Source organism: Pogoniulus pusillus, unplaced genomic scaffold (assembly GCF_015220805.1).
Source record: "Pogoniulus pusillus isolate bPogPus1 unplaced genomic scaffold, bPogPus1.pri scaffold_47_arrow_ctg1, whole genome shotgun sequence".
Classification (NCBI taxonomy): domain Eukaryota; kingdom Metazoa; phylum Chordata; class Aves; order Piciformes; family Lybiidae; genus Pogoniulus; species Pogoniulus pusillus.
Window position 1 is genome coordinate 1,723,882 of NW_026974707.1, and position 71,223 is coordinate 1,795,104.

General features: G+C 48.7%; 2 protein-coding genes, 1 non-coding gene and 1 pseudogene across 3 annotated transcripts; 2 read left to right on the forward strand and 2 right to left on the reverse strand.

The window, feature by feature from the left end:
- Positions 1–17,058: 17,058 nt before the first annotated feature.
- LOC135174124 (olfactory receptor 14A16-like) lies at positions 17,059–17,991 on the reverse strand. Its single transcript, XM_064141363.1, has one exon. It carries the CDS (start codon positions 17,989–17,991, stop codon positions 17,059–17,061), a length of 933 nt encoding a protein of 310 aa, XP_063997433.1.
- A 16,872-nt stretch (positions 17,992–34,863) lies between these two features.
- On the forward strand, positions 34,864–36,381 carry LOC135174138 (olfactory receptor 14A16-like). The gene is made up of 2 exons (XM_064141381.1): positions 34,864–35,234; positions 35,425–36,381. Exons 1-2 carry the CDS (start codon positions 35,121–35,123, stop codon positions 36,379–36,381), a joined length of 1,071 nt encoding a protein of 356 aa, XP_063997451.1. The 5' UTR covers positions 34,864–35,120.
- A 14,887-nt stretch (positions 36,382–51,268) lies between these two features.
- On the forward strand, positions 51,269–52,032 carry LOC135174125 (olfactory receptor 14J1-like; annotated as a pseudogene).
- Positions 52,033–60,342: 8,310 nt separating this feature from the next.
- On the reverse strand, positions 60,343–60,415 carry TRNAK-CUU (transfer RNA lysine (anticodon CUU)). The gene has a single exon. It is a non-coding gene; the product is annotated as a tRNA-Lys (tRNA).
- Between the last annotated feature and the right edge of the window lie 10,808 nt (positions 60,416–71,223).

Here is a 71,223-nt window from a genome sequence, read left to right on the forward strand (position 1 = left end):
CTTGCCATGTACTCCATAACCTTTTGTCCTCTCTGATATGCTGTGCTGGAGCTAGATTGGGATGATTTTGTTTAAGCCTGATTCTGCACTGTGGACAAGATGAAATGAGTTCCTTACAGGTACTCATAGAAACTGGCCATCCTCTAGATCTACCTCTAGATTGAAGTAAAGGTCTGCTTTTCCTGAATGACCTCTTTTAATATGAAGCCATTCAGCTAATCTCCACCATTCTCCTTTGTCCTCATCCACTATGTTGATCTTTGCCAGGAAATCAGCTTGATTATTCCAGGTGGTAGCTGGTGTTTGCTTTTTGGAATGCCCTTCTACCCAACCAACCTTGAGGGGTCTGGATCGGCCAATCTCTAATAGCCTTTTCCAGTCTTCGACTCTCCAGACTTCCGCACCTGACACCTTCCACTGATTCGCTTCCCACTGGCAAATCCACTCAGTGGCGCCTTTGAACGTGGAATAAGAATCAGTGTAAATAGTTGTTGCTCCCTTCTCGGCTGCTATTATAAGAGCACACAACTCCCCTACCTGTGCACTGCCATCACCTTCTTCAGTGATGGTCTGGCCTGTAGCAATCTCCAAGGCAGCGGCTTTGTAGTGCCACTTCGCCCCTACCCTCCGAGAGGATGCATCTGTGAACCACACTCCCGATTTGTCGGAGTCTGCGGTCATCTCAGGGGCTACCTGAATAGGAGAAGGCTTATATGGCTGACTAAGCAGAGCTTTATCAGGATTTATGGGTTGCTGAAGTTTGGATACCTTTGTAGGTCCCTCTTTCAGCGGCATCAGCTGTGAAATTCCCTCTAAGTAGGCATACCACTTTCTAACAGTAGCCTTTTGGACAATTCCTTCTGGTGGAGGAGATCCTTTAAGGATCGCTTTTAGCAGAGGAAATGGGCCTTGCACTACAACATCTTGTGTAGTACGAAGCTTTTCTGCTTCCTTAACAGCTCGAGTTAGGGAAAGAAGTCCCTTTTCCCAATCCGAGTACCGAATTTCGGCCTCTTTGAATGCTGTTGAGGAAAACATGAGAGCTCTACTAGGACCATTGGGTCCTCTCTGGAAAATTCCACAGTATGAGGCATTCGCGGAAAAACCCCATTCAGCCCTCAGGGCATCTTTTGGGTGTAAGGGCCCCAACTTCTGATATGCCTTTAGTTCATCCTTTAGAAACCTCAGACTATCAGAATGTTCTGGAGTCCAATCCCAATGCTTGTTCTTCTTAAGCAAATCATACAGAGGACGGGCAATTACTGAGAAACCTGGAATATGTTTCCTCCAGTAACCCAGAGTACCCAACAATTGTTGTAACTCTTTTCTATTTTGGGGTATTTGGCCCTTTTCAATGCTCTGAAGAGTGTCATCTGGCACAGACACTGCACCTGCTATCCACCATGATCCCAGGAATTTTACCTCTTGACTTGGACCTTGACACTTTTCCTTTGGAATTGTCAAACCCTGGCTAGTCAACAGTTCTCGGATATTCTCAGCCACTGCACCAACTTGCTCCTTGTCATTCCCTCCCACCAAGATATCATCAATGTAATGGTACATCTTAACATCCTTAGGAAGCTGAACAGTGTCAAGCAAAGCTGCAAGTGCATTGTGTGCAATGGTTGCGCTGTGTTTGTATCCTTGTGGAAGACGGTTGAATGTGTACTGAATACCTTGCCAGGTAAAAGCAAACTGCGGTTTGTCCTCTTCTCTCAACGGCACCATGAAGAACATGTCCTTCACGTCTAGAGTCGCCATCCAGGTGTGAGAAGCCGCTTGGATTGCTGTCACTGTGGACGAAAGACTAGGAACTGCTGCAGTAAGAGGAGGAGTGTTACTATTTAGCTTCCGGAAATCTACCGTCAATCTCCATCGGCCATTCGATTTTCGGACTGGCCAAACAGGTGAATTGTAAGGAGAATGAGTTCTAGTGATAATCTGTCTCTTCTCAAGATCAGCTATCACTTCAGTGATACCTTGCTTAGCTGCAGCTGGCAATGGATACTGTGCAACACAGGTAATGTGTGACTTTGGCAATGGAGGAGCTGTTTGCAACAAGCGAACACAAGTACGGACTAACCTTTGCCTCTTATTCCTCACTTCATAAGCACCAAAGCTCCATAATGTTCCGTCAGGAAGATGCCATCTTCTACCTGCTAGAACATCAAATCCAAGGATATTATGTTTACACGAGCCCAATGCTAACTCTACCAGGGTACTTCTTTTCTCCCCAGGTAGCCACAGCTGTGCTTTGGCTAAATAGCATGTTTCAGGTTGTCCTGTAACACCTGTTATGTTTACCTTTCTCCGGGATGGCAATATTCTCAGATGCTTTGCTAGTTGTGCATTTAGTACTGTAATTTGTGCACCTGTATCTATTAGGTATTTGACAGCAGCTCTAGTTGGTCCAGTAGGAATCATGATATAGGGTTCAGGTTTTTCAGACCATCGACATTCAGAAACAGAGCGATGAGTGTGGCCTGAATCATTCACCGCCACACCTAGTTTTTTGATTTGTCCTTATCCCCTCCCCGATCAGGAGAACCTGACTTGGTAGGAGACGTGTTTGCAGAGCCTTTCTTACGGTTCTGCTTCACCTTTCCATCACCATTTCCTTTCAGTATCTGTTCTAACAGTTTTTTCATCTCAAACATGGTTTTACTTACAGTACTGAGCTCATTCTTCGCAGGATCACGCTCTGCCTGTTTCCTCTGAAACACATCACGAGGTTTCACTGCATATTTCTGCTCCTGCAGTGGGATTACACCCCTACCTTGAGAATTCGGTACCCAGATTATTCCAGATTCAGAGCGACGATTAAGCTCAGGGCTCCCCCTGGGACTTGATCGTGGGCTCGATCTTGGACTCTCATTAGGGTTACCAAATGTCCAGGCATGTCGTACCGTGTGGTGTTTTCCTTGTGATGCAGAGCTGCTCCTGCCTCTAGACTGCTTCTCCTTCTGAAAGACAGATTCTGGCACAGATAAAGGATCATGATAACCCATTTGTCTCCCTAGAGTGGCTAGTTCTGTAAGCACTTCCCTCCACGTAGGATGATGTACTACACTTTGTGAACTTTGCCCTTCATTCTGTTGTATTGCATCCTCGATTTGTCTCCTTATCCTAATACCTTCAGCCTTTATGAAGCCAGGCATACCCCTTATCAGGGGTCCAAGCCTTTGTGGCTCTACTGGGGCATCCATTGCATGTGCATATAACCCCTTATGATTCACAGCTTGGATACAAGCAACCACAGTAAATGCTTCATTTAACTCGACAGGGGATCTGATCCAAAACTCTGTAGGATCACCCCTGTCTAAAGCCTCATAAGCACTAGCCCAGTGAAAGATCCTAGCACTCAATGCAAGGTCTCCCTCAGGACCATCCCCAAGAAATACCTCAGGTCCCCAGTTAGTTCTCCCCACCTCTTCACGAGATAAGATAATCCTTTCCGCCCCCCTTTGCACCACGCGATACACATACTCAATTATAGGTTCATTAGGCATGCGGGAATAAGTTTCCCTAAGATCATCTATCTGCGTTTCTGTGTACGATTTGATTTTCGTGGTTGTTGTTTTGCCTCCTTTCGGTCCTTGCGAAGTTTCAGACGCGAAGAGAGGATTCACGGAGTAGGTCTTCATTTTGTGGTGCACCTTCTCCACTTCCGTGTCGCTGTCAATAGACGTAACTGCAGGCTGCGACGCGGCATGGTGCTGCACAGGCGTGCCGCTCAGCGCTGGCTGCTCGGGGCGTGGCGGTTGAGAAGATGGCGGTTGTTGTGAAGATGGTTGGGAAGATGGCGGCTGCGGCGGCGCTGCCGATGGTTGAGTTTGAGATGGCATCGGGACCGGCTGGAAAACTGGAACGGACTGAGATTGAGGAGACGGTTGTGCCGGGAAAAGCGGCACTGTAGCCGCTGCCTGCGGTATTGCAAGCAGCTGCTGCGGGACTTGCGGCTGCGACGATTGCGGCTGTGTCTGGGCTATCGGCTCCGTTACTATTAGTAATGGCGCTGCCGGTGGCTGGGGTGCCGGCATCGGCGGAATCACCGGGACTTGAGCTGGCTGCGGCTGAGGCAAAGCGGCGGCTGGCTGGAGCAGCAACAAGGTAGGCTGTCTGGGCACCTCCCGTGGGCACGTTGCCAACCCATACTGTAAAGTCGTCTCTGCCTTGACTTGCGGCTGAGGCAGTAATGGGGCTTGTGACGGCAATAGGGGTGGTTGTGCCGCTGGTTGGGGATTCAGTGGCAAAGGAAGATGCCTTGCTGGCGACATTTTAAAGAAGTCGGGCTCGTGGGAAGGCGTACCGACGCGAGAGACTTTAGGCGGAGAGCGCAAAAGTTGCGACTCTTGGGTCAGAGAGGGGGTAGTTACCGGCTCTTTCCGGTGAACCACGGGCTGCTGTGACTTCTCAGGACATATCGGAGTAAAAGTTGGCAAGCCTAGATAACCAGTTGACTCCCGAGTTCGGGTCGAGAGCTGAGGAGTTTCTGTCCGAGACCCAATACGCGATCGCGGCTGCGGTGTGTCCGCGCGGGAACTAACGATCGATTGCATTCGCGGAGTATTTGCCCGCGACATTCGGCTAACCACTCTGTCTAACTTTTCCTCCACAATTTTTATCCTGTCTTCAGCCACAGCAGGCTCTGCGCGAGAACCCAGGTTTTGCCTGACAGCGTCTTTCAACATCGCCTCTCTCTCTCTCTGCAGCGTCCTGATTTCCTGCCGCGCCTTCTCCAAATGCAATTCTTTCTGGGCATTCTCCGCGTTCAGCTTTTTGACCTCTGACTTCCAAACATCAATCTCATGTTTACAAGCCTCTATATCAGCTTGAGACCTGAACACGCCAACACCCAGATCAAAAAAACTTTCTTTGTCAACTCCCTCGATATCTCCAAAAGTTTCGTAGAGAGACACGATTATATTAGCCGATCTGACATTTATCTGCTCTAAAGACTCATTCGCCGTTGCCGTCACAGCTTTCCTTAGATTTGCCGATTCAAATGCCGAAGCAAATCTAGTATACAGGGCGTCTGCGATATCTGGCACTCTGGCATCTCCTGCTGCGGGAGAACTCCTTCCGAACTGAGCCATTTTTAAACTCGGCTGTTACTTCAGTTTCTCAATCCCACTTCTGACACCAATTCTGTCGAGGAACGCAGTTTCGCGGCAGAGTTATGGGGAAAATACGCGAGGCGTTGACTATCTTATCAGTGATTTATTGCAAAGAATGCGAATTCCCTCTTCCCGAAACTACACCACCACTGTGAATTCTTTTGATTGAGATCAAAGTAACATTTCCGAAAATGGCAAATTAAAGAGTCTATGATGTTTTAAGAGAGTTCTTTCGAGTCTCTGAGGTTTGAGTTAACAGTTCGTCAGCTACTCACAGTCTGTAGCTTGGTAGGGAGTCCCTTTCTCCCGATGAGTGTCCAGGCATGCAGGCTTCCCGCCTCTGCGACTCGGGGTGTCCGCCCGAGGCGAGGCTAGATCGGCGATCGGCGAGCAGTTTGTTGTTGTTAGAAGTCCGGGAAAAAAACCAGAAAGGCTGGAAAAACCCAGAAGGACAAGACGCAGACCCAGAAGGCTAGGGCAAAGGCGCAAGGGCGCAAGGGAGAGCCTCGATCCTGGCCTGTCCACCATTTTTATAATGTTCCAAAATAGGACTAGCCCACAATTCAGACCACCTTTACGTTGTTCACATACATTGGTAAAAAACAGTAAGCAATTTATATAATTGGATAATATTACTTAAACAATATAAAGACCACTCCTCAGGCCAGCCCACCTGCAGGTGCTGGGCAGGCCCAAGATAGTCGTTTCTACTTAACCAAAACAATACCCTGTTGTCTGGAAAGCAAGGCCAAGTGAAAAGGAAACATGGCCGGTGTTTACCTTTCACTTACCCTAGGGAGAAATCTTCCCATGGGACTGAAAGATTGTTTTGGTTTTTCGATGCTTCTGGCTTGAATGTGAGGCACTAGAAACTACACAATATAGCAAAAGCTGAGAGGGCTTTTGCTACTCTCCATGACATAAACTCACAAGGAAAAGGATTGATTCATCAGGAATTAGTTAAGAGAGTTTTGGGAGCATTAAAAGGACCACAGAAAATAGCAATTGTGCATGTAAAAGGTCACCAAAGGGGAACTAATTATCAGATTAGAGGAACTAACATGGCTGATACAGAAGCAAAGAAAGCAGCCAGGAATATACATGTTATATAACAATGGCTGTACAAAATAAGAACTATGGAAAGAGTTTTGATCTAAATGAAAAGGAAAAATTAAAACAAATGGGGGTAGTAGAAAGAGATGGCAAATTTGTACTGCCAGATGGGCAGGAAGTTTTACCCAAGGGACTAGCTGTAGATATACTTACTAGAATACATGAGAAGACTCATTGGGGAGCCCAAGCTTTGGTGGACCATTTTGAGCAACAATATACATGTGCAGGAGTCCACAACTTGGCAAAAGGTGTGATACTTTCCTGTGGAACCTGTCTCAAAGTAAATCATAGCCATAAACAACAGAAGCCCCTTGGCGGGAGACCCCCTGCCTACCAACCCTTCTCGAATATACAAATTGATTTTACTGAATTACCTAAAGTTGGAAGATATAAATATTTATTAGTAATAGTGGACCATCTGACAAATTATGTAGAAGCATTTCCGACTGCTAGAGCTACTGCAAATCAGGTAATTAAAATTTTACTTGAAAACATCATACCAAGATATGGGGTACCTCTAATTATTGACTCAGATAGGGGACCTCATTTCATTTCAAAAAATGTTCGAGAATTGGTCGAAGTATTAGGGATTAAATGGGACTACCATACTCCATGGCATCCACAAAGCTCGGGAAAGGTAGAAAGAATGAATGCAGAAATTAAAAGTACTTTGACTAAATTGATGGTAGAAACAAGGTTATCATGGGTAAAGTGTTTACCAGTGGCATTGTTGATTTTGAGAACAAGACCAAGGACAGATCTGGGGTTATCATCATTCGAAATGTTATATAGGATGCCTTATAGGATTGAGAATGCTCAGGATAATGTATTAATAAGGGACCAAAAATTACAAGAATATATATATCAAAATTGGCTGAACATAGGGAAATGTGGAAAAAGGGATTGATTGTCCAGAGACCACCATTGAATTTGAAAATACATAATATTACACCAGGTGAATGGGTGATGATTAAAACCTGTAAAGAAGAAACTTTGAAACCTAAATGGGAAGGATCTTATCTTGTGTTGCTCACTACAGAAACGGCAGTCCGAACTGCTGAACGTGGATGGACACATGCCAGCCGAATTAAGGGACCAGTGCCACCCCAGTGGAAGATAAGCAGTGTTCCTGGCGACACCAGAATAATCTTGAAGAGATGAATCATGATTTTAGATATTTTTGAATACATTTTTGACCAATTTTGTTCTTTGCCTTTAGGAGTACAGTTTATAATAGCATTTTCAATAGCTGTTTTAATTTCTTTGTTAATATTTTATTTGTGGAGAACTGCAAAGTGTGGATACGGTGTGCGCTCATGAACCAGGAGGACAATTTTGAAAAGGATTGGGCCTTATATGAGAGGTGCATTAGAATTAATGAGGAAAGAAGTTCCACATCCACAGTATCACAGTATCACAGTATCACAGTATCACCAAGGTTGGAAGAGACCTCACAGATCATCAAGTCCAACCCTTTACCACAGTGCCCAAGGCTAGACCATGGCACCAAGTGCCACATCCAACCCTGCCTTGAACTGCCCCAGGGACGACGACTCCACCACCTCCCCAGGCAGCCCATTCCAGTGCCCAATGACTCTCTCAGTGAAGAACTTTCTCCTCACCTCGAGCCAAAATTTCCCCTGGCGCAGCCTGAGGCTGTGTCCTCTCGTTCTGGAGCTGGCCACCTGAGAGAAGAGAGCAAGCTCCCCCTGGCCACAACCACCCTTCAGGTAGTTGTAGACAGCAATAAGGTCACCCCTGAGCCTCCTCTTCTCCAGGCTAAACAATCCCAGCTCCCTCAGCCTCTCCTCGTAGGGCTGTGCTCGAGGCCTCTCACCAGCCTCGTTGCCCTTCTCTGGACACGCTCAAGCATCTCAATGTCCCTCCTAAACTGGGGGGGCCCAGAACTGAACACAGTACTCGAGGTGTGGTCTAACCAGTGCAGAGTACAGGGGCAGAATGACCTCCCTGCTCCTGCTGACCACACCATTCCTGATGCAGGCCAGGATGCCACTGGCTCTCTTGGCCACCTGGGCACACTGCTGGCTCATGTTCAGGCGGGTATCAATCAGCACCCCCAGATCCCTCTCTGTCTGGCTGCTCTCCAGCCACTCCGACCCCAGCCTGTATCTCTGCATGGGCTTGTTGTCGCCAAAGTGCAGCACCCTGCACTTCGACCTATTGAACCCCATCCCCTTGGACTCTGCCCTAATATGTAACCAGGATGTATTAATCATTTGTGGAAAACCAGGGTGTGTTTGTTATCCATTTGTTTGTTTTAGATGCAAGAAGTGCCGAGAAAAGTGGTGGGCTCACTGTAGAGACGGATTTCCTCCTAGAGGAGTGTGTGATATCTGTTATAAAGAAGAAAGGAAGATTACACACCAAACTCTACAGTATTTGGAATCTAGGGATCCTACCTCGGTGTGGGACCCATTGCATTGGATTTACGAAACATTTGGAGTAAATCCCTATTTTTACTGCTTTAGCCCACGGGAATCGATACCTTTTGTAATTGAAATACTAAAGGTCCAGTGCCGAAAGGAAGTTCTAGCTGCAGGGTGCACTGAGAGTATGGTGAAGGCGAAAGCCTGGCCAGCATACCTCAGACGATTGAATACAAAGAATAGGCTGCTTCGAACGGACGATTCTTGCTGCCAAGAAGATGGAACACCTCGTGGCTTGCCGCAACCAAGTCGACGAGCGAGGCAGAAGAAAGTCTGAGCCAGAGCCTGGAATACTAAAAAGACCTTGGCTGAACTTCCTAAGGACTGGTAAGTGGGAAATTAAAAGAACCAAATTATCTAAATTCTTGGTGATTCTTTGCATCTATGCATTCTTTTGGATAATGCCAGTAATAAAAGCAGAAAATCCACATGAACCAGCAAGGTGGATTCTGGTTAATATGGCCTTGAGTAATGGAGATGGCATAATTCAAGAACAAAGGACGCCCAAACCAGGATGGAATTTTACAGTACATCCATATTCATTAAACCCTATTCCTGATGAGTATTTTGATAGAGTCCAAATACCAGGAAAACGAGTAGCTCAATGCAAGGCATTTTATATGTGCCCAGCCTCAAACCCTGGCAAACAGTATTGTAATTACCCAGAACATTATTTTTGTGGGTACTGGGGATGTGAAACTGTAGCATCAGAATGGAAGCCGAAAATAGAAGATAAATTTATAGACGTTGAATGGGGACCTTCTGGATGTAAAAAACCAATTCATGGCCATGATGGAAGTATTCTGGGGCCATGTGGGAACCAAGAATGCAGTGAAATAATTATAAAAGTTAAACAGCCAGGACATAAAGGATGGATAATGGGGAAAATGTGGGGAATTCGATTCTGGGAACCTGGGACAGATAGGGGAAATATATTCAAGATTCAGAAATTACCTGTCCCACATGATCCTGTGACAGTAGGACCAAACGAGTATTTAAATCCAGCATCGGGTTACATGCAGACAACTATCCCCACGACACAGGACCCCCAAGATACAAATAATGCTGGAAATGCATCCCATGAACCTGAATCCTCTGACAAAAATGAATTACAACCAGCTGGATTCGAAAATCTAACTCCATTACAGAGTGATCCATTATGGAATCTGATGAAAACTTCATACCAGGTACTTAATCGAAGTGAACCAAACTTAACTGAAAGTTGTTGGTTATGTTCTAATATGAGACCACCTTTTTGCGAAGCAGTAGGAAGAGCGGAAAGGATACACTGGTCAAAAGGTACTAACCCAGCTGAATGCGACTGGGATGAGCAGAGGAACCAGACCCAGGGAATAACTTTGCAAATGATAAGAGGACAAGGGAAATGTGTAGGAGAAGTTCCTGACAGATACAAACTGTTATGTAATTACACTATTGGAAAAGACGCCTTGGAAAGCGCTAGGAATAGAGCATATCAGTGGATAATTCCAGCAGAAGGAGCCAAGTGGATATGTTCTGATGCAGGAATCACTCCTTGCTTATCCCTCCAGTTTTTTGAGGTATCTCCATTCTGCATACAGGTCTCTATAGTTCCTAGAATTATGTACCATACTCCTGAAGAGGTGTACCATTATTTTGAACGGGGATTACCCATAAGTCCAAGGGAACCCCTCACTGCTATAACTATAGCTGCTCTGTTAATAACAGGAGGTGTGGGAGCAGGAACTGGAATTGCTTCACTAGTGAAAAGTCAGGAAATGAAATCATTACAATTGGCAGTGGATGAGGACCTTAACCGATTAGAAGAGGACATAAAGAAGCTAGCTACCTCAGTAACATCACTATCCGAAGTGGCATTGCAGAATCGACGAGGACTGGATTTGGTGCTATTAAAAGAAGGTGGCCTGTGTGTAGCCTTAAAGGAGGAATGTTGTTCTTATGTAGATCATACTGGAGTGGTGATAGAGTCAATGAATGAGTTACAGAAACGATTAGAGCAACGTAAAAAGGAAAGGGGTGATGGAAAATTATGGTATGAAAATTGGTTTAACACATCTCCATGGACCACAAACATCCTATCCACACTGGCAGGACCAATTATTGTTATAATAATGGTGTTGGTATTTGGGCCATGTATCCTGAACTATATTACAGGCTTAGTTAAAAGTCGCTTTGATACTGCTAAACTGTTTATCTTAGCTCTGAACAGAGACACAGGTTATAACGCTGTACCCACATCAGAAGAGTCTTACAATGAATCAGAAACAGGAATGTAAATAGGTTTCTTTAATAAACAAATGAGAAAAAGAAAAAGGGGGGATTGTAATAGGTGATTGTAATTGTTTAATAAAGAAACATTTTAATAGAATTGTAATAGGTAATTGTAATTATTCAATAAAGAAACATTTTAATAGAATGTGAAGCATGCTTAGCTGCAAACGGCAGTGTATATACAGCTGCTGCAAATCAGGAGATATGCCTAACCTAGAGGTCATGCTATAGGTGGTAATGTGCAAAGAATAAGCTAGCTAATTGCTGAGTATTGCAAAGACTAAAACTTTAGGTACATCCTTAATTTTGAGCTAAGAGAGAACATGCCACATGTGGGACTCGGACATTAATCAGTCATGTTCCAAGGACTAAGCTTTAATTTTGAGAAGTGGGATTCAGGACATTAACCAGCCAAAGGAAGTCCATATGTGGAGACGGGTGAACCAGAGGGCACCTGAGGAGGACTGCTTACTTCATCCTCAGCGACCACCAGAAGGGAAGGCAGACCCTAACCCAAAAGAAGGAACATGCAAAGGATGGGTTTATGTAATTTGCAGGGTGGAACAACGCAGACAACACAGTATAAATATAGGCTAATGAAGAGACTTGCCAGGGCAGTTGGCGGAGCGGTGACTCCCCTGTCGTCCAGCGCTGCAACTTTGCTCATATTCTACTTGCCTAATTGAATCAATTTGTAACCTGGACACTTGGATTTTGAGTCATTCTCAATTTATAACATCACCAGGACGTTTCTGTGCCCTCCCTGCTCTGTCTCTGCTCTCCATGGCCAGCTCTGGAGACACAGAGCCATGGCCTCTGGCACCACAGGGGTACCCTTGGGGTGACTTTTCTGTGTCCTCACCCCCAGGCAGAGTCTCACAAGTTGCACTTTCTGGAGGTTTTCTTCTCTTCCCACCAACACCAAAGGCTTCCTCATCACTGCCCTCCCAGCAGGGGCACAGCACAGCTGCGGTGCCCTGAGCCTGCACTTCAGCAGGTTCCAGAAGCCTCAGTCCCTCTGTGCCTCCACCCCAGTCCTGGCAGATACCCTCTGGAGCCTCTGCAGCTCTTCTCCATTCCTCCAGAACAGGAATTCCCAAACCAGACACCAAGAATCCAGCTGTGGCCACAGCAGTGCTGGGGGCAGGGGGGGACAACCCCCGTGCCTGGGTGGCCACACTCCTGCTGCCACAGCTCAGCTGCTCCTGGCCTTCTGCACTGCCTGCAGGCTTTGCTCCCCCCCAGGGCATTGGCAATAGTCCCTGCCAGAGCCTGCAGTGCCTTTTGCCTGGGGACAGCACAGAGCAGAACCTCCAGCTCCAAACCAACACCCAAGGCCCCTCCCTGCTGCTGCCTCTCAGCTTGGCAGCCACAAGGGATGTCACAGTGGCCAGCCTGGCCCTATGCCTACTTCTGGCCAAGGACACAAAGGGGTTGCAGTTTCAGTGCCCTCACCCCCACGGCCATGTGCCTCCTGCTGCCCTAGGAGCTTCTCAGTGATGTCCCAATGCTGGCCCAAGCCAGCAGCTTGCTTGTGGCTGGCAGCTGAGCAGGCAGCAGAAACCTTTCCATGGGCTTCCAAGCCAGGTCCCTGCTGCTGCCTTTCAGCATCTCCAGCAGCCACAGCCCAGCCCTGTCCTTGCTTCTGTCCCCTCAGGCACTCAGAGGGCAGGGAGGTGACATCCCAGCCCCAAGCTTCTTCCTGCAGGGGCCACCAGGTGCTCAGGGACAGGGACTCACACAAGTGCCTTGCCCACCACAGGCCTTCTGCTGCCTGCTGGGCACACTGGAAGCTGGCAGCCCAACAGCACAGAGCCCAGGCAGGAGTCAGGGCAGGCTTCAGCTGCTGCAGCAAGAAGTGACCTCACAGTCCTTTGCTGCCCTCTTCCTGCTGCTGCCCTCTCAGCTCCTGAGGCAGCAGTGACCTCCCAGCCCCTGCATAGCCCTGTGCCTGCTGCTGGCCCTGAGATGCTGAGGCACAGCTCAGCTCCCCATGGCATTGCTACTCATCTCCTGCTGGTGTCCATCAGCTGCTCAGCCACAGGTCATCTCCTGTTCTTCTTCTAAGGCCATGTGGCTGCTCTGGCACCTGAGAGCCCCTGCCCTGTGCCAGGGGTCAAGCAGAGTCAGTCACATGTGGGAGAAGGTTCAGGTGAGGGATCAAAGCACAGGAGGAAGGTTTGGGCTGAAGTGCCCAGGAAAGGGCTGAGGGCTCAGAGCTGCCTTGGAGGTCTGGGTCTCAGGGCAAGGCTGAGAAGAGGCTTTGTTGTCCTGCTGAGGGTGCTTGGCAGTGCTCAGCTGAGGGTCATTTCTGAGTGACAGGGCTTGGGCTGAGTGCTGGGATTAAGATCAAGGAGTTTGTGCCAGAGATAAAGGATGAGGCCAGGATGGGCAATGGTGGCAGTGGCAGAGAGGTTTTTGGCAGGAACTCAGCATTCAGGGCTGAGCTGAGGGATGGGCTCAGCTTGTTTGGGTTAGAGCAGGAGCTTGGGTGAGTGTGGTGGAGAGTCCCAAAGGTCACAAAATAGGCATGAGCATATCCTGGCTTGTCTGGACATGTTTGCCTGCCTGTCTGCATTGCAGCCAGAGGTGGGAAAAGAGCACAAAGGAAACCCAAGACAGCCCAGTCTGGTTCAGTCTGGTTGCATGAGAGGGGTTCCATAAGAGCCACGCCCCTGTCGTGTGCCAGGCGTCTGCGCCTTACCACTTCTAGAGGAGAGCAGCTGATGGGTTCCTCCTTCTCTGGGTACATTTGGGTGACTGCCAAGAGGTGATTGGGTGATATTGTGGCCAAAGAGACCATTGGCCTCGGGCATTGCTCCACAGAAGGGGTAAGCAGGTAGATAAGGAGCTTGCATGCTCGGTCGCTCCCCTGCCTGCCTCTCCCCGCTTGTGTCTGCTGCTGTTTTGCCGCTGCTGTGTGACACTTTGCATGGTAACCACTTGGTCTGCCTGCAATTTTCGACCTCCACCTCAGCCTGCAGTGCCAGCCCAGAGAGGGTCGCTGAGCCCTGGTGCACCAAATCAGGCCACCTCAGCCTCCAGCCTGGATCCTCCTCTGCCCAGGCGGCTGAACGTCCAATGAGCTTCTGAGAAGCCACGGAGGGACTCTGCCCATGTCCGTGAAGTCTCCTCAGGCAGCGTGTCCTGATCTTGATGCAGCAGCCCAGCCACACCACAGCCCACCTGGAATTCACCACAGCCCTTCTATTGTGTATTTTCCTGGGTATGCTTTGGACCCCAGACATTAAGAGTGAGGACCAGGAGTGTTCTGAATTCCCTTTGGTCAAGGTGCTGAAAGAATTTGGTTGAGCTCACAAGCGGTGAGTGAAGCCAAAAGACTTCTCTACCAAAGCCATCTCTAAACCCTTCTCAGAGTTCTATTGTGCAGAGACATTCTGTAAGGCAGTTCTGCTAACCACACCCAAGCACTTGTGTGCAGAGGTGTAAATGAGTTTGGGGAATTCTCTTTGTATGTATCAATGAATTCTTTAATAACCTTTGCATTGGCCTCACTGCATTTCACCCCAAACTCAGGTTCAACTACCCCCTTCCTAACAGTGAGGGAACGAGCAGGGGGTAGGAGAAGGGATCTGGGACACTGGCTAGAGAGAGTGTGAAAGGCCTAAGGAGTACTGGGTGAGGATCAGGGCATCCAGTGTGTAATGGGGTGGAGCCAAGTGTGTATGGGGAAGGTGTTCCAGGATCCAGTTTGCACTGGGAGAGAGGCCAGGCTGTGCTGAGAGGGCCTAAATCAATGCAGGTTGTACTGGGAAGAGACTCAGTCTGTCCTGGAGGGAGGCAGTTGGATCTAGTTTGGACTGGGGCAAGTGCCAGTATCTAGTGGGAAGAGATCAGAGGCTGCACCTGGCACTAGGACAAGGCCCAGTCTGTACCAGGTCAGGATTAGGATGTTCAGATTGTACTGGGAGGGGATCAGTCTGCACTGGCAGAGGCCATGGGATCAGATTTTACTGGCAGCTGTCAGCAGCTCTATCAGGCAGAGCCAAGTGATGCTGTCAGTGCTGGGAGTGAGCCCATTCTGTCCTGGGCTGGGCTACCATAGCAGTTAGCAGTGGTAGAGCCAAATCCAAACTGGGAGGGGGAAAAGCAAAGCAGTTTGCACTGGCTTATGGCCCAGTGTGGGCCAGGAGGGAATCAGCAGATCTGATTTGTGCTGGAAAAGGACCAGAGTGAAGTGGGATGGTGCTGAGGGGTGCAGGTCGTACTGGGAGTGAGTTCAGGGTGTACTGGGAGGGGTCAGAGAATCCATTGTGCATTCAGAGGGATCCAGGCACTCCTGGGAGGGTCAAGGGGATCCAGTTTGTACTGGACTGCAGCCCAGTCTGTGCTGGGAAGGCATTAGGGGAACAAATGAAACTGGGACCAGGAGACTTTAATGGGATCTGTCCTTGGAGACTTTAATGGGATCTAGTTTGGACAGGGATGGGATCCAGTCTGTAGTGGGAGGGGATCAGAGGATCCAGTTTGTAATGTGACTTGCCCAGACTGCACTGGGAGAGTTTAAAGGCACCCAGGCTGGACCTGGTACATTGCCCAGTGTGTGCTGGGAGGGGGTCAGGGTATGCAGTTTCTACTCTGACAGGGCCCAGCCTGTACTGAGAGGGCTTAAAGGCATCCAGCATGTGCTGGGCATCAGGGGTGAAGTTTGTACTTGGATGAGACTGAAGCAGTACTGCCATGGGACCAGGGGACCAATGTGCACTGGGATGGGGTCCAGTGTGTACTGGGAGGGGAAGAGTGGATTCAGTCCATACCAGAGCTTGTCCTGCCTGTACTGGGAGAGGTTAAAGGGGCTCAGTTTTGACTGAGATGCTGCCAGGTCTATGCTGGCAGGAGATCAAAGAATCCAGTTTGTAGTGGGACAAGGCTTGGTCTGTCCTTGGAAGGTGTCATGGAGGTGGATTCTCAGCACCTAGGCTGGATTTGGCAGAGGGGAGAAATTAATTGGGGTGAGATAATATTCTGTAAAAATAGATATTTATTAAACTCAATGTTCTGGACTCTGCCACCCCCAACCACTGTATATAATTATTAAAGGATTCTTTACACAGTTATGAAAACTTTCCAGGATAAAATATGTACAGGAACTTATTAACAACCAGCAAACACTCCAACTACAAACAGAGAGAGGAGCTTTCCCTGCAGCTTAATGCCCTTTGGGGTCTCTATGCTATTTGCCCAGCAGAGTGAGCTGGAAACTGCTTCTGCTCCATGGCAGAGGTAACAGATATTACAGAGGCATTAAAGCTTTTACTCACAACTCTTATTCATCAATAATCACCCTCTGGGACTACGTCACAGCCTTTGCCAGTGTCCAAACTTCAGGGGATCTCTGCCCATGGACTTTGAGGCTGGAATCCTCCTGGCTTGAGAGGAAAGGATGAATCTTCCCAGCTTCTGGGGAAATGACAGTCTGTGACCTGGTTCTCCTGGCGATGGATGTAATCTCTGCCTTGGTGCTGCTGGCGTCTTGTGGATGCTGTGTCCAGGGACTCCAGCAGGCAGGATCTCAGGTACAGGAGGAGGATATTGTGCTGTCTCTGGCACTGTTCTCACATGGCTAACAGGCTGTGTGTGTGCAGACAATCCAGAGTCTGCTTCCTGGCTATCTCAGTGGCAGTGGCGCTTACCAGACAGTGATAGGCAGCAGCATGCAGGATGTGCACAGCTGCTGGGAGTCTGAGCTTAGTAGGTAAAGGCAATGCAGGATCTGGTCCTGATAACACAGTGGTGTGCAGATGTGCACAGCTGGCTGGAGACTATAGGCTCCTCATATATATATAGGCAGGCCTAAGTAAGCCCTGCAAGAAAGGTACACAGGCAGGTGAGCTGCGAGTGGGTCTGAGCCTCTGAGCATTGGAGCTATGCAATGGAGTCCGAGCGAGGGGGTCTGAGCGGCTGAGCCAGAGGGTCTGAGTGGCTGAGCACTTTGTGTGCCTGTGCACCCCTATTTAATGAATGTGGGCTGAGATTAATGGCAACACCACAAAGAGTGAATGTCCAGCACAAAGAGCAAAAGCTGGAGAAGCCAGACTGGGCCTGCACTGAGTGCCACCAGAGCTGCTCTGCAGCAGGAGACAAAGAGTTTATTGCTTCTGAAAGCATCCAGGGAGCAGTTTGCTCAGGGCAGCCTTCAGCTGCTGGTTCCTCAGGCTGTAGATGAGAGGGTTCACTGCTGGGGGCACCACTGAGTACAGAACTGACACAACCAGGTTTAAGGATGGGGAGGACATGGAGGGGGGGTTCAGGTAGGCAAAGAAGCCAGTGCTGAGAAACAGGGAGAGCACAGCCAGGTGAGGGAGGCAGGTGGCAAAGGCTTTGTGGCGTCCCTGCTGAGAGGGCATCCTCAGCACTGCCCTGAAGATCTGCACATAGGACACCACAATGAACACAAAACAGACAAAGAATAAACAGGCTCCAGCCACAATGAGCCAAACTTCCCTGAGGTAGACTGTGGAGCAGGAGAGCTTGAAGATCTGGGGGATCTCACAGAAGAACTGGTGCACAGCATTGCCCTGACAGAGGGGCAGGGAAAATGTATTGGCTGTGTGCAGCAGAGCATAGAGAAGGCCACAGGCCCAGGCAGCTGCTGCCATGTGGGCACAAGCTCTGCTGTCCAGGAGGGTGCCATAGTGCAGGGGTCTGCAGATGGCAACGTAGCGGTCGTAGGCCATGATGGTGAGGAGAGAAAACTCTGCTGAAATGAAGAAGAGAAAGAAAAAGACCTGAGCAGCACATCCTGCATAGGAGATGATCCTGGAGTGCCTCAGGGAATTGGCCAGGGACTTGGGCACAGTGGTGGAGATGGTGCCCAGGTCAAGGAGGGTGAGGTTGAGGAGGAAGAAGTACATGGGGGTGTGCAGGTGGTGGTGCCAGGCGATGGTGGTGATGATGAGGCTGTTGCCCAGGAGGGCAGCCAGGTAGGTGGCCAGGAAGAGGCAGAAGTGCAGCAGCTGCAGCTGCTGTGTGCCTGCGAATGGCAGGAGGAGGAACTCAGTGATGGAGCTGCTGTTGGACATTGTCAGCCTCTGGCCACGCAGACCTGTCCAAGGAGGAAAAGCAGTGACAATTTAGGGGACACTTCCCTCTGGAAACAAAGGTGCAGTGCCCACAGGACAGCCTCTGCCTCAGCTGAGTGAGGAAGGGCTCAGCTCATGCCCCATCCCCACCAACCACTGGCAGGCTTCAGCACAGCTTCCAATGCAGCTTGGACACTCAGCTGCCATGAAGACACCTCCGGGGCAGGACCTCCAGTGTCAGTGTCAGAGCACAAAGTGACCACAGCCCAGCCCCAGTCCCACACAGCAGGAGTCCTGTGGCTCGAGGGAGACTCAGGGAGCAGCACTGCAGAGCTCTGCAAACAATGAAGTGAAGGCACAAAGGCAGAGGGGCTTGGTGTGAAGCCTTCTCCTTGCCCTGCTCTGCTCCCTGCACCTCACACGCTGCAACTGAAGAGCTTTGATCACCCTTCTGTGTGCACACTGCAGGAGCCTCCAGCTGCATGTGCAGATGCCAAGGCCATGACTCATGAGCTGGAGCCCACAGCTTTGAGGGCACTGCCTCTGCTGGGCAGGAGAGGAGACCAAAAGGTTGCACTGGGAAAAGTGTCTGCAGGGCAGAGAGTGGCCCAGAGCTGCCTGATGCCCCTTGCCAGGCTTCTTGGCAGCAGATCCCTCTCCATCTGCCTGCCCATGTCTCTGCTGCCTGCAGCTGTCCCTGCCACCAGCTGCTTCTCTGTGCCCAGGTCTCTCCCTGCTCCCTGCTGACAGATCCCATCCCACCTGCTGTGTGCTCAGCTCTACCCTGCAGACCCCTCCCAGCAGCTGGGCACTGCCCAGGCTGATCTGGAGCTGTGCAGAGACTCAGGAGCAGCTCAGGGAAACACCAAGGGGACCTGAGGCTTCAGTGTCTTCTGCAGAGTGGAGAACTAAATTCCAGTCTCACCCTGCCCACCAAGGAGAGCAAACTCCAAGGCCAAGACTCCTTCCCTTCCAGGAAAGGCCTCTCAGAAATGCCCAGGGGGGAGCTGCAGCTGGGAGCAAACCTGACCCATGCAGCACCCTCTGCTCAGCAGAAGGTCTCTGCCCTCCTCTGCCCTGCCCTGCCCTGCCAGGGATGGCTTCTTCCACCCTCAGCTTCTGCCCACAGTGCCATGAGGAGCTCTGCAGGCAGGCTGAGAGCTGAGGCTGGCAGGCAGCAGAGTCCCAGCCCCAGCACACAGCCCCTGGGCTGCAGGGACCCTGCTCTGCAGGACAGCCCTGCCCACCCCTGCCTGCAGCCCAGGGCTGCACAGCTCTTCACAATGGCCTGAGGAGAGCCTCTGGGCAGGGAGTCCTCCTAACAGACCTCATCAGCTGTGGCTGTGCCAGCTGCAGGAGATGCCTCCAGGACCTGTAGCTGCACTGCCCTGCACCCACAGACTCACCCTGTCACGGACTTCTCCTCCAGTTAGCTCTCAGCATCCTCCTGGTCCTGGCCACCCTGAAGCTCTCTCTGCCTCCCTCATCTGCCTGAGATGCCCTGGCACTGCCCTCAGCCCTGCTGTGCTGTGCAGAGGAACTGCTCCTGGACAGAGCTGTCTCTTTTCAGTGCTGCCTCCTTTCAGCAGCTCCCTGCAGCCCAGGAGCCCAGCCCAGATCAGCAGCAGAGGAGCAGCCCTGGGCATGTTAATGACCTCTCTGGTGGCTTTGGTGCCAGGTAAGCCTCAGAGGCTGAGAGGAAGATGATGAAACCTCTCCAGAAGTTGAAACCAGCTTCAGACTCTGAAGTTTCTTGCAGTTGTTAATGGGTCCCAGTGAGGACACTACTGGGAAGGTGTCCTCAGGTTCTGGTTAGGGCAGAGAACTGGAGGCAGTGCTGAGAGATCAGCACAAGCAGGGGAAGGTGGCTCTGATGCTGAGCACACCTGGAGGGCTTTCATGAATCCAGAGGACCAAGCCTTGACCTGCACACCCTGGCAAGGGAGATCCTGTCCCTCCCTCAGTCCTCAGGGCACTTGCTGAGGCAGTAGGATGTGGACAGGAGCAATGCCAAGGGCAGGACTGTTATGCAGGGGCCAGTTGAGATCTGAGTTTGGGCTGAAATACAATGAGGCCAATTCAAAAGTTATTAAATAATTTATTAATATATACAAAGAGAATTCCCCAAACTTATTTACAACTCTGCACACAAGTTCTTGGGTGCTGTTAGCAGAACTGTTTCACAGAATGTCTCTGCCCAATGGGATTTGGAAAGGTTTAGAAATGTCTTTGCCAGAGTCTGGCAGCTTCATTCACCGCTGGTGAGGTTAACCAAACTCCTGTAGCAGCTTGAATGAAGGATTCAGGACACTCACAGGTCCTCAGTGCTAATGTCTGTGGCCCAAAGCACAGGCAGGGAAATGTTCAACAGAAGTGCAGTGATGAAGTCCACCTGGGCTGCGATGTGGAATAGGCTGCTGGCTGAGGTGGATGAGGTGGCTGAATTGGCTGAGGTGGCTGAGGAGGCTGAGGTGACTTAGGCAGCAGGTGAGCGGCAGATGGGCGAGGAAGGAAGGAGCAGGCAAGCTCCTTATTCACCTGTTCACCCCCTTTTATAGCACAGTGCCCGAGGCTAATGGTCTCATTGGCCACACAATCACCCAATCACCTCTGGCAGTCACCCAAACATACCCACAAAAGGCAGACCCCACAGGCTGCTCTCCTCCAAACATGGGGGGCGCAGACGCCTTGCACATGACAGGGGCGTGGGGCTTATGGAACCCCTCTCATGCGACCAGACTAAACCAGACTGGGCTGTCTGGGTTCCTTTTGTGCTGTTTTCCTGCCTCTGGATGCAAAGCAGACAGGCAGTAAACATGTCTGGACAGGACAGGACATGCTCAAGCCCATTTTGTGACCCCTGGGACTCTCCACCACAAGGACTATGGCACAGACCCTGCCAGGCTCCTGAGGATGGACAAGGAGGCAATGAGGCCAATACAGCCTGGGCTACAATGCAGCACAAACTGGATTCCCTTGATGCTCCTGGGACTCACTGGATCCCTTCCAATTGGGACATGGATACTCTGAACCCCTCCCAGTACACACTGTGCTCCTTCCCAGGACTCGCTGGACCCTTGGCACCATCCCAGGGCACTCTGGGACATTTCCTAGTACAAATCAGACCTCCTGATCACCTCCAATCTAGACCAGGCCACACACCAGTACAGACTGCTTTGGTTTTCCCTTTCTCAGTTCAGGCCTGGCTCTCTACCACTGCTAACTGCTATTGTAGCCCACTCCCTGTGCCCCTCTCAGCACAGCCTGGCCTCTGTCCCAGCACAAACTGGATCCTCAGACACCTTCCCCATACTCACTGGGCCCAGACCCATTACAAACTGGATCCCCTGATCCGCTCCCAATGCACCTTGAGCCTCTCACACTCTCTCTAGCCAGTGTCCCCAAGCCCTATATGCCTAACCACTGCTCCTCCTCTGACCTCAGGCCCCTTCTCTACCCAGAAGGAGCTGAGCCCATTCCTCACCTCACCCCTTCAACCTCAGTCCCCCCATAAACCATCCCTGCCCCTAATTCTACCTCCATTGCTCATCCTGGCCCCAGCGCTTTCCCTTTGCATTGACCACTTGGCCTTACCTGCAGGACTCAGCCCAGCCCCAACCCAATCCCTGCTCCTCACAGCTGGCCCTCACCTGAACCATGCCCAACACCATCAAGAGGCCACCAAAGGCTCTCCTCAGCCTTTGCCTGGGCCCCAGCACTCAAAGGCATCTCTGAGCCTTCAGCCTTCCCATGGACACCTCAGCCTCAAACCTCCTTCCTGTGCTCTGAACTCTCATCTGTAACCCATTTCCACCCCTGACTGACTCTGCTTGGCCTCTGGCACAGGGCAAGGGCCATGAGCTGCAGGAGCAGCCACATGGCCTTGAAAGAGGAGGTCTGGAGGAAGAAGATTGGCCAGGATGGACTTTGGAGGCTCTCCATATGAAGCTGCAGGCTCAGGGAGTGCTGTGCTGCTGCCTCAAGGCTGCTGTGAGCTGCTGGAACTTTCTTGGGTGTGGGCAGAGAAAGAAGCCTTTAGGAAGTGCATCTTGGAAGGTTCAGGCTGGGGCTGAGGATAGAAATGTCACTCAAAGGGTAAAGCTGTGGTGCAAGAGGGGAGCTAGGAGTGTGGGCAGCTCATGTCTGGCTGTGTGCCAAGGCAACTCCAGCAAGGGTGGAGAGCCCTGAGGGAAGGAGTGGAACTGTCAGGGGGAGAGCTGGCTGGGGAAGTAAGATGGGAGCCTGAAGGGCAAGAGGTGCAGGCATGGGACAGCACAGGACAGGCTGCTGTGGGGATGGCCAAGGGCTCTGGCCAGGCTGAAAGGCCCAAGAGGATTGAGGTCTTTGTCCCCTTGGCTCTGGCAGTTGCTTCTGCTCCCATGGCTGGGGAGATGAAACTTTGTCTTGAGGCTCTCAGGCACTGCCTTGGCAAGGCCTGAGGGTCAGGGCTTGGCCTTTCTGCTTCACAAACCAAGCCCAGGCTTTTCTGGCCTGCGCTTTGCCTTTGCCTGCCTGCACTCATGGCCTCCAAGGAGCTGCTCTAACAAGTCCCTGGGGAGGCTTTCTCAGGAACAACCCCCAGTGGGGCCCATCAAAGCTTCAAGGTTCTTTGAGTTTTTCTTCTGCCTTAGACTCCTTGAGAGGTCTCTTCAGTCTCCTGGCAGCTCCTCAAGTTCATGCAATGAGCCTCAAGTGCCCTCAGGAGCTGTTTTTCTCTCTGCAGTTATCTACAAGCTGTCAGAACACAGCAAACACAGCTCAGTGCTCATGGCAAAGGGAAGTATTTGATTATCTCTCAGGTGAGAGGAGAGTGAGAGCAGCACCCAGCAAGTGAGAATGCTGCAGGCTGTCTGCTCAGGAGGTCTGGCCTGGCAGGAGAAGCTGTCCCTTGAGGGCTGACATTGAATGGGCAACTTCACTGCCCACCCTCCCAACCTCCCCATGCCTCTCACTGCCCACCTGGCGCTTCCCTCCCTGCTCCTTGCATCAGACTTCTGCACTGTTCCTGCCATTTTGTCTTTAACTGCCATACTACTGTGGCCTTGTGTGAATTCCTTCCTGCATCTGTAAAGGCAGTGACCACGTTCTGCAGAGCAGCAAAGGACTGTTTTGGCTTAGCTATCCAGCTCTGCTGACCCATCCATTGAAGTGTGTCAGACTTTAATGCCTGCAGAGAAATGTGCCCTGAGAAGTTCAGAAGACTGCTCTGCAGCTCCTCTGACTGTTGCAAGAACCATTCTCGGTCGTCTCGTTTGATTGGAAGTCTTATGGTACCAGGTTCAGTTCTGGCAGTGTCCAATACTCACCTCCTGCCCTTTTTAATCAGTTGAGCCATCATCTCAAGCTGTGTTTCTACTGTTTCCCATGGCTGCATAGGTGCAAACAGCCATTCTAGAACACACAGTCGCTCCCTGTTCTGGTTTTGCACTGCGTGGTGGCTGCACAAACACAGTGCATGCCTGCGGAGGCAGGAATGGGCAAGTCAAGAGACGACTCAATATGAGTTAGTGCATTGCCAGCATCAGGCTGTTTATAGTTGGTGCATAGGTGTGCTAGTCTGGAGCAAGCTAGAATGTTTTGGTAAAAGAACTAGATAATGGGCAGTGAAAAGGTAAACAATTGTGTCTCTTTGCTCACAGTCCTGCTGAGAGCTCTGGGAAGAAGAAGTAAAACATTCTCCATTTTGGTTTTTCATTCTGCCTTTGCCTTCAGACCTGGTCACATCTCCTTAACCCCATTGCCACTAACCTTGCTCCCTAACCTCTTGGCTGCACCTCTATTCTTCCTGGGAACTGGGGTAAGGTTGAGAGGGCAAGGGGAGGTGTTGGGGTGGTTTGAGAGCCCCTCCTGGGGACTCAGGTTTCTGGGAGGGGAGTTGTGCTTCTGTATTGTTTATCCTTTGTATATTTCTGTATATAATTGTATATATTGTAAATAGCTGCTTGTATATTTGCTGCTGTAAAATAAACAGCTTCATTTATATTCCTGGAGGCCGTCTGAGTTAGCTGGGGCAATTCCAAAAGTGTGGGGGGGCGGGGAAGAGCCCAAACCATCACATTTTTAATTGGCTTTCCCAACGTGGGGCTAAATTTTTTGAGTGACTGTTAATTGGCTCTGGGAATTGAAATGGAGCTAGTAAGGCAGCTGTTGTACTTGTGTGGGGCATTACTCTGGTCTGGTTTTGTTTTCTTGGCATTTAGTTGGGTAAAGGCTCAAATTGTTGCTTATTTCATAGATTTAGCTTATAAGAAGGCTAAAGCCAAAGTTTCAAGCATGTTCTGGAGCTGGGGTGATTTTATCGTTGGTTATGCTGGTTTTAATGTCTCTGAAACCTTACCAGTAACATTACAGGAGCTCTTGTCAATAATGTTACAATCAATCGAGGTTCTGCTTTATCTACTTCTCTCATGAGGGTCATCCAGCCCCAAACTGAAATGCCAAATCCCTGCAAGGATTTTTACAGAAAAGAAACCGTGGCAGGATTGGTGTGCATTAATCTGGCTCTTATGATTTTAATATTCATATTAATTTTGGTATTATGTGTGAAAAATTCAAAACCAGCTTCTGTAAGAACTAGGAAAAATTCTGCCTCAAAACCAAATTCAGTAACAGTTCCTCAGCAATCTTCTTCCCCCCCAGCAGTGTCTGCACCCTCCTCTGTAGATTCCGGGAATTCTGCCAGTATTCCTGGAGGGAATGTAAATGACGATAACGGACAGAGTTGGGCAGGAGTCCCAGGAGCACAGGCAGGTACCCAAAAATCAGAATGTTCCTAGCAACAATGATAACACATCAGGGTTGGCAGGCATCCCAGGAGGACAGGCAAATAATCCCACTAATGCTGGTAACGCTAGCCCAGTCAGTCCAAATCCTCATGACACCAGCTCAGCCAGTTCGAATCCCCAGCCAGCAGATCAGAACCAGAGCCCTGTTAACTCTAAGGCAGATCTGAACTCACAAGCTCCAGGGCAGACCCCCAATGATTCAAACCCTCCAGCAGACACGTCCAAGTCTGTTGCTGCTCAGGCCATTCTGGCACCTGCTAAGGCAAAAGCTAAGACAAAATGTGGTTCACAGGAGAATGTAAGAGAGGGGACCTCTGGTGATCAGCAAGAGGAGGAAGAGGAGGAAGTTAGTCTGCGAGACCTCTCAAATGTGCTGAAACATCAATACTCAAATGAGAGGAGCGTTGTGAGGTTGGCTGCCAAGAGAGAGGATGGTTCCAATGAGTTTAAGAGTGCTATGAGGAAGGTTCTGTCAGGCCCGGTACAACCAGATCAACAGGAGGAAGAGGAGGAGGATGACATCCAGGACTCCAATGATCCACTCAGAGAGGTCAGGGAAGTTAGAAAGGAATACTCAAGGGAATCAGGTGAGCCAATCCTAAGCTGCCTAGTGAGATGCCGTGGCATTGGTGCTAATGCCCTGCAGGTAGAAGACAAGTCTGCCAAGCAGCTGGGACCACTCACTAAGGAGAGTGGAGTGGACAAATACCTGGCAAGTCCTCTTGGTAGGGTTAGCTTGTGGACACGCCTTCTGTTGGCTGTGGCTATGAGATATCCTTCCCAAGATGATTTGCCACGGGCTGCCAAGAAGTGGAACACCATTGAGCAGAGAATTAAGCTTCTGAAGGAGTTGGCTGTGAAGGAAGTGCTCTATGGAGATCATGGCACACATGAGCCTGATGATATTCCTTTGGGAACAGGTCTCATGAAGAAGTTTCTTAAGCTTGCTCCTTCATCCTATGCTAACATCTTGGCCAGCAAGTTCCTATCAAGGAGTGATAATGGAAGGTCTTTCACTGTTGGTGAATTCACTGACCAGCTCAGGCAGATAGAGGATAGCTTGTCGCACTCTGGCCTAGTCTCTGCCATAAAAACTCTAGGTACAGAGATAAGGGATGGCATCAAAGAGAGCATGAAAGAACTGAAGGAGGATCTTAAAAACATTACCAATCTGGTAAAGGATACCGTTCCTGCATCATCTGAATGGGTGCATGTTTCTGCCATCAGGAACAGACGCCCACCTCATGCAAGGCAATTCCAGCCCAGGAGGAGACAAATTCCACCCAGACATCAGCAATCACGTGCGTCACTGTGGATACTTCTGCGTGACACATACGGTGAGAACATGAACAAGTGGGATGGTAAACCTACTTCAGCTCTTTCAAAGAGAGTCAGGGAACTGCAGAGTGGCAGAAACAGAGGCAATAATGCCAGAAAAGTAGCTGTCACTTCTTCAGCTCCCCAGAACAACTGCAATTATTTCAACAATTGCAGTTTCTCTCACAACAACACCAATCATTGTGTACACCCTACATGCCATGTTCAGCATTAGGGGTGCCCTGCCTCCAGCCAGGAGGAGGAAAGGGATAGTGGAGAGAACCAAATCTATTGGAATGTTTTCATTAGGTGGCCTGGCAGTTCAAAAGTTTGGAAATACAGGGCTTTAGTTAACACAGGAGCTCAGTGTATATTATCGCCATCTAATTGTAAGGGGACTTAGTCCATATCTATTTTTGGAATCAGTAGTGGATCTCAAGAGTTAACTAAGATACAGGCTGAGATCAGTTTAACTGGTAAAGAGTGGAAGACACATACTATTGTAACTGGTCCTGATGCGCCTTGCATTCTGGGAATTGACTTTTTGAGACAAGGTTGTTTCAAAGATCCTAAGGGTCACAAATGGGCTTTTGGAATAGCATCTGTAGAGATTGAGGATGGTAAATTGAAACTGTCCATTAGACCTGAACTTTCAGATGAATCTGCAGTTGTGGGACATCATGACATAGAGGATCTGGAAGTGCCAATTGCAACTCAAACTGTTCACCACAGGCAGTACAGAACTAACCGTGACTCTTTGCTGCCCATCCATCAGCTGATTCGTCAATTGGAGAGTCAGGCTGTCATCGAGAAAGCTCATTCACCTTTCAACAGTCCCATCTGGCCTGTGCGCAAACCTACGGGTGACTGGAGACTCACAGTTGACTTTCGTGCCCTCAACGAGGTGACGCCACCCATGAGCGCAGCTGTGCCGGACATGCTGGAACTCCAGTACGAGCTGGAATCGAAGGAGGCTAAATGGTATGCAACCATAGACATTGCTAATGCTTTCTTCTCTATTCCCATAGCAAAGGAGTGCAGGCCTCAGTTTGCATTCACCTGGAGAGGAATCCAGTACCAGTTCAACCGTTTGCCTCAGGGGTGGAAACACAGCTCAACCATCTGTCACTCAGTCATCCACAATGCACTGGAGAAAGGTAAAGCTCCAGAGCACATCCAGTACATTGACGACATCATTGTGTGGGGCCAAACTGCTGAGGAAGTCTTCGAGAAAGGTAACAAAATCATTGACATTCTGCTGCAAGCAGGTTTTGCCATTAAGAGAGAGAAGGTCAAAGGACCTGCCAAAGAAATTCAGTTTCTGGGAGTGCAGTGGCAGGATGGTCGCCGTTACATTCCTCAGGATGTGATCAACAAAGTCTCTACCATGGCAGTTCCCACCAATAAGAAGGACACTCTCTCTTTCTTGGGAGCAGTGGGATTTTGGAGACTACACATTCCTGGTTTCAGTCAAATTGTCAAACCTCTGCATGATGTGACTCATAAGAGAAACAATTTTGAGTGAGGACTTGAACAACAAGCAGCCTTTGATCAGATTAAGCGAGAAGTAGTCCATGCAGTGGGCTTGGGACCTGTGCGATCTGGTCCAGACATTAAGAACATTCTGTACACGGCTGCCAGTGACAATGTCCAACTTGGAGTCTTTGGCAGAGAGCTCCAAATGAGACACGTGGTCATCCACTTGGTTTCTGGGGACGTTGTTACAGAGGTTCAGAGATAAACTACACCGCAACAGAGAAAGAGATACTAGCAGCCTATGAGGGAGTGAAAGCAGCTTCTGAAGTGATTGGAACTGAGTCACAATTGCTTTTAGCTCCTACACTGCCAGTTCTAAACTGGATGTTCAAGGGCAAATGTTCATCGCCACATCCTGCCACAGATGCAACCTGGTCTAAATGGATGGCTTTGATAACCCAACGAGCACAAATGGGTAATCTTGACCGACCTGGTCTGGTGGAGGTGATCACCAACTGGCCGGAAGGCACAGACTGTTCCAAACCTCCAGAGGAGAAAATAACTCGTGCTGAGGAAGCTCCTCCCTATGGTGATCTCTCTGATCAGGAAAAGAACTATGCTTTGTTCACAGATGGTTCCTGTCGTCTTGTTGGGAACAAGCAAATATGGAAGTCAGCAGTTTGGAGTCCAACCAGGAGAGTTACTGAAACGAAAGATGGAGAAGGAGAATCCAGTCAGTTCGCTGAGGTAAAAGCTGTTCAACTTGCTCTTGATGTGGCTGAATGTAAGAATTGGCCTATCCTTTACCTCTACACCGACTCGTGGATGGTAGCCAATGCTCTATGGGGTTGGCTGAAGGACTGGAAGAAGCATGGTTGGCAGAGGAAAGGAAAGCCTATTTGGTGTGCTGATCTATGGCAGGATATTGATGCACGGCTGGAGAGAACTCCAGTGAAGGTGAAGCACATAGACGCACACATGCCCAAGAGCAGAGCCACTGAGGAACATCAACATAACCAGAAGGCAGATCAAGCTGCTAAGATTTCTCAAGTTGATGCCAACTCTGACCTTGACATCGACCTTGATTGGAAACACCGAGGTGAACTGCTCTTAGCTCGGTGGGCCCATGACTCATCTGGACATCAAGGCAGAGATGGAACATACCGATGGGCTCGTGATAGGTCAATTGACTTGTCCATGGATGCTATCACCCAAGTCATCTATGACTGTGACATCTGTGCTGCTATTAAGCAGGCTAAGCGAATCAAGCCCTTATGGTATGGTGAGAGATGGTCAAAGTACAAGTATGGTGAAGCCTGGCAGATTGACTACATCACTTTACCTCGATCTCGTTCTGGCAAGCAGTATGTGCTAACGATGGTAGAGGCCAGCACTGGATGGTTGGAAACCTATCCAGTTCCACATGCTACTGCACGTAACACCATTCTTGGCTTGGAGAGACAGATCATGTGGAGACATGGAACTCCAGAGAGAATCGAGTCAGACAATGGCACCCATTTCAAGAACAATCTTGTGAAAAACTGGGCCAAAGAGCATGGTATTGAATGGATCTATCACATACCCTACTATGCACCAGCTTCAGGGAAGATTGAGCGCTACAATGGTTTGCTGAAAACCACCCTCAAAGCCATGGGGAGTGGAACTCTGAAAAACTGGGACAAACATTTAGCACAAGCTACCTGGTTGGTAAATAGTAGAGGTTCAGTAAACAGAGCAGGACCTGCACAATCAGATTTGGTCCAAACAGCAGACGGTGATAAAGTTCCTGTTGTAGGTGAAAAGAATCTGTTAGGGAAAACTGTTTGGGTATTTTCTCCTTCGGGCGAAGGGAAACCTGTCCAAGGGGTGGTATCTGCTGAAGGTCGTGGTCACACCTACTGGGTAATGCAGGAGAATGGTGAAATCCAGTGTGTGCCACAGAGAAATCTAACCTTAGCTGAGAGAGTTTAAATTCAGAGTGTGTAATATGAGCTGCTAGGAGTTTTCTGTTCTAGGTACCATCGGCGCCCAACACTGGAAGAATCTACTGAGAGAAATCTACAGTACGTGAGCACAAACCCAATGTCACCTGGGAGTCCCTGTTCTGAGCTTTTGAATCACCTATATCTGGATTGAAGTGTGAACTGGACTTGTATATATATTGTTTTGTTGTAAATATTGTTTTAGATTAGATTGGATAATTCTCAGAGATACTCTGAGTGAAGTAGACAAGGGGTGGATTGTGCTAGTTTGAAGCAAGCTGGAATGTTTTGGGGAAAGAACTAGATAATGGGCAGTGAAAAAGTAAACATGGTTGTGTCTCTTTGCTCACAGTCACGCTGAGAATATTCTCCATTTTGTCTCTCACTTTGCTTCTGGGCTTTGACGAAGCTGCATCTCATTAACCTTGCTGCCACTAACCTTGCTCCCTAACCTCTTGGCTGCACCTCTCTTCTTTCTGAGAACTGGGGTAAGGTTGAGAGGGCAAGGGGAGGTGTTGGGGTGGTTTGAGAGCCCCTGCTGGGGACTCAGGTTTCTGGGAGGGGAGTTGTGCTTCTGTATTGTTTATCCTTTGTATATTTCTGTATATAACTGTATATATTGTAAATAGCTGCTTGTATATTTGCTGCTTGTAAATAAATAGCTTCATTTATATTCCCAGAGGCCATCTCAGTTAGCTGGGGCAATTCCAAAAGTGTGGGGGGGGGGGGGGCGGGTAGAGCCCAAACCATCACACAGGTGAATAAGGAGATTGCCTGCTCCTTCCTTCCTCGCTCACCTGACGCTCACCTGCCCCTTGCTTCAGCCACCTCAGCAGCCTAAGCCACCTCAGCCTCCTCAGCTGCCTCAGCCACCGCAGCCACCTCAGCCTCTCTATGATGTCACAGAATGCCATCTATTGCATCACAAATCCTTCTCTATGACATCACTGAATGCCTTCTGTCGTGCCACACAGATCTATCTGTGATGTCACAGAATTCTCTCTGTCATCTCCCAGAGCCACTTTATGATGTCACACAATCCCCACTCTGACCTGAAATGCTTCTGTGACATCACACAGCCCTCTCTATGTTGTCACACAAACTCCTCCAGGATGCCACAGAGCCCTCTGTAAGATGTCAAAAATTCTCTCCGTGATATCCCACAGTCCTCTCTGTTGTGTCACAGAATGTGCTCCATGACATGACAGCCCTCTCTGTGACATCACAGAATGCCTTCTGCCATGTCATGCAGACCTCTCTATGATGTCATCGAGTGCCTTCTATCATGTCACACAGCCCTCTCTTTGACCTCCCAGAATGCCTTCTGTGATGTCACACAGGCCTCTCTATGATGTCACACAAACTCCTCTTGGATGTCACAGTGCACTCTCTAAGATGACACAAAATATTCTCTATGGCACACAGCCCTCTTTATGATGTCACAGAATCCCCACTGTGATGTGAAGTTGTCCTCTCCATAAGGTTACACAATTGCTTCCAGGGCAGAACACAGCCCTGTCTATGATGTCACCCAAACTCCTCTAGGATATCACAGTGCCCTCCCTAATATGTCACAAAATACTCTCTATGATGTCACACAGCTCTCTTTATGATGTCACACAATCCCCACAATGACGTCAAACAGTCCTCTCCATACAGTTACAGAATCACCTCTGTGACAGCACACAGCCCTGTCTATGAAGTCACCCAGGCCTCTCTATGGTGTCACACTAAGTCCTCTATGATCTGAGAGTGCCCTCTCTAAGATGGCACAAAATACTCTCCGTGGTGTCACACAGCCCTCATTATGATGTCACTCAGACCTCTCTATGATGTCTCAGAATAGCTTCTGTGATGTCATACAGCCCTCTCTTATGTCACACAGCCTTTCCTATGGTGTCACAAAATGCCTTCTGTGATTTAACACAGACCTCTCCATGTTGCCACAAAATCCTCTCTCTGATGTCACTCAGCCCTCTTTAGGATGACACAGAATCCCCTCTGAGCCACCAAACAGACCTGTTCATGACATCACAGAATCTCTTCTAGGTGGCTATAGAGTCCTGTCATATAGGTACATAATCGCTTCTATGGCATCACTCAGCAGTCCTGATGATGTCACAGAGCCCTCTCTATGACACTGTCGCAGAGGGGAGAAATCAATTGGGGTGAGATAATGTTCTATAAAATAGATATTTATTAAACTCAATGTTCTGGACTCTGCCACCCCCAACCACTGTATGTTAATATTGAAATGTTCTGCAGGGTTATGAAAACATTCTGGGATAAATATCTGCAGTGACTTGTTCATAACCAGCAAACATTCAAACCATGGACAGAGAGAGGAGTTTTCCCCACAGCAAATACCGTTTGGGCTCTATTTGCTATTTGCCCAGCAGAGTGAGCTGGAAACTGATTCTGCTGTGTGGCAGAGACCACAGATATTACAGAGGCATTAAAGCTTCTACTCACAACTCTTATTAATCAATAATCACCCTCTGGGGCTGCATCACAGCCTGTGCCAGTGTCCAAACTTCAGGGGATCTCTGCCTGTGGACTTTGAGGCTGGAATCCTCCCAGCTCGAGGGGAAAGGATGAATCTTCCCAGCTTCTGGGGAAATGACAGTCTGTGACCTGGTTCTCCTGGCGAAGGATGCAATCTCTGCCCTTGTGCTGCTGGCTTCTTCTGGATGCTCTGCCCAGGGATTCTCAGGCAGGCCCTCAGGTGCAGGAGAAGGATGCTGTGCTGTCTCAGCATGGTTCTCACGTGGCTGGCAGGCCACTTGTGTGCAGACAATCCAGAGTCTGCCTCCTGGTAACTCAGTGTCAGTGGCGCTTGCCAGGCAAGGATAGGCAGTGGCATGCAAGGTGTGCAGGGCTGCTGGGAGACTTTGAGCTCCACATATATACAGGCAGGCTTAAGTGAGCTCTGCAACTCAGTACACAAGCAGGCAATCCACGTACGGAGTCTGAGCTATGCAGGGGGAGTCCAAGCTGGGGGTCTGAGCGTGAGGGTCTGAGCACCTCTATTTATTGACTGTGGGCTGAGATTAATGGTCCCTTGGCCACTAGAATGACCAATCAGGTTGGCAGTCAGCCAAACCTTACCATAATAGGCAGAAGACACTTGCCTGGACTTTCTCCAAATATGGTGCTCACATGGGCTGACACCAGGGAAGCAGGAGCTGGGTGTGTGGGGCTTACACAGCCTGTTCACAAACACCTTATACAACACAGACCCTAGGCAGGCCAGACTCCATGGCACCAGGTCTGTTGTCCCCCTTTGTGCTCATTCTGTGTTTACCTCTGGTTTACACAGAAAACCATGTCCTGGCAGGGCAAGGCACAAATAAGCCTATTTTCAGGCCTACAGGTCCTCCACTTTGCTTCCTAACCCTCTGGCTGAACCTCCATTCTTTCTTGGGACTGGAGTAAGGTTGAGAGGTGTAGGGGGAAGGTGACGGGCGTGGATGAAAGCCCCTCCTGGAGACTCAGGTTGCTGGGAGGGGAGTTGTGTTTCTGTATTACCTTTTACCTTGTCTATTTCTGTCTACAACTGCATATACTGTAAACAGCTGCTTGTACATTGTGCCAGCTGTAAATAAATAGCTTCATTCATATTCCCAGAGCTGGCTGAGTCTAGTCTGGGTGATGGCTAAAGGTGGGGGGTGGGGAACACTCAAACCATCACACAGGGCATGGCCTTTCTGCTCCATAAACCAAGCCCAAGGGTTTCTGCCCTGCACTCTGCCTTTGTCTCCTGCACTCATGGCCTCAATGAGCTGCTCTAAGGAGCCCCTGGGAGGCTTTGTCAGTAACGACCCTCACTGGGGCCAATCAATGCTGTCAAGGCACTTGGGAGTTTGCTTCTGATTTGCACTGCTGGAGAGGCTTGTTCAGGCTGCTGGCAGCACCTGAGGAGCATGGACTCAGCCCCAAACACTCCATGGGGCTCATTAAAACCCTGCTGAGCCACAACTTAGCCTCTGCTGCTTGCCAAGAGCTCTGCAGCTACTTGGAGAGGTTTTTGTTCTGAGAAGTATCTGCTCAGAATGCTTTGCAAGGGAACATTTCATCACTCTCCAGCAGGAGTTGTCTCTGGGCAAGCAAAGCAGAGCAGAGCCTGCCCCAGGCTGCTGCCAAGGAACAGACTCTGCAGCATCTGCTCAGCACAAGCTGTGTCTGACGCAGAGATGCTGCCAGCAGAAGCTTCTGCTGAGGCTCTGCACTTGCTTTCCTGCTTGCTCCTTCTTGGGGAGGCCACAGAGTGTCCCAGAATGTCCTGCCCTGCTCACTGCTCACCCTTACTCCCCACTGCCTCCAGCAGAGGCCAGAGGCACAGGTGAGGCACAGGATCTCCTTTGCCAGGGGCTGGGGGTCAGGGCTTGGCCCTTTGCACTCATGAAACCTCTCCAGGTTTGCTCAGCCTCAGAGCCACCTTTAGCTGCTGTCCTGAGCTGTCAGCTCTGCCTCCAGCTCTCTGCTCTGTACAGCCCCTGCAGGGGCTTCAGTGCCTCCAGGGATGCTTCTCTTGCATCCACTGCCTCCTGCTGCTCTAAGCAGGCACTGGGAACACTTCTGCAGTGTCCCTCCCTGGGACCCATTAAGACTCCAAGCAACTTCAGAGTTTGACTCTGACTTTGAATTCTGCAGAGGTTTCTTCAGCTTCTCAGTCTCTGAGGTTCATGAAGTCAGCACCAAGGCCACCAGAGGGGTCCTTAAAATACCCTGGGCTGGTCCTCTGCTGCTGAGCTTGGGTAGGCTTCTGGGCTGGAAGGAGCTGCTGGCAAGCAGGCAGCACTGCCGAGAGACAGCTCTGGCCAGGAGCATCTCCTCTGCACAGCACAGCAGGGCTGAGGGCACTGCCAGGGGATCTCAGGGAGATAAGGAAGGCAGAGAGAGCTTCAAAGTGGTAAGGACTCAGAGGATGATTGAGAACTGAGTAGAGAAGTCACTGCAGTCACTGTCGTGGTGAGTCTCTGGGTTCAAGGCAGTGCAGGTGCAGCTCCTGGGGGCATCTCCTCCAGCTGGCACAGCCACAGCTGATGAGCTCTGTAAGGAGGTGCCATGAGCTGAATTTAAACCTGCTGCTATTCACCTCATGCTGCTCTCCTGACAGCTGTGAAATGAAAGTGCTGCTGGAGCAAAGTGTTCTGGGCTTGCAGTTCAGATTGTGTCATGAGAGGCTTCCTGTTCTGGTGCTTTGTCTGCAGATAGGCTCAGGGAGTTCTGCTTTATGATCTCTCTTCTGCATTAAACTCTTCGTGTCAGTTCTTTATCTCATCACAGAGTTACACTGCTGGGGGCAAACAAGCAGATGAACCTGTTCCAGTGCACTGACCTGCTACAGGAGGACTCTGTCCAGAGGCTCTTGCCAGGCCACTGTGAAGAGCTGTGAAGCCATGGAGTGTAGGCAGGGGTGGGCAGGGCTGTCCTGCAGAGCGGGGTCCCTCCAGCCTCGGGGCTGTATGCTGGGGCAGGGACTCTGCTGCCTGCCAGGCTCAGCTCTCAGCCTGCCTGGGGAGCTCCTTGTTCCTTGTGGGGAGAAGGGGAAGGAGCAGGGCACAGCATGATTCAGCTGTGCAGAGTGTGGGTCAGGGCTACTCACAGCTCCAGTTCACCCTCAGCACACTCTCGGAGGCTGCATTTCAAGATGAAGATCGAGGCAGAAGCTACCTTAAAGGTGAAGAACCTTCCAGGCTCTATGATATGCTTTATTGTAGGGGAAAGGGCCAAGCTGCTGTTAAGGCACTGACCCTCCTGCTCTGTTACAGGAGGGAGCAGCAGATCAGCCAGAAACCTCCCAAAGTGCCTTCATCTGCTCCTCCACCATCCTGCCCTAACTTGTGTCATCTTCTCTCCTCTTGCAACAGCCACTCCAAGCCCAGAGGCAGGCAATGTCCAACAGCAGCTCCATCACTGAGTTCCTTCTCCTGCCATTCGCAGGCACACAGCAGCTGCAGCTCCTGCACTTCTGCCTCTTCCTGGTCACCTACCTGGCTGCCCTCCTGGGCAACAGCCTCATCATCACCACCATCGCCTGGCACCACCACCTGCACACCCCCATGTACTTCTTCCTCATGAATCTCGCCCTTCTTGACCTGGGTGCCATCTCCACCACCGTGCCCAAATCCATGTCCAGTTCGCTGAGGGACACCAGGGTCATCTCCTATGCAGGATGTGCTGCTCAGGTCTTTTTCTTTCTCTTCTTCATTTCAGCAGAGTTTTCTCTCCTCACCATCATGGCCTACGACCGCTACGTTGCCATCTGCAGACCCCTGCACTATGGCACCCTCCTGGGCAGCAGGGCTTGTGCCCACATGGCAGCAGCTGCCTGGGCCTGTGGCCTTCTCTATGCTCTGCTGCACACAGCCAATACATTTTCCCTGCCCCTCTGCCAGGGCAATGCTGTGCACCAGTTCTTCTGTGAGATCCCCCAGATCCTCAAGCTCTCCTGCTCCACAGCCTACCTCAGGGAACTTTGGCTCATTGTGGCTGGAGCCTGTTTATTCTTTGTCTGTTTTGTGTTCATTGTGGTGTCCTATGTGCAGATCTTCAGGGCAGTGCTGAGGATGCCCTCTCAGCAGGGACGCCACAAAGCCTTTGCCACCTGCCTCCCTCACCTGGCTGTGGTGTCCTTGTTTGTCATCACTGTCATCTTTGCCTACCTGAAGCCCCCATCCATCTCCTCCACATCTCTGAATCTGGTGGTGTCAGTTCTGTACTCAGTGGTGCCCCCAGCAGTGAACCCTCTCATCTACAGCCTGAGGAACCAGGAGCTGAAGGCTGCCCTGAGCAAACTGCTCCCTGGATGCTTTCAGAAGCAATAAACTCTTTGTCTCCTACTGCAGAGCAGCTCTGGTGTCACTCAGTGCAGGCCCAGTTTGGCTTCTCCAGCTTTTGCTATTTGTGATGGATATTTACTCTCTGTGGTGTTGCCATCACCTGTCCAATTCCCTCTCTGCTTTGCTTTCCTCACCAAGAGTTCATGCAGGAGGAGCTCTGCTCCTTGATTGGGTAAACAAACAAAAGAACCTTTCAGGAACATTTTTCTTCCTGCCATCCTTCCTCCAAGAATTTTCTGAAGCTTCAAGGACAATTTATATGTGCAGAGTTCATGGAGAAAAGAGTCCCAGCACAGCAGCAGTGCCAGGCAGCAGCACTCCCCGGACACCCACTGCCCCCTCCCAACACAGTCTGGCACCTTCCAGTTCCCATTGCATCTCCTGGACTGCTCCTAGTACAACCTGTTCCTCATCCCAATACAAATTGATCCTCTCCCACACCAACTCCATCCATCCCACTAACAATTCCATACCCTCACTCCTCCCACTGCAGAATGGTCCTATCACAGTGCAAACTGATACCCTGATCCCATCCCACTATAGACTCTCAGTCCAAACTGGGTCCCTTTAAGCCCTTCACATACAGACTTGGTCTTGTCCCAGCACAAACTGATTCTCCTGATCCCATCCCAGTACAGTTTGAGACCCATCCCAGAACAATCTGGAAGCCCTGGACAGGTCCCAGTATCAAGTGAATTCCTCCCAAGGACAAAGTCCATGAGGTCACCACACTCCCAGTGCAGGTTGTGTCCCTTCCCAGTCAAAACAGCACACCCTGAGCAGCTCCCAGTACAGCTGTGGCCTCCTCCCACGACTGCTGGTGTTGCACCTGGGATAAAATGACTCTTGGGTCGCCAGTGTGGTCAGATGCTCATTCTGCCCTTTATTGCCATGCTGCAGCCAGTTCTATGCTTTCTTGCAAGAGGGGTGCACAGCTAACTCAGTCTAGGATTGGTTCCATGTGGATAGCTCTGGTTGGTCCAGGGTTACAAGCATGGCATGGATAGGGTGACACACAATAACATTCTGAGGGTCAGCCCCAGGCTGGCTAACCCAGCCCCCTTGGGCTGGCTAACTCTGCCCACATGCAGCTGGCACTCCACCCCCTGCAGCTGCATGTGGGGGGTGCTACCCAGCGCCAGGTATCTTAGGTCCCAAGATGGACTCAAGGACACTTCCCAGCACAGGTTGCTCATGTTCAGCATTTCCTGTCCTGCTAGCAAAAATCTCTCCACACACAACAGTCTACATCTTCTTGCCCTCTCCCAGCATCCTCTCAGTCCCACCCCAGTACCAAATGCACCCCCTGCCCCCCTCCAAGGACTGACTGCATCCATTCAAGTCCAAACTGGACATGCTGTGTGGCCGCGGGAGCCCAGCGGAGGCAGGATCAGGGCACTGACAGCTCAATGTCAGTCAGCTGCATGGAGCACAGTGCCCTTTATTGGGGCAGTACAGCAGCTGTATGCTGCTTGGAGAGGTGTGCACAGCCAGCTCAGCTTGAGATTGGTGCATGTGGAAAGCACAGATTGGCCCAAGGTTATGTGTGTGCCACAGACAGGTCAATCCATACCAACAACCAGTACAGACCAGACCGGACCCAGTCCAACTGGGGTCCCTTCTCTCCATTCCAGACACCTCTGCTCCCTGCCCAGTACAAGCAGCATCTCCTGAACCCCTCCCAGCACAGACTGGGCAAGGCCCAGCACAAACTGTATGCCCTGATCTGCTCCCAGTGCAGACTGGCTCTGGGCAGAGCACAAACTGGACACTCTGAGCCCATACCAGTACTGACTGGGCCTTGTCCCACACAACCTGGGTCCCACCAACATCTCCAAGCACAGACCTGGCCTTGTTCCACTGTAAACTGGTTCCATTGATCCTCTCTCAGAACAGACTGAGCCTCAGTACAGAGTGGATCCCCTGTTCCCTTCCAGCAGTGCCTGTGTCCATTACAGTACAAACTGCACATCCAACCCCACCCCAGTATGGTCTGGGTCCTGTCCCAGTTCTAAGAGTGTTCCTTTAGCCCCCCCAAGGACAGACTAAACCTTGTCCCACTATAAAGTGGATCCCTTTACCCCCTCCCAGCAAAGACAGGACAAGCTCTAGCATGAAATGAATCCTCTCTTCCCCTCCCAGTACAGGCTGGACCCCATCCCTGTCTGAACTGAATCCCAGTAATACATCCAAGGACAGACTTGGTCTAATCCCAGTTAAATTTGTTCCCCTGATCCCATCCTAGTTCAGCCTGGGCTACAATCCAGCACAAACTGGATCCCCTTGTGTCATGGAGAGTAGCAAAAGCCCCTCTAAAGTCTCCATGTCATGCAGATTTCTAATGCCTCACATTCAAGCCAGAAGCATCGAAAAACCAAAACAATCTTTCAGTCCCATGGGAAGATTTCTCCCTAGGGTAAGTGAAAGGTAAACACTGGCCATGTTTCCCTTTCACTTGGCCTTGCTTTCCAGACAACAGGGTATTGTTTTGGTTAGTAGAAACGACTATCTTAGGCCTGCCCAGCACCTGCAGGTGGGCTGGCCTGAGGAGTGGTCTTTATATTGTTTAGGTAATGTTATCCAATTGTATAAGTTGCTTACTGTTTTTTACCAATGTATGTGAACAACGTAAAAGTGGTCCGAATTGTGGGCTAGTCCTATTTTGGAACATTATAAAAATGGTGGACAGGCCAGGATCGAGGCCCTTGCGCCCTTGCCCTTGCCCTTCTGGGTTTTTCCAGCCTTTCTGTTTTTTTTTTCCTTCTGGACCTCACCCTCGTCTTGTCCTTCCTCGGACTTCTAACGACAACAAACTGCTTGCCGATCCAGCCTCGCCTCGGGCGGACACGCCGAGCCGCAGAGGCAGGAAAGCCTGCATATACCTGGACCCTCACCGGGAGAAAGGGACTCCCTACCAAGCTACAGACTGTGAGTAGCTGACGAACTGTTAACTCAAACCTCAGAGACTCAAAAGAACTCTCTTTAAACATCATAGACTCTTTAATTTGCCATTCTCTGAAATGTTATTTCGACCTCAATCAAAAGAATTCACAGTGGTGGTGTAGTTTCGGGAAGAGGGAATCCGCATTCTTTGCAATAAATCACTGATAAAATAGTCAACGCCTCGCGTATTTCCCCCATAAACTCTGCCGCAAAACTGCGTTCCACGACACCTTGATGCTCCTGGGACTCACTGGATCCCTTCCAAGTGCAAAATAGATACTCTGGAACCCCTCCCAGTACACACTGTGCTCCTTCCCAGTACTCACTGCACCCTTGGCACCATCCCAGGGCACTCTGGGACATTTCCTAGTACAAATCAGACCTCCTGATCACCTCCAATCTAGACCAGGCCACACACCAGTACAAACTGCTTTGATTTCCCCCCTCTCAGTTCAGACCTGGCTCGCTACTCTCTACTGCTAATTGCTATTGTAGCCCACTCCCAGCACCTCTCTCAGCACAGCCTGGATCTTTGGATATCTTCCCCACAGTCACTTGGCCCAGTCCCATTACAAACTGGATCCCCTAATCCGTTCTCGATACACCTTGGGCCCTTCACACTCTCTCTAGCCAGTATCCCCCAGCCCTACCCCTAACTACGACTCCTCCCCTGATGCCAGGCACCTTCTCCAACACAGCAAACCTGAATCCATTCCTCACCTTACCTCTTCCAGGTAAGCCCTTCCCAAACCTATCTCTGCCCTAGATTCTGTCTCCGTTGCTCACCCTGGCCCCAGCCTTTGCCCTTTACATTGAGCCCTTGGCCGTAACTGCAGCCCTCAGCCCAGCCCTAACCCATTCCCTGCTCCTCAGAGCTGGCCCTCAACTGAGCCCTGCCCAGCATCATCAGCAGGACACCAAAGGCTCTCCTCAGCCTTGGCCTGAGACCCAGAACTCAAAGGCAGCTCTGAGCCCTCAGCCTTCCCACTGGGGACAACAGCCTCAAACCTCCTTCCTGTGCTCTCACCTGCAACCCCTCCCACCCCTGACTGACTCACCTCACTCCTGGCACAGGGAAGATCCTGTCAACTCCCAGAGCACTAACATGGCCTTGGAAGAAGAGCAGGAGGCCTGTGGCTGAGCAGCTGATGGACACCAGCAGGAGATGGGGAGCTGAGCTGTGCCTCAGCATCTCAGGGCCAGCAGCAGGCACAAGGCTGTGCAGGGCTGGGAGGTCACTGCTGCCTCAGGAGCTGAGAGGGCAGCAGCAGGAAATGGAAAGCAGAGGCACTGGGAGGTCACTTATTGCTGCAGCAGCTGAAGGGCAGCCCTAACTCCTGCCTGGGCTCTGAGCTGTTGGGCTGCCAGCTGCCAGTGTGCCCAGCAGACCACAGAGGGCCTGTGGTGGGCAAGGCACTTGTGTGAGTCCCTGTCCCTGAGCAGCTGGTGGCCCCTACAGGAAGAGGCTTGGGGCTAGTTTGTCACCTCCCTGCCCCCTGAGTGCCTGAGGGGACAGTAACAGGGACAGGCCTTGGAAGTCTATGCAGAGCTTTCTGGTGCCTGCTCAGCTGCCAGCTGCCGCAACAGGGGACAGGGAGACTCTTGGATGCCAAGAAAATTCCGTTTATTGTAACAAATCCACAATCTTTTATAGTCAATACAGTTCTATTCTATACAAATAACTCTCAGTGATTGGTTCATTAAGCTTCTCGTGTATACTGCTGATTGGCTACTCTAACTCATCTTCTTGCTAAGATTTCACAACTTCTGCCTAGCTAAGACCTCTAATTAGCACAGGAAACCTTATGCTCTGACTCCTTATCAGTACAGCAGACCTTGCAATATAATCAGGTCAGCGTGTCATAAATTCCTCTTTCTTTTCCGTTGAGTAGTGTTATTTTATGCAGGCTCTAGCCCAAGGTTTATGTTGTAACTCCTCCAAGGTTATCAGTTGTTCCTGGCTCACAGCATGTAACCCTGCATCTCCCCCTTTCTGTTGCACAACAAAGATCTTAGCAGTAGCTCTATCAATCATTCTTTGTATGCATTGAAATATACAAGGCAATAGCAAAAGCAAAACTAACACTACAATAATAACATAGCACAATGTTTTTACAAGACTTCTAATCCATCCCGAAAGACCCCATTCCAAAAATAATTTGTCCAGCCAGTCCCAATTATCCTCCTTTTGCAGTCTCTTCACTCCATCCCGTATCTTCTGTATGCTGGCGTGGATCGATTCGGAGTGATCGGATAAGTTCATGCAGCACATTCCTTCGAAGTCTTCACAACCATGTCCTTGAGCTAAAAGCAAGAAATCTATAGCAGCGTGGTTTTGTAATGTAGCATGCCTAACACTATCTACATCCATCAGTAGTCCTGATAACACCACACAAGTTGCATTGCTTTGTTTTGCAAGCCAACAGCCTCATTTATTTAAGGTGGCTAACGATTTGCTAGAGGCAACTCCTGGTGCAAAAATTGATGTAGCAACTATTTCTCCCCTATTCCAAAAATCAACATAATCTTTGCAAGATTGATCAAAAGCATGTATAGTTCTTTTATCCCTAATATGCGGGTGTCTCTGATACTGTTTCCGCCACCGCAGAACAGTAGTGTCATTGGGTGTTAAGATCGTTAGTCTGCCAATTGTACAGGGTCCTCCTATAATATGAGAAGGGATAGATGGCCAAGCTCTATCACCACAAATAAGAAAGACACCAGGAGGTAATTTGAGAGGCTTATTGAAAGATTTAGAAATGTTTTTTGTTGTGTAATTACACCATGCTCACTCATTCCTAAATATACCATGAATCGGGGTAACATTCCAAGCTCTAGTTTTGTTTTGCCCTGTGTAGTTAAATCTAAGGCAATAATCTGCTTTTATTGATCCAAATAATTCAAGTTCTTGAGGTTCTAAGGATGCCGTAGGTAAATACAGTGCCCATCCATCCCAAGTATCTACAACATCTTTACCCTGAATCATATCTCTCAGCAACTCAGGGACTGGCCATTGATCTACTGGTATCCCTACTAGACATGTAGAAAAGGGATTCTGAGGTGTGGCTGTAGCCAGACACAATGACTGTAGTCCAGTAAGATTGGCCAGTGTAATCCAAACATTAATTTTAGACAAGGTAAAAATACCAACTCCTAACCCAATTTCCCATATACAAATTAAAAATACAGTAACATTCTTCATTTCATCGCTGATGTTTGTGCGTCAGACGGAGGTTCTATATATGGACGTATGTTCTTTGCCGGGAACCATTTGGGTCCTGAATCTGTGGAAACACAAGCATAACCCCTTCCCCATGTTATTAGAGGGAATGGTCCTTCTATTTTTCCTGATTCCATGTTTTGTACCAAGACAGGAGGTTTTTCCTGAAATTTGAAAAGGTGATTACTTGCAAAATGCTGTGCAATAGGGGGGGTATTTTCTGCAAAGCAATTTAAAAAATTGAAAGTGTACATGGCTTTCTGTAACCGTTCCTCCGGTGTGTCTATCATACCCCCTCCCCCTTTCTGCTTTCCTAAGAGTGTTTTTAGTGTTTGGTGTGATCTCTCAATGATGGATTGCCCTGTAGGCGAATATGGGATGCCGGTAACGTGGCGTATCCCCCATTCCATAAAAAAGTTCTTCAAACACTGGGATGAGTAAGCTGGACCATTGTCAGTTTTTATCGGTTTTGGTACGCCTAAAGTGGCGAATGCTTTTAAAAAATGTCGTTTAGCATCTTTAGCTCTTTCTCCTGTATGACGGGAGGCAAAAAGTGCGCCTGAAAAGGTATCTATGGAGGAATGTATGTATTTGAGTCGGCCGAATTCAGAAAAATGTGTAACATCAGTTTGCCATAGCTCAAGGCTCTGTAAACCTCTGGGGTTGATCTTTGTGGCTTGGGATTGTACACTGAAGCGCTGGCACTCAGGGCAGGCAGAGATGATATCTGCTGCTTGCTGCACAGTTAGATCAAACTGCCTCCTTAATCCTTTCACGTTAGTATGGAAGAACGCATGACTCGCTCGTGCTTGCCCTAACCTATCAGGTAGGGGAGAGGCTGTCAAAACCAGCATTGCTAAAGAGTCCGCAATTCTGCTGCCTGTGGCTATAAATCCTGGAAGGTTTGTGTGAGATCTAATGTGCGTCACAAAAAAGGCACTTTTTCGGTTGTTAATAAGCGTGATCAAATCTTTAAGCAGATGGAATAGCTGTAAATTAGAGACTTCTTTAAGGGCAGAAGCCTCCGCCCTTGTTACAATACCTGCTACGTACACAGAGTACGTTACCAGGTTAAAAGGCTGATCGTGGAACAAAGTGAAAGCTCAAACAACTGCAGCCAATTCCACGATTTGTGGGGAGCCTGGATGAAAAGTAATGTCAGATTGCCATGTCAGATTGCCAATTCTCATCAGTAGAGCACTTCCAGGCGACAACTGCTTTATGAGAGGCTCCTGACCTGTCTGTGAAAAGAGTAACAGCTTCCAAAGGTGTTTCACTTCTTTTTGGATATTCAGCTAAAGTAAAAGATAAATGGAAAAATTTATGTAGCAGAGGATGATTAGAGAATTGCCCTGAAAATCCTTGAACTGCAATCGGGAAAGGGAGTGAGTTCTGCATAAGGAAAGAAAGGTATGAGTCAACCACAGGCACATAAACAATTGAAAAGTCTTGTCCAGAAAGCGATAACATTCGGCTCCTAGCTTTCATAACAATGTGTGAAAGCATCTCTGGAAGTTGCCAAATTGTCTTTGAGGACTGATGAGGCAAGAAAACCCATTCTATTATCAACAAAGGATCTCTTATCTTGACGTCCCACTGGAAAATCATCCCTGAAAATTTGTCATCATCTTTTAAGACTATTAAGTAAACAGCTAAATCAGGATCCCATCGAAAAGCTTTTCGTTCTGAAATCGCATCATGAACCTTGCTCAGTGTTGCTTCTGCAGAAGGCGTCAGTCTCCTCGGGGCTAACAAATCAGTATCCCCTTTCAACAAGTCAAATAACGGAGCTAAGTCCTGATTGGAGATTCCTAAAAGGGGTCGTATCCAATTTATAGATCCCAAAAGTTTTTGAACATCATTAAGGGTCTTAATTTGGACATCTATGTATATTTTTTGTGGCACAATTGAATGATTTGTGATTCTCCACCCCAAGTAATTCCACGGTTCTTTCTTTTGGATTTTTTCTAAAGAAATATGTAGACCTGCTCCCTGAATTGCCTGCATAGTAGCTTGTGTAGCGTTTTTTAACTTGTCTTCTGATGCTGCAGCAATGAGCAAATCATCCATATAATGATACAATATAACAGTAGGGTACTCTGAACGCACAGGAGTGAGTATCTTTGCCACATACCATTGACATATAGTGGGACTATTTTTCATGCCCTGAGGTAACACAGTCCAATGATAGCGTTTTAGCGGCTCACCCATGTTAATGCATGGCACTGAGAATGCAAATCTAGGAGCGTCCTCAGGGTGTAATGGAATGTCAAAAAAGCAATCTTTTAAATCAATCACCATTAAATGCCAATCTCGGGGGATCATTGTTGGAGAAGGGAGACCCGGCTGTAAGGGTCCCATGGTTTCCATTGTTTCATTTATTTTTCACAGGTCCTGAATTAAACACCAATTTCCTGTTTTCTTCTGTATTACAAAAACAGGGGTGTTCCAAGGACTAAAAGTAGGAATCAGATGCCCTTTTTTCAATTGAATTTGGACCAGTTGCTCCAGGGCGCAAAGCTTTTCTTTTGATAAGGGCCACTGATTAACCCACACTGGGTCTTGTTTTTCCCATTTTAATTTTGGGGTCTCGCGCCCTTCTTCAGTGGCCCCTATTAAAAAAGCGATTCCAATTGTATTCCCCACTGAGACAAAACGTCTCTTCCCCACAAGACCAGTGGTATGGGCATTACATATGGTCGAATGTTAGCTATTCTACCCTCAGGTCCAACAATTTGAACAATCCCCACACTTTGATAGCTGTTTCCCATGCCCCCCACTCCTGCTAACGGCTGAGAGGTATGAGTAAGTGGCCACTGACGAGGCCATTTAGCTCGAGATATTACTGTAACATCCGCTCCAGTATCTATAAGTCCTGTAACAGAAACCTGCTGACCATCCTGCTTCATTATACACTGTTTCAGAGGTCGATCTTTTGATATTGTTTGTGTCCATAGAACCTGGGGTTGGCCCGTGGAACCAAAAGCACCTTGTCTGATAACACCTGTGGATGGAGAAACACTTTCCAGAGGGAATAAAATAAGTTGTGTGATCTTACTGCCCGCCGGTACCTCACAGGGCGGTGTAGGCGTCCATGCCATGATCTTGATTTCCAAGGCATCGTTGTCGATAATGCCGGGCAGCACAAAAAGACCTGTTAAAGTAGTCGATGATCTCCCTATTACGAGGGCGAACATTGCCTCTGGCAGTGGTCCCTGAAAAACTGTCTCTAAGAGATGCACAGAAGAGTCAGTTATGACAACTGTGTACTGAGTTGACAAATCCAATCCGGCACTGCCGCTGGTTGCTCGTTCGAGACCGAGTTTATCAGCGGTAACTGTGTTGTCTGCGGCTGAGGGATTTGTGTCTGAGCGCGGTGCCGTCCCGTGCTCTGCCTCCAGTTTCCCTGCTGTGGGATCGGCTGACCTTGCTTGTTAAATTTCGAGCGGCATTGACTAGTGAGGTGTCTGCCTTTATGGCACCTACTGCAGATGGGTGTTTTAAAGCAATTCTTTTTTATGTGGCCTCTTTGTCCACACCCATAGCAAGTCAATTCTTCTTTTGCTGCTTGTATTGGCCCCCTCATTGCCGCAAAGGCATTTGCCATTGTTTCATATTTATATTCTGAAGTTCCGAAGCGGTTACACGCCTCCATCATCTCCACCAAGGTAGGATTTGGATTTGGTAGAGACTTTAGGAGTCTTTTGCAATCTGCATTGGCATTCTCGACTGCCAGCTTAAGCAGCAGAATATTTCTGGCTTCCAGATTATCGATCTGTTTCTCCAGAGCCCCTTGCAGTTTTGAAATAAAGTCCATGTAAGGCTCTTTAGGTCCCTGTATGATTGTAGTGAAGGCCCTCTGCGGTTTATTTACATCTGGAATTTTTAAGAAGGCTCTCTTAGCCTCTTGTGTGGTAGCGATTAAGGCTTCTCTCGGGCAGTCTCGTGTCTGAGCTGTTGGGTCCAAAAACTGCCCCGTTCCCAGGAGGTGGTCTGTGGTCATAGCCTGCAGAGCCTGATTGTTACCAGCGGCAAATTGTTGCAGCACCTTCTCTACCCCCTGCCTCCAGGCAGATTCCCACAGCATGTATTGCGATGAGTTTAAGAGAAGACGAGCCAAAGTCTTTAAATCGAAAGGAGTAAGTACCTGACCTTCACAAACTGATTCTAACAGTCCCGTGAAGTAATGCGAGCCCAAGCCGTTCTCGGCAGCAACTCTCCTCAGGTCTTTTGTGATGGAAAAGTTAAGCGGCCCCCAGACAGGGTCTCCTCTGGCGGGGTATGTTACCGGGGCTACAAAAGGATTATTTCGGCCAAACTTACGGCGTGGAGGACGTGGGGGAATTTGAATAGCAGAAGCTATGTCCACGTCCCCAGCCTCTACAGCTTGCTTTTTAATCGTAGCCCATATCATGGCTGGGTCGTAGTCATCGGGAAACAAGTCTGGCTCTTGCTCAGGATCAAAGGGATTGGGTTCGAAGGGATCCTCACTAGGAGGTGTTGATTGAGCGGCAATAGTTGTATTTATGTGTTTGGTCTCTTTCTTTTTCTCCGGGGGGTTTAGAACCCCACTCGGACTTTCATCGTTTAAAGGAGGAGCTGACGGTGGTGTCGCCTCCTTTCCTAGAGTCTGATGTTTAACTCCTTTGTACACTTTCCGCCATGGGGAAAGCAGCTTTAGAGCATCAGAGTCTCCCCTCGTCCCAAGGTCCCATAGTCGAACCCCCACACGATCCCAAAAGTCATGCTCAAAGATGTTTACCGAAGTGACATCTGAAAATTTATCCCGGACCCAGTTTAGTATCAATTTCAGTTCATGGCCCGATAGGTCCTTATTATGTTTCTTCATTAATTCTTTCATCATTCTATAAACGTCCCTTTCTTCATGGGAACTATGATTACCCATATTAAACGGTTTCTCCGAGCTCACCTGCCAATCCTTGGCGGGGACAAGACGGTGGCCACCCTTTAAGACTTCTTTCAGTCTTCCTCCTCGATCCTCGGAGACTTGCGACCGGCTGCCTTATTTTCGCAGTTGATAGCCTGTCGACACGTCAGGCTCCCTTCGTAATCACGTCGGGGGTCACCATTTGCCGCAAAAGAGGGACGGGGAGACTCTTGGATGCCAAGAAAGTTCCATTTATTGTAACAAATCCACTATCTTTTATAGTCAATACAGTTCTACTCCAATCAGAAGGCTCTCAGTGATTGGTCCATTAAGCTTCTCGCGTATACTGCTGATTGGCTATTCCAACTCAGCTTCTTGCTAAAATTTCACAATTTCTGCTTAGCTAAGATCTCTTATCAGTACAAGAAACCATACGCTCTGACTCCTTGTTAGTACAACAGACCCTGCAATAAAATTAGGTCAGCGTGTTGTAAATTCCTCTTTCTTATCAATTAAGTAGGTGTCATTTTGCACAGCTCTAGCCCAAGGTTTATGGCGTAACTCCTCCAAGGTTATCAGTTGTTCCTGGCTCACAGCGCGCGACCCTACACTGGCCTGCATCAGGAACAGTGTGGCCAGTAGGACAAAGGAGGTTATTCTTCCCCTGTACTCAGCACTGGTCAGACCACACCTTGAGTACTGTGTCCAGTTCTGGGCCCCTCAATTCAAGAGGGATGTTGAGCTGCTGGAGCATGTCCAGAGAAGGGCAACAAAGCTGGTGAGGGGCCTGGAGCACAAATCCTATGAGGAGAGGTTGAGGGAGCTGGGCCTGTTTAGCCTGGAGAAGAGGAGGCTCAGGGGTGATCTTATTACTGTCTACAACTACCTGAAGGGGCATTGTAGCCAGGTGGGGGTTGGCCTCTTCTCCCAGGCAACCAGCAATAGAACAAGGGGACACAGTCTCAAGTTGTGCCAGGGTAGGTATAGGCTGGATATTAGGAAGAAGTTCTTCACAGAGAGAGTGATTGGCATTGGAATGGGCTGCCCAGGGAGGTGGTGGAGGCACCGTCCCTGGGGGTCTTCAGGAAAAGACTGGCTGAGGCACTTAGTGCCATGGTCTAGTTGATTGGTTAGGGCTGGGTGATAGGTTGGACTGGATGATCTTGGAGGTCTCTTCCAACCTGGTTGATTCTATGATTCTATGATTCTATGCAAGGTGTGCAGGGCTGCTGGGAGACTTTGAGCTCCACACATATACAGGCAGGCTTAAGTGAGCTCTGCAACTCAGTATGCAAGCAGGCAATCCATGTACGGAGTCTGAGCTATGCAGGGGGACTCCAAGCTTGGGGTCTGAGCGTGAGGGTCTGAGCACCTCTATTTATTGAATGTGGGCTGAGATTAATGGCTCCTTGGCCACTAGAATGACCAATCAGGTTGGCAGTCAGCCAAACCTTACCATAATAGGCAGAAGGCACTTGCCTGGACTTTCTCCAAATATGGTGCTCACATGGGCTGACACCAGGGAAGCAGGAGCTGGGTGTGTGGGGCTTACACAGCCTGTTCACAAACACCTTATACAACACAGACCCTAGGCAGGCCAGACTCCGTGACACCAGGTCTGTTGTCCCCCTTTGTGCTCATTCTGTGTTTGCCTCTGGTTTACACAGAAAAACATGTCCTGGCAGGGCAAGGCATAAATAAGCCTACTTTTGGGCCTCCAGGTCCTCCACTTTGCTTCCTAACCCTCTGGCTGAACCTCCATTCTTTCTTGGGACTGGGGTAAGGTTGAGAGGGGTAGGGGGAAGGTGAAGGGGGTGGTTGAGAGCACCTCCTGGAGACTCAGGTTGCTGGGAGGGGAGTTGTGTTTCTGTATTACCTTTTACCTTGTCTATTTCTGTCTATAACTGCATATACTGTAAACAGCTGCTTGTACATTGTGCCAGCTGTAAATAAATAGCTTCATTCATATTCCCAGAGCTGGCTGAGTCTAGTCTGGGTGATGGCTAAAGGTGGGGGGTGGGGAACCATCACACAGGGCATGGCCTTTCTTCTCCATAAACCAAGTCCAAGGGTTTCTGCCCTGCACTCTGCCTTTGTCTCCTGCACTCATGGCCTCAGTGAGCTGCTCTAAGGAGTCCCTGGGAGGCTTTGTCAGTAATGACCCTCAGTGGGGCCAATCAGTGCTTCAAGGCACTTTGGGCTTTGCTTCTGATTTGCACTGCTGGAGAGGCTTGTTCAGGCTGCTGGCAGCACCTGAGGAGCATGGACTCAGCCCCAAACACTCCATGGGGCTCATTAAAACCCTACTGAGCCACAACTTAGCCTCTGCTGCTTGCCAAGAGCTCTGCAGCTACTTGGAGAGGGTTTTGTTCTGAGAAGCATCTGCTCAGAATGCTTTGCAAGGGAACATTTCATCACTCTCCAGCAGGAGTTGTCTCTGGGCAAGCAAAGCAGAGCAGAGCCTGCCCCAGGCTGCTGCCAAGGAACAGACTCTGCAGCATCTGCTCAGCACAAGCTGTGTCTGACGCAGAGATGCTGCCAGCAGAAGCTTCTGCTGAGGCTCTGCACTTGCTTTCCTGCTTGCTCCTTCTTGGGGAGGCCACAGAGTGTCACAGAGTGTCCTGCCCTGCTCACTGCTCACCCTCACTCCCCACTGCCTCCAGCAGAGGCCAGAGGCACAGGTGAGGGACAGGATCTCCTTTGCCAGGGGCTGGGGGTCAGGGCTTGGCCCTTTGCACTCATGAAAGCCCTCCAGGTTTGCTCAGCCTCAGAGCCACCTTTAGCTGCTGTCCTGAGCTGTCAGCTCTGCCTCCAGCTCTCTGCTCTGTCCAGCCCCTGCAGGGGCTTCAGTGCCTCCAGGGATGCTTCCCTTGCATCCACTGCCTCCTGCTGCTCTAAGCAGGCACTGGGGACAATTCTGCAGTGTCCCTCCCTGGGACCCATTAACACTCCAAGAAAGTTCAGAGTTGGACTCTGACTTTGAATTCTGCAGAGGTTTCTTCAGCTTCTCAGTCTCTGAGGTTCATGAACTCAGCACCAAAGCCACCAGAGGGGTCCTTAAAATACCTTGGGCTGTTCCTCTGCTGCTGAGCTTGGGCAGGCTGCTGGGCTGGAGGGAGCTGCTGGCAGGCAGGCAGCACTGAAAAGAGACAGCTCTGGCCAGGAGCATCTCCTCTGCACAGCACAGCAGGGCTGAGGGCACTGCCAGAGGGTGCCATTGTGATGAGGGAGGCAGAGAGAGCTTTGAGGTGGCCAGGACCAAGAGCGTGACTGACAGCTGAAAGAAGAGAAACCTTCCCAGCCCTGGCTGTGGTGAGTCTCTGCTGCAGAAGGGATTTGCAGTTGCTGGAGCTTCTGAAGCTGCCACATCCCACAGCCTCTGGGATCTCTTTCTTCCAGGGAGGGAGAGCAGGAGGAGATGATCGAGAGTAGAGCTTCCCAGCTGGATTGTCAGAGCCACTGACATGAGAGCTGCACTCTGCTGGGATGAGTGCCAGGCTGGAAGCTGAGAGTGCACAAAGCTCCTCCAAAGGAAGAGAAGTAAATTTGAGGGGATTTTGTGGGAAATGCTCATGGAATTGTCCAAAGGAAATGTCCTAACTTGTGTAATGTCTTCTGCTCTGTCAACAGTCACCCATATCAAGAGGCAGCAGATGTCCAACAGCAGCTCCATCAGCCACTTCCTCCTCCTGCCATTCCCAGGCACACAGCAGCTGCTGCTGCTGCACTTCTGCCTCTCCCTGGCCACCTACCTGGCTGCCCTCCTGGGCAACAGCCTCATCATCACCACCATCGCCTGGCACCACCACCTGCACACCCCCATGTACTTCTTCCTCCTCAACCTCGCCCTCCTTGATCTTGGCTTAATCTCCACCACTGTTCCTAAATCTATGGCCAGCTCTTTCTGGGGCACCAGGGACATCTCCTATGCAGGATGTGCTGCTCAGGTCTTCTTTGTGTTATTCTTTATTGACACAGAGTTTTTTCTCCTCACCATCATGGCCTACGACCGCTACGTTGCCATCTGCAGACCCCTGCACTATGGCACCCTCCTGGGCAGCAGAGCTTGTGCCCACATGGCAGCAGCTCCTGGGCCTGTGGCTTTCTCAGTGCTCTGCTGCACACAGCCAATACATTTTCCCTGCCCCTCTGCCAGGGCAATGCTGTGCACCAGTTCTTCTGTGAGATCCCCCAGATCCTCAAGCTCTCCTGCTCCACAGCCTACCTCAGGGAACTTTGGCTCGTTGTGGTCAGTGCCTGTTTAGCCTTTGTCTGTTTTGTGTTCATTGTGGTGTCCTATGTGCAGATCTTCAGGGCAGTCCTGAGGATGCCCTCTGAGCAGGGACGTCACAAAGCCTTTGCCACCTGCCTCCCTCACCTGGCTGTGCTCTCTCTATTTCTCAGCACTGGCATCGTTGCCTACTTGAAGCCCCCATCCATGTCCTTCCCATCCTCAAACCTGGTGGTGTCAGTTTTGTACTCAGTGGTGCCTCCAGCAGTGAACCCTCTCATCTACAGCCTGAGGAACCAGGAGCTGAAGGCTGCCCTGAGCAAACTGCTCACTGGATGCTGTCAGAAGCAATAAACTCTTTGTCTCCTGCTGCACAGCAGCTCTGATGTCACTCAGAGCAGGCCCAGTCTGGCTTCTCTGATTTTGGCTGCTGATGGTGGTGTTACCCTTGTGAGAATGCACTGCCCACAGCAATGTCTTTCTTCGGACCATTTCTGGTTCAGTGTAACCCAGAGGCTGTAGACATGAAGAGTTGTGCTCCCTGTGTGCTCAGCACAGGACAGACCCTTGCAGGGACTTGTTTCTCTGAGCAGTGCCTGTGTGCAGAGGTGGAGGGGCAGAGTCCCAGCACAGCAGCAGTGCCAGGGAGCCCCAGCTCCTGGGCTGCCCTCAGCTGCTCTTTCTGCCCTTCCACACTCTGCTGCTGAGCTGCTGTGTTGGGGCAAGGCCTGAGTGCTCTGGCAGCTTGGGCATCCTGCTGCTGTGTGGCAGTGTTGGCACAGCACAGTAGGAACAGGCCACAGGCATTGCTGTGGCAGAGCCTCCTGGCAGCATTGCCATCCTACGAGGGCATCTCCTCATGCTTTATGCCATGGATGTTCCCCACCTCTGTGCCAAGCCCTCCCCATACCCTCGCAGCTGCTCTGCCCTTTGGAGAGGCTGTGGCTGTAGTGGCACTGTCCAGAGCAATGTGCAGTGATGAGCACTGCTGTGGGGCCACAGGAGAGTAGAGTGTGCTGAGGAGAGAATAAGGGAGGCAGAGAGAGGCAAAGGGAGGTGGGAAGAAATTTGGCTGAGGGTCTTCATAACCACTATGATGGTTTGGGTGTTCCCCACGCCCCCCCACTTTAGAAATCACACAGACTAGACTCAGCCAGCTCTGGGAATATAAATGAAGCTATTTATTTACAGCAGCACAATATACAAGCAGATACTTACAGTATATACAGTTATAGACAGAAAAAGACAAGGTAAAATGTAATACAGAAACACAACTCCCCTCCCAGAAACCTGAGTCCCCAGGAGCAGCTCTCAACCACCCCTGCACCTTCCCCCTGCCCCTCTCAACCTTACCCAGTCCCAAGGAAAAGTAGGGGTTCGGCCAAGAGGTTAAGAAGCAAAGGTGGGTGGAAGGTGAGCTAGAGAGATGCAGCTCAGCCAGCAGCCCAAGCGAGAGTGGGAGAAAAAGTGGCAAGAGTGTTATCTAAGCTTTTCATTTCTTCTTCCCATACTCCTTAGCAAGGGCAGTAGACATCACCATTGTTTTTCTTTCACAGCCTGTAGTCTAGTTCTTCTCGCCAAAACATTCTAGCCTGCTTCAAACTAGTGCACTCCACCCCTGTCTACTTCACTCAGAGTATTGCTGAGTTATTTTCTCCTCTGGAGGTTTGGTGCAGTCTGTGCCTTCCGGCCAGTTGGTGATCACCTCCACCAGACCAGGTCGGTCAAGATTCCCCATCTGTGCTCGTTGGGTTATCAAAGCCATCCATTTAGACCAGGTTGCATCTGTGGCATGATGCGGTGATGAACCTTTGCCTTTGAACATCCAGTTTAGAACTGGCAGTCTAGGAGCTAAAAGCAATTGTGACTCAGTTCCAATCACTTCAGAAGCTGCTTTCACTACTTCATGAGCTGCTAGTATCTGTTGCGGTGTAATTTGCCTCTGAACCTCTGTAGCTATGACCCCAGAAGCCAAGTGGATGACCACGTGTCTCATTTGGAGCTCTCTGCCAAAGGCTCCAAGTTAGACATTGTCACTGGCAGCTGTGTACAGAATGTTCTTAATGTCTGGACCAGATCACACAGGTCCCAAGCCCACTGCATGGACTACTTCTCGCTTGATCTGATCAAAGGCTGCTTGTTGTTCAGGTCCCCACTAAAACTTGTTTCTCTTACGAGTCACATCGTGCAGAGGTTTGACAATCTGACTGAAACCAGGAATGCGTAGTCTCCAAAATCGCATAGCTCCCAAGAAAGAGAGAGTGTCCTTCTTATTGGTGGGAACTGCCTGTCATGGAAGGGATCAGAGCCCTTTTGCCCTATTGCAGAATTTTCATTTGTACACAAAATTGTGGCTCAGAGGCCTTCCATCGAAAAAGTCAAAACAATATTTTCTATCTGCTTGCACTGACGTAGCTGCTGTACCAGCAGACGTACAGGCCTTGGGAGAATCTCTCTCTTAGAGAAACAAAAGACATAAACATGGCTATGTTTTGTGAAAAGGGTTTGAATTCTCAGACATGGTGACCACCTGACAAACATCTGCTGGGGGCTGACCCCTGGGTGGTTCCATAAGTTGGTTTTGGTGAGAATTAGCCAATTATATAAGTTGATTACAACTTTGTACCAATCTGTAAAGTTCACGTAAGTCTGCCTGAGTTGGCTGAACACACCTTTCCTGGAAATAATATAAAAATGCCACATTAGCCCTAGCCTCTCTTGCCCCTCACTCTCTGCCCTGCTCTACTTGCACCTCTTTTGCTCGATACCCTGATCGCTGATTACACACGCACACACACGCGGTATTCACATCGCAAACAACCAGCTCGAGACGGCTCTGTTCCAGACAAGGGCCCGATCCTTACGAACCTCTGGAGGTGGCATTCAGCTCAACCAGACCTGCGGAGCCTCGGACAATGCGCCTTAAAATCCATAAAGACTTTGAAACTTTTCTGAACTGCATTTGGGACAGTGAGTAATTGATAAACTTCTATCTGAAACTGAATGATCTCTCAAGACTTCAATGAACTCTCTCATATCATAGACTCTCTTCATTTTAGTCATTCTGTATATTAAATCACAACTACGAACCAAGAATCTACGTGGGATAATTACAAATAAGTTTGGGGAAGGGATTTCTAGTGCTTATAGTATTAAATCATTTATACCTTTTTATAAAATCGGCCTTGCATATCATTCCTCCAAACCTCCCCCCCCCAAACAAACTTTCTCGTCCATGACATAATGGCTGCAGACGAAGCAGGGTCGGGAAAGATGGATTTATTTTACAGAATGGCAGATATTATTGAATTTGAACATTTAAAACAGGCACTGGATATAAATAATTTAGTCAGCTCAGAACAAATTTTGAACAGGTTGGCAGATACGGTAGCCACGTTGTATACGACTTTGCAGGAAGATAAAGATAAAGAGCATATCGTTACAGTAGCAGTGTGCTTAATCCCAGCGCAAACTGAATTTGAGAATTTGCAATATGATATCGATGGTTTTAAACTTAAATTGAAAGAAACGAAAGAGAGTTTTAACGAACACATTAATTGCGTGAAAAAAGAGTCAGAGAGCTGGGAACGGCAAAGCGGAAGGCAAGAAAAGGAGATCGAAAAGTTACAAGCTGAAATTCAGCATCTCCGTTCTAAGATGCAATGGCAAAACAAGAGACTAGAAGCGGCACAAGAAGAGCTTCAGCTATTTCAAACAGACGGAGAGATTGCCGTTGCCGATACAGAATCCGCGGTACCTGAGGACCCCCAAATGCGTTTTTCAGAAGAACAGTCAGAACCGACAGCTGTCCGAGATTTGTCAATTTCTTTGCCGGTAAGGATTCAAATTCCACAACTGCAGTTGTCGGCAAAATCTCTTCAGCCTCAGCAGCAGGAACCGCAATTGCAGCCTTCACCAGTCCCTTCATCGCGCACCCGAGCGTCCCTAAATCAGCGGCGGACGCCGCCACCGCAGCCACTGTCGCCACGAGTGACCATTCTTCATACCGCCACGACTCAAACGGACTGCCACGCCGGATATCCGCCATTTGATCCACAGCCGCCATTGCACAGCAGCAGCTATGAGTACGCACATCCACAGCCTCGCCGGAGAGAAAAGTACCGCCCCAAGCCGTTGCCTGGAAACACACCAAGCAGCAGCGATGAGGAAATGGAGGAAACCTACGGGAGAATGAGACCCTTCTCCGTGAGACCCGTGTTCAAATCGGAAACCGTTTACGGGAAGAAGGGCAAAGGAACGACGACTGCGCGAATCCGACCATACACGGCACTGCAGATGCGTGAGTTTAGGGAAATGTATTCCCGCATGCCTCATGAAACCATAACTGACTATGTGTGCAGGGTGGTGGAGAGTGGTGCCAATTCGGTAATCTTGTCCCGCGAGGAGGTGGGGAGAAGTTGCTGGGGACCTGAAGTGTTCCTTGGGAATGGTCCCGAGGGGGAGGTTGCATTAAGTTCTAGAATCATGTGTTGGGCTGGTTCCTTTGATCCTCTAGATAGGGATGAACCAACAAAATTTCATATCACAAATTGTGCTGAATTGAATGAAGCAGTCACTAAGCTGGCGTGTGTGCAGGCTATGTATGAGGGGGGAATTTATCCAAATCCTATGGATGCCCCGATAGACCCACGACGGTTAAGACCCTTAGTAAAAGGTCTGTCAGGAACTTTAAGGAGTATATGCGATACAAGAAAAGAGCAAATTGAGGAAATAAGGCAATTTGGTGATGCAACAGGGTATAATTTAACCTACCACATTACATGGGGAGATCTGTTGGAGGAATTATCCATCAAAGGGCAAAATTTAGGTTATTCTGAACCTGTATCTCCACCGGCATCCTTTTTTGAGAAGAAGCAGCCTGGAAACAAAGGCAGCCACATAATCGCCTCACATAGAAGGAAGCAGGACGTGTGGCACGCAAAAGCGTTCCAGAGTGCCTACTCTGGCAGTCCTGAAAGTCCCAAAGGGAGTCCCAGAAGGAGCCCTAGAGCGAGCCCACGGTCTAGTCCCAGGGGGAGCCCTGAGCTAAATCGTCGCTATAGCTCGAGGATGTCCTGGGGACAAAATCCCAATAATGGGCAAGATGCATACCAGAGGCAGAACATCAAATATGGGGTGAAACCCTGTGATTTGTTGAAAAGGAACCGGGCGAGAGACCCCATGAAAGCTGAATTTTTTGGAATAATGGGAGGTTTAGAAAAAAGGATGCAAGATATAGTAGCTAAGGCTATGAAACACATCCTTGAAGAAAGGGAGACAGGAGGGAACCACGGTAGGAGTTCCAGAGCCGCCTCTCCTAACAAGCCTGATCAGTCTTTTGCTTCTGATCAGCAGGGGGCCAAAAGCAAACAAAAAAACTAGAAGTAGTGGTGAATGATTCAGGCCACATTTATCGCTTCGTGTATGCATGCCAATGGTCTGACAAACCTGAACCTGTTACCATGATTCCAACAGGACTGGACAGAACTGCTGTGATAGATACAGGTGCACAAATTACAGTGCTAAATGTGCAACTGGCAAAAAGCCTAAGAATCCTGCCATCCAGGAGAAAGGTAAAGATAATGGGTGTCACAGGACAGCCCGACCTATGTCCCTTGGCTAAAACAAGATTATGGTTACCTGGGGAAAAAAGGAGCACTATAGTAGAAGTGGCCTTAAGTCCCTATCCAGGAAATATTCTGGGATTTGATGTTTTGGCAGGCAGGAGATGGCATCTTCCAGATGGTACATTATGGAGCTTTGGTTATTATGAAATGGGGGCAAAAGGGGCAAAATCAGCCCCTGCTCGTGTCCAAATGTTGCAAACTGCTCCTCCACTACCAAAATCACAAATTACTTGTGTTGCACAATATCCATTACCAGCAGCAGCTAGGCAAGGCATTACTGAAGTGATAACTGACCTGGAAAAAAGGAAGATCATCACCAGAACTCATTCTCCTTACAATTCACCTGTCTGGCCAGTTCGAAAACCAGATGGCAGGTGGAGATTAACTATCGACTTTAGAAAACTCAATAATAACACTCTTCCTCTCACTGCAGCAGTTCCAAGTTTATCTTCCACAGTGACAGCCATTCAAGCAGCTTCTCATGCCTGGATGGCAACTATGGATGTGAAGGACATGTACTTCATGGTGCCACTGAGAGAAGAGGACAAACCACAGTTTGCATTCACCTGGCAAGGTATTCAATACACATTCAACAGTCTTCTACAGGGATACAAACACAGTGCAACTATTGCACATAACACACTTGCAGCTTTGCTTGACACTATTCAGCTTCCTAAAGATGTTAAGGTGTATCATTACATTGATGACATCTTGGTGGGAGGAGATGACAAGGAGCAGGTTGCAAAAGTAGCTGAGGACATTCGAAAATTGTTGACTGACCAGGGGCTAACTGTTCCAAAGGAGAAGTGCCAAGGCCCAAGCCAGGAGGTTAAATTCCTAGGATCTTGGTGGGTGGCAGGTGCAGTGTCAGTTCCAGAGGATACCTTACAAGAAATTGAAAAGGGTCAAATACCCTAGAACAAAAAGGAGCTACAACAATTGTTGGGCACCTTGGGCTACTGCAGAAAACACATCCCAGGTTTCTCCGTGATTGCTTATCCTCTGTATGATTTGCTTAAGAAGCATAAAGTTTGGGATTGGACTCCACGACATTCTGAGAGCCTGAGAGTTCTTAAAGATGAACTAAAGGCATATCAGAAGTTGGGGCCCTTGGAGGGAATCTCACAGCTTTTGACACTGAAAGAAGGACCTACAAAGGTATCCAAATTGCAGCAGCCCATAAACCCTGATGGAGCACTGCTTGGTCAGCCATATAAGCCTTCTTCTATTCGGGTGGCCCCAGAAATGACCGCAGGCTCAGATAAGTCAGGAGTGTGATTTACAGATGCATCCTCATGGAGGGTGGGGTTCAAGTGACATTACAAAGCTGCTGCCTTGGAGATTGGTGCAGGCCAAACCATCACTCAGGAAGGTGATGGCAGTGCACAGGTAGGGGAACTGCGTGCTCTCATGCTAGCAGCAGAGCATGGAGCAATGACTATTTACACTGATTCCTACTCCACGTTCAAAGGCGCCACTGAGTGGATTTGCCAGTGGGAAGCGAATCAGTGGAAAGTTTCAAACGTAGAAGTTTGGAGGGCAGATGACTGGAAAAGGCTACTGGAGATAGGCCGATCCAGACCCCTTAAAGTAGGCTGGGTTAAAGGGCACTCCAAACAGCAAACTCCAGCTGCAACCTGGAATGATCAGGCAGATTACCTAGCAAAGATAAACATGGTCAATGATGAAAAGGATGAGTGGTGGAGATTGGCTGAATGGCTACACATTAAAAGAGGCCATTCAGGAAAGGCAGACCTCTACTACGAATGTAGATCCAGAGGATGGCCAATTTCTATGACCACCTGTGAGGCAATCATTTCAGCTTGTCCACAGTGCAAGATTAGGCTGAAAGCAAATCACCCCAACCTAGCACCAGCTCAACACATTAGAGAAGATAAGAAGCTATGGAGCACATGGCAAATTGACTATGTGGGTCCATTTAAACCCTCACATGGGAAAAGATACATACTGGTGGGGGTGGAAGTAGTCTCCAGATTGGTCATGGCTATGGCCACTAATGCTGCCACAGACACTCAGACTATTGAGGCCTTGAAGCAGTGGTTCAGTTTTTTACCAATGCCAGAGTACATCCAGAGTGATAATGGATCTCACTTTACAGCATCATCCGTACAAGACTGGGCTAAGGGTGAGGGAGTTACATGGGTATTCCATACTCCCTGCTATCCTCAAGTTAATGGTGTGGTAGAAAGGTCAAATGCTTTAATCAAGAAGCATGCCATTGTATCAAGAGGTAATTGGGATAAACGTTTATCACGTGCAGTCTTCATTATAAATAATCGATGGGGCAATTATGGTAGTCCAAAAATCAAAGCATTTTGTCCTAATGAACCAGTAGGAAATGTTAATTATCCGCCAGATAAATCCCAACACCATCAACACTCACTACACAAGTTACAGGTGGGACAACCAGTAATGGTAAACTTGCCCTCGATTGGAGTTGTGCCTATGACACTATCAAAATCAAATGGGTTGTACGCATGGGAAGTGTGCTAGTTTGAAGCAAGCTAGAATGTTTTGGTAACAGAACTAGATAATGGGCAGTGAAATGAAAACAATTGATGTCAACTTCTCTCACAGTCACGCTGAGAACTCTGGGAAGAAGAAAGACTTCTTCTCCATTTTGTTTCTCACTCTTGCTTTTGCCTTAGACCTGGTCACATCTCATTAACCCTGCTCCTACTAACCTTGCTCCCTAACCTCTTGGCTGCACCTCTTTTCTTCCTGAGAACTGGGGTAAGGTTGAGAGGGCCGGGGGGAGGTGTTGGGGTGGTTTGAGAGCCCCTCCTGGGGACTCAGGTTTCTGGGAGGGGAGTTGTGCTTTTGTATTGTTTATCCTTTGTATATTTCTGTATATAATTGTATATAACTGTATATATTGTAAATAGCTGCTTGTAAATTCTGCTAGCTGTAAATAAATTGCTTCATCTATATTCCCAGGGTCCGTCTGAGTTAGCTGGGGCAAATTCAAAAGTGTGGGGGGGCGGGGTAACCCCCAAATCATCACATTTTTTATTGGCGCCCAACATGGGGCTCGAACCCACGACCCTGGGATTAAGAGTCCCATGCTCTACCGACTGAGCTAGCCAGGCAATGTCATGGTAGCTCTGGGGTAGAGTGCTTGCCTGCCGTGCAAAAGGTCCCAAGTTCGATTCCTGTCTGGACTCTGTGGCGTTGTTTTTATCCACCCCTGTCTACTTCGCTCAGAGTATCGCTGAGAATTATCCAATCTAATCTAAACCAATATTTACACTAAAACAATATATACAAGTTCAGTTCACACTTCAATCAGATATAGGTGATTCAAAAGCTCAGAACAGGGACTCCCAGGTGATGCTGGGTTCGTGCTCACGTACTGTAGATTCTATCGTAGATTCTCTCAGTGTTGGGCGCCGATGTTACCTAGAACAGAAAACTCCTAACAGCTTGAATTTAAACTCTCTCAGCTAAGGTTAAATTTCTCTGTGGAATACACTGGATTTCACCATTCTCCTGCATTACCCAGTATGTATGACCAGGACCTTCAGCAGACACCACCCCTCGGACAGGTTTCCCTTCGCCCCAAGGAGAAAATACCCAAACAGTTTTCCCTAACAGATTCTTCTCACGTACAACAGGAACTTTATCACCATCTACTGTTTGGACCAAATCTGCTTGTGCAGGTCCTGCTCTGTTTACTGAACCTCTACTATTTACCAACCAGGTAGCTTCTGCTAAATGTTTGTCCCAGTTTTTCAGAGTTCCACCCCCCATGGCTTTGAGAGTGGTTTTCAGCAAACCATTGTAGCGCTCAATCTTCCCTGAAGCTGGTGCATAGTAGGGTATGTGATAGATCCATTCAATACCATGCTCTTTGGCCCAGTTTTTCACAAGATTGTTCTTGAAATGTGTACCATTGTCTGACTCGATTCTCTCTGGAGTTCCATGTCTCCACAAGATTTGTCTCTCCAAACCAACAATGGTGTTACGTGCAGTAGCATGTGGAACTGGATAGGTTTCCAGCCATCCAGTGCTGGCTTCTACCATCGTTAGCACATACTGCTTGCCAGAACGAGATCGAGGTAAAGTGATGTAGTCAATCTGCCAGGCTTCACCATACCTGTACTTTGACCATCTCTCACCATACCATAAGGGCTTGATTCGCTTAGCCTGCTTAATAGCAGCACAAATGTCACAGTCATAGATGACTTGGGTGATAGCGTCCATGGACAAGTCAATTGACCTATCGCGAGCCCATCGGTATGTTCCATCTCTGCCTTGATGTCCAGATGAGTCATGGGCCCACCGAGCTAAGAACAGCTCACCTCGGTGTTTCCAATCAAGGTCAATGTCAAGTTCAGAGTTGGTATCAACTTGAGCAATCTTAGCAGCTTGGTCTGCCTTCTGGTTATGTTGATGTTCCTCAGTAGCTCTGCTCTTAGGCATGTGTGCATCTACGTGCCGCACCTTCACTGGAGTTCTCTCCAGCCGTGCATCAATGTCCTGCCATAGATCAGCACACCAAATAGGCTTTCCTTTCCTCTGCCAACCATTCTTCTTCCAGTCCTTTAGCCAACCCCATAGAGCATTGGCTACCATCCACGAGTCGCTGTAGAGGTAAAGGATAGGCCAATTCTCACATTCAGCCACATCAACAGCAAGTTGGACAGCTTTAACCTCAGTGAACTGACTGGATTCTCCTTCTCCATCTCTCGCTTCGGTAACTCTCCTGGTGGGACTCCAGACTGCTGACTTCCATCTTTGCTTGTTCCCAACAACAGGAACCATCTGTGAACAAAACATAGTTCTTTTCATGATCAGAGAGATCACCATAGGGAGGAGCTTCCTCAGCATGAGTTATTTTCTCCTCTGGAGGTTTGGTACAGTCTGTGCCTTCCGGCCAGTTGGTGATCACCTCCACCAGACCAGGTCAGCCAAGATTACCCATTCGTGCTCGTTGGGTTATCAAAGCCATCCATTTAGACCAGGTTGCATCTGTGGCATGATGCAGTGATGAACCTTTGCCCTTGAACATCCTGTTTAGAACTGGCAGTCTAGGAGCTAAAAGCAATTGTGACTCAGTTCCAATCACTTCAGAAGCTGCTTTCACTACTTCATGAGCTGCTAGTATCTGTTGCGGTGTAATTTGTCTCTGAACCTCTGTAGCTATGACCCCAGAAGCCAAGTGGACGACCACGTGTCTCATTTGGAGCCCTCTGCCAAAGACTCCAAGTTGGACATTGTCACTGGCAGCTGTGTACAGAATGTTCTTAATGTCCGGACCAGATCGCACAGGTCCCAAGCCCGCTGCATGGACTACTTCTTGCTTGATCTGATCAAAGGCTGCTTGTTGTTCAGGTCCCCACTCGAAATTGTTTCTCTTACGAGTCACATCATGCAGAGGTTTGACAATCTGACTGAAACCAGGAATGTGTAGTCTCCAAAATCGCATAGCTCCCAAGAAAGAGAGAGCGTCCTTCTTAATGGTGGGAACTGCCTGTCATGGAAGGGATCAGAGCCCTTTTGCCCTATTGCAGAATTTTCATTTATACCCAAAATTGTGGCTCAGAGGCCTTCCATCGAAAAAGTCAAAACAATATTTTCTATCTGCTTGCACTGACGCAGCTGCTGTACCAGCAGACGTACAGGCCTTGGGAGAATCTCTCTCTTAGAGAAACAAAAGACATAAACATGGCTATGTTTTGTGAAAAGGGTTTGAATTCTCAGACATGGTGACCACCCGACAAACATCTGCTGGGGGCTGACCCCTGGGTGGTTCCATAAGTTGTTTTTGGTGAGAATTAGCCAATTATATAAGTTGATTACAACTTTGTACCAATCTGTAAAGTTCACGTAAGTCTGCCTGAGTTGGCTGAACACACCTTTCCTGGAAATAATATAAAAATGCCACATTAGCCCTAGCCTCTCTTGCCCCTCACTCTCTGCCCTGCTCTACTTGCACCTCTTTTGCTCAATACCCTGATCGCTGATTACACACGCACACACACGCGGTATTCACATCGCAAACAACCAGCTCGAGACGGCTCTGTTCCAGACAAGGGCCCGATCCTTACGAACCTCTGGAGTTGGCATTCAGCTCAACCAGACCTGTGGAGCCTCGGACAATGCGCCTTAAAATCCATAAAGACTTTGAAACTTCTCTGAACTGCATTTGGGACAGTGAGTAATTGATAAACTTCTATCTGAAACTGAATGATCTCTCAAGACTTCAATGAACTCTCTCATATCATAGACTCTCTTCATTTTAGTCATTCTGTATATTAAATCACAACTACGAATCAAGAATCTACGTGGGATAATTACAAATAAGTTTGGGGAAGGCATTTCTAGTGCTTATAGTATTAAATCATTTATACCTTTTTATAAAATCGGCCTTGCATATCATTCCTCCAAACCTCTCCCCCCCCCCAAACAAACTTTCCCGTCCATGACATAATGGCTGCAGACGAAGCAGGGTCGGGAAAGATGGATTTATTTTACAGAATGGCAGATATTATTGAATTTGAACATTTAAAACAGGCACTGGATATAAATAATTTAGTCAGCTCAGAACAAATTTTGAACAGGTTGGCAGATACGGTAGCCACGTTGTATACGACTTTGCAGGAAGATAAAGATAAAGAGCATATCGTTACAGTAGCAGTGTGCTTAATCCCAGCGCAAACTGAATTTGAGAATTTGCAATATGATATCGATGGTTTTAAACTTAAATTGAAAGAAACGAAAGAGAGTTTTAACGAACACATTAATTGCGTGAAAAAAGAGTCAGAGAGCTGGGAACGGCAAAGCGGAAGGCAAGGAAAGGAGATCGAAAAGTTACAAGCTGAAATTCAGCATCTCCGTTCAAGATGCAATGGCAAAACAAGAGACTAGAAGCGGCACAAGAAGAGCTTCAGCTATTTCAAACAGACGGAGAGATTGCTGTTGCCGATACAGAATCCGCGGTACCTGAGGACCCCCAAATGCGTTTTTCAGAAGAACAGTCAGAACCGACAGCTGTCCGAGATTTGTCAATTTCTTTGCCGGTAAGGATTCAAAGTTCACAGCTGCACTTGTCGGCAAAATCTCTTCAGCCTCAGCAGCAGGAACCGCAATTGTAGCCTTCACCAGTCCCTTCATCGCGCACCCGAGCGTCCCTAAATCAGCGGCGGACGCTGCCACCGCAGCCACTGTCACCACGAGTGACCATTCTTCATACCGCCACGACTCAAACGGACTGCCACGCTGATCAGCTGCCATTTGATCCACAGCCGCCATTGCACAGCAGCAGCTATGACTACGCACAACCACAGCCTCACCGAAAAGAAAAGTACCGCCCCAAGCCGTTGCCTGGAAACACGCTGAGCAGCAGCGATGAGGAAATGGAGGAAACCTACGGGAGAATGAGACCCTTCTCCGTGAGACCCGTGTTCAAATCGGAAACCGTTTACGGGAAGAAGGGCAAAGGAACGACGACTGCGCGAATCCGACCATACACGGCACTGCAGATGCGTGAGTTTAGGGAAATGTATTCCCGCATGCCTCATGAAACCATAACTGACTATGTGTGCAGGGTGGTGGAGAGTGGTGCCGATTCGGTAATCTTGTCCCGCGAGGAGGTGGGGAGAAGTTGCTGGGGACCTGAAGTGTTCCTTGGGAATGGTCCCGAGGGGGATGTTGCATTAAGTTCTAGAATCATGTATTGGGCTGGTTCCTTTGATCCTCTAGATAGGGATGAGCCAATAAAATTTCGTATCACAAACTGTGCTGAATTGAATGAAGCAGTCACTAAGCTGGCGTGTGTGCAGGCTATGTATGAGGGGGGAATTTATCCAAATCCTAAGGATGCCCCGATAGACCCACGACGGTTAAGACCCTTAGTAAAAGGTCTGTCAGGAACTTTAAGGAGTATATGCGATACAAGAAAAGAGCAAATTGAGGAAATAAGGCAATTTGGTGATGCAACAGGGTATAATTTAACCTACCACATTACATGGGGAGATCTGTTGGAGGAATTATCCATCAAAGGGCGAAATTTAGGTTATTCTGAACCTGTATCTCCACCGGCATCCTTTTTTGAGAAGAAGCAGCCTGGAAACAAAGGCAGCCACATAATCGCCTCACATAGAAGGAAGCAGGACGTGCGGCACGCAAAAGCGTTCCAGAGTGCCTACTCTGGCAGTCCTGAAAGTCCCAAAGGGAGTCCCAGAAGGAGCCCTAGAGCGAGCCCACGGTCTAGTCCCAGGGGGAGCCCTGAGCTAAATCTTCGTTATAGCTCCAGGATGTCCTGGGGGCAGAGTCCCTATTTTGGGCAAGATGCATACCAGAGGCAGAACATCAAATATGGGGTGAAACCCTGTGATTTGTTGAAAAGGAACCGGGCGAGAGACCCCATGAAAGCTGAATTTTTTGGAATAATGGGAGGTTTAGAAAAAAGGATGCAAGATATAGTAGCTAAGGCTATGAAACACATCCTTGAAGAAAGGGAGACAGGAGGGAACCACGGTAGGAGTTCCAGAGCCACCTCTCCTAACAAGCCTGATCAGTCTTTTGCTTCTGATCAGCAGGGGGCCAAAAGCAAACAAAAAACTAGAAGTAGTGGTGAATGATTCAGGCCACATTTATCGCTTCGTGTATGCATGCCAATGGTCTGACAAACCTGAACCTGTTACTATGATTCCAACAGGACTGGACAGAACTGCTGTGATAGATACAGGTGCACAAATTACAGTGCTAAATGTGCAACTGGCAAAAAGCCTAAGAATCCTGCCATCCAGGAGAAAGGTAAAGATAATGGGTGTCACAGGACAGCCCGACCTATGTCCCTTGGCTAAAACAAGATTATGGTTACCTGGGGAAAAAAGGAGCACTATAGTAGAAGTGGCCTTAAGTCCCTATCCAGGAAATATTCTGGGATTTGATGTTTTGGCAGGCAGGAGATGGCATCTTCCAGATGGTACATTATGGAGCTTTGGTTATTATGAAATGGGGGCAAAAGGGGCAAAATCAGCCCCTACTCGTGTCCAAATGTTGCAAACTGCTCCTCCACTACCAAAATCATAAATTACTTGTGTTGCACAATATCCATTACCAGCAGCAGCTAGGCAAGGTATTACTGAAGTGATAGCTGACCTGGAAAAAAGGAAGATCATCACCAGAACTCATTCTCCTTACAATTCACCTGTCTGGCCAGTTCGAAAACCAGATGGCAGGTGGAGATTAACTATCGACTTTAGAAAACTCAATAATAACACTCTTCCTCTCACTGCAGCAGTTCCAAGTTTATCTTCCACAGTGACAGCCATTCAAGCAGCTTCTCATGCCTGGATGGCAACTATGGATGTGAAGGACATGTACTTCATGGTGCCACTGAGAGAAGAGGACAAACCACAGTTTGCATTCACCTGGCAAGGTATTCAATACACATTCAACAGTCTTCTACAGGGATACAAACACAGTGCAACTATTGCACATAACACACTTGCAGCTTTGCTTGACACTATTCAGCTTCCTAAAGATGTTAAGGTGTATCATTACATTGATGACATCTTGGTGGGAGGAGATGACAAGGAGCAGGTTGCAAAAGTAGCTGAGGACATTCGAAAATTGTTGACTGACCAGGGGCTAACTGTTCCAAAGGAGAAGTGCCAAGGCCCAAGCCAGGAGGTTAAATTCCTAGGATCTTGGTGGGTGGCAGGTGCAGTGTCAGTTCCAGAGGATACCTTACAAGAAATTGAAAAGGGTCAAATACCCTAGAACAAAAAGGAGCTACAACAATTGTTGGGCACCTTGGGCTACTGCAGAAAACACATCCCAGGTTTCTCCGTGATTGCTCATCCTCTGTATGATTTGCTTAAGAAGCATAAAGTTTGGGATTGGACTCCATGACATTCTGAGAGCCTGAGAGTTCTTAAAGATGAACTAAAGGCATATCAGAAGTTGGGGCCCTTGGAGGGAATCTCACAGCTTTTGACACTGAAAGAAGGACCTACAAAGGTATCCAAATTGCAGCAGCCCATAAACCCTGATGGAGCACTGCTTGGTCAACCATATAAGCCTTCTCCTATTCAGGTGGCCCCAGAAATGACTGCAGACTCAGATAAGTCAGGAGTGTGATTTACAGATGCATCCTCATGGAGGGTGGGGTTCAAGTGGCGTTACAAAGCCGCTGCCTTGGAGATTAGCACGGGCCAAACCATCACTCAGGAAGGTGATGGCAGTGCACAGGTAGGGGAACTGCGTGCTCTCATGCTAGCAGCAGAGCATGGAGCAATGACTATTTACACTGATTCCTACTCCACGTTCAAAGGCGCCACTGAGTGGATTTGCCAGTGGGAAGCAAATCAGTGGAAGGTTTCAAACGTAGAAGTTTGGAGGGCAGATGACTGGAAAAGGCTACTGGAGATAGGCCGATCCAGACCCCTTAAGGTAGGCTGGGTTAAAGGGCACTCCAAACAGCAAACTCCAGCTGCAACCTGGAATGATCAGGCAGATTACCTAGCAAAAATAAACATGGTCAATGATGAAAAGGATGAGTGGTGGAGATTGGCTGAATGGCTACACATTAAAAGAGGCCATTCAGGAAAGGCAGACCTCTACTACGAATGTAGATCCAGAGGATGGCCAATTTCTATGACCACCTGTGAGGCAATCATTTCAGCTTGTCCACAGTGCAAGATTAGGCTGAAAGCAAATCACCCCAACCTAGCACCAGCTCAACACATTAGAGAAGATAAGAAGCTATGGAGCACATGGCAAATTGACTATGTGGGTCCATTTAAACCCTCACATGGGAAGAGATACATACTGGTGGGGGTGGAAGTAGTCTCCAGATTGGTCATGGCTATGGCCACTAACGCTGCCACAGACACTCAGACTATTGAGGCCTTGAAGCAGTGGTTCAGTTTTTTACCAATGCCAGAGTACATCCAGAGTGATAATGGATCTCACTTTACAGCATCATCCGTACAAGACTGGGCTAAGGGTGAGGGAGTTACATGGGTATTCCATACTCCCTGCTATCCTCAAGTTAATGGTGTGGTAGTAAGGTCAAATGCTTTAATCAAGAAGCATGCCATTGTATCAAGAGGTAATTGGGATAAACGTTTATCACGTGCAGTCTTCATTATAAATAATCGATGGGGCAATTATGGTAGTCCAAAAATCAAAGCATTTTGTCCTAATGAACCAGTAGGAAATGTTAATTATCCGCCAGATAAATCCCAACACCATCAACACTCACTACACAAGTTACAGGTGGGACAACCAGTAATGGTAAACTTGCCCTCGATTGGAGTTGTGCCTATGACACTATCAAAATCAAATGGGTTGTACGCATGGGAAGCAACCGATGTGAGTGGGAAAACTCATCGCATAAGCGTGCGATGGATTGTCCCAGACTTCTGAATTGCTTTCACACATAACAGGTTTTCTTGTTTTGTAAATGTTTAATAAAGCTATTTGTTATTCAGGGGGTGGGTATATAGGGATTGACCTGTCTTAAACTGGTTTAGATTATAGTTATGTTTATGTATTAGGTACATTGTATGTCTTAAGGTTTAGAGGTATTGTATATATAATAGTTGTGTATAGTTTGTACATTCCATTTCTTTTTCGATTTTCTGGCCTATGAGGCAGGGGGTGGAATATGTCATGGAAGGGATCAGAGCCCTTTTGCCCTATTGCAGAATTTTCATTTATACCCAAAATTGTGGCTCAGAGGCCTTCCATCGAAAAAGTCAAAACAATATTTTCTATCTGCTTGCACTGACGCAGCTGCTGTACCAACAGACGTCCAGGCCTTGGGAGAATCTCTCTCTTAGAGAAACAAAAGACATAAACATGGCTATGTTTTGTAAAAAGGGTTCGAATTCTCAGACATGGTGACCACCCGACAAACATCTGCTGGGGGCTGACCCCTGGGTGGTTCCATAAGTTGTTTTTGGTGAGAATTAGCCAATTATATAAGTTGATTACAACTTTGTACCAATCTGTAAAGTTCACGTAAGTCTGCCTGAGTTGGCTGAACACACCTTTCCTGGAAATAATATAAAAATGCCACATTAGCCCTAGCCTCTCTTGCCCCTCACTCTCTGCCCTGCTCTACTTGCACCTCTTTTGCTCGATACCCTGATCGCTGATTACACACGCACACACACGCGGTATTCACATCGCAAACAACCAGATCATTCCAGACAAGGGCCCGATCCTTACGAACCTCTGGAGTTGGCATTCAGCTCGACCAGACCTGCAGAGCCTCGGACAATGCGCCTTAAAATCCATAAAGACTTTGAAACTTTTCTGAACTGCATTTGGGACAGTGAGTAATTGATAAACTTCTATCTGAAACTGAATGATCTCTCAAGACTTCAATGAACTCTCTCATATCATAGACTCTCTTCATTTTAGTCATTCTGTATATTAAATCACAACTACGAACCAAGAATCTACGTGGGATAATTACAAATAAGTTTGGGGAAGGGATTTCTGGTGCTTATAGTATTAAATCATTTATACCTTTTTATAAACATCTCGTCCGTGACACTGCCTTGGTGGAGACTTTGTTGATCTCATCCTGTGGAATGTAACAGTGACCATCCTGCCACCGCACTCCCAGAAACTGAATTTCTCTGGCAGGTCCTTTGACCTTGTCTCTCTTAATGGCCAAACCTGCTTGCAGCAGAATGTCAATGATTTTGTTACCTTTCTCGAAGACTCAGCAGTTTGGCCTCACACAATGATGTCGTCGATGTCCTGGATGTGCTCTGGAGCTTTACCTTTCTCCAGCGCATTGTGGATGACTGAATGACAGATGGTTGAGCTGTGTTTCCACCCCTGAGGCAAACGGTTGAACTGGTACTGGATTCCTCTCCAGGTGAATGCAAACTGAGGCCTGCACTCCTTTGCTATGGGAATAGAGAAGAAAGCATTAGCAATGACTATGGTAGCATACCAGTTAGCCTCCTTCGATTCCAGCTTGTGCTGGAGTTCCAGCATGTCTGGCAGAGGTGCGATCCTGGGTGGAGTCACCTTTTTGATGGCGGGAAAATCAACTGTCAGCCTCCAGTCTCTGTTAGGCTTGCACACAGCCCAGATGGGACTGCTGAAAGGTGAATGAGCTTTCTCGACGATGCCTCTGATTCTGCCACTCTGCAGTTCCCTGGCTCTCTTCAAAAGAGCTGAAGTAGGTTCACCATCCCACTTTTTCATGTTCTCACCAAATTGGTTACGCAGAGTTGGCCACAGTGATGCAGGTGATTGCTGATGTCTGGGTGAAATTTGTTTCCTCCTGGGCTGGAATTGCCTTGCAGGAGGTGGGTGTCTGTTCTTGATGGCAGAAACATGCACCCATTCAGATGATGCATGTATGGTATCCTTTACCAGATTGGAAATGGTTTTAACAGCCTCCTTCAGTTCTCTCATGCTATCTTTGATGCCATCCTGAATGCTATCTTTTATGCTATGTTTTATCTCTATACCTGGCTTTTTTATTGCACAGATTATGGCAGAATGTGACTGCCAGCGTTGCAGCCTTGGTGAATGACTTTTGGGCCACCTATATGGTTAGATAATTTTTCTCCAACTTATTTCCATGTTACAGTGACTTGCATGCTTACTTGGAAGAGGCGTGCACAGCTAACGTAGTTTAAGATTGGTACAGGTGGAAAGTACAGATTGGCTTAAGGTTATGGTGTGGCACAGACAGGTCAACTCTTACAAACAATCTGTAGGGTCAGCCCCCTGAAGCTGGCTGACTCTGCCTCCTGCAGCTGCACGTGGGTTGCCTGCCTCCAAGATGGATTCAAGGACACTCTGCAGCACAGGGTTGCTCATTCTTATCAGTTCATGTCCTCTGTTAGCAAGAAGTCCCTCCACAATTCCCTCTTTTTCTTTTGAGCAACCCAGGCCTGATCTCCAACTC

Bases quoted from the DNA above. Each gene is read 5' to 3' on its own strand.
- LOC135174138 (XM_064141381.1), top strand. From the start codon at position 35,121: ATGATTCAGCTGTGCAGAGTGTGGGTCAGGGCTACTCACAGCTCCAGT. The intron at 35,235-35,424 runs GTGAAGAACCTT...CTCTTGCAACAG, and splicing joins AGGCAGAAGCTACCTTAAAG to CCACTCCAAGCCCAGAGGCA.
- LOC135174124 (XM_064141363.1), bottom strand. From the start codon at position 17,991: ATGTCCAACAGCAGCTCCATCACTGAGTTCCTCCTCCTGCCATTCGCA.